This window comes from Vigna unguiculata, chromosome 4 (genome assembly GCF_004118075.2).
Source record: "Vigna unguiculata cultivar IT97K-499-35 chromosome 4, ASM411807v1, whole genome shotgun sequence".
NCBI classification, from domain to species: Eukaryota; Viridiplantae; Streptophyta; class Magnoliopsida; order Fabales; family Fabaceae; genus Vigna; species Vigna unguiculata.
The window spans coordinates 4,983,826-5,055,914 of NC_040282.1; the positions used below are offsets into that span (position 1 = coordinate 4,983,826).

Here is a 72,089-nt window from a genome sequence, read left to right on the forward strand (position 1 = left end):
TGGTTAAGTGACTACCCGATTTTTCTTAAGGTTGGACGATCCATACTATACACAATCCTCTTTATATATATATATATATATATATATATATATATATATATATATATATATATATATATATATATATATATATATATAAAAGATTATATATAGATATAGATACAAAACTATGATTGAAAAAAATACAATAAATTTATATTTTAGAAGATAAAAAATATCTGTATAGATTAGAACTTTTAGTTTTGATAAAAAAAAGTTCATAGATTACTTTATAATATACTAACGCCATTTAAACTAATTTACTTATTTTAAGAAAATTGTTTGACAAAGTTCCTTCAAGGTAGAATATAAGACTCTGAAGAGTCAAATTGTTGCATGCTAGGGAAAAAATTGAGTTATAAAGAAAAATAGTAATTTGCAAAAGACTGACGTGCAAGTGAGGAAAAGTTTAACGGAATAGTAGAACATATGAGTATAATAGTAAATAAGATAATTGAGCAAATATTGCATGTGATTATTTGTTGTATTTATAGGTTTTACATACCTTTAGATGAATAAATTAAGTTTGTAATTTGTTTTCGGAGTATGAGGTCGCTCGATCACGTCCTAAGGATCATTCGAGGGTATCTGTCAAAGGTTCTCCAATGCCAAAGTTAGGTCGATCCATATGTGAGAGTATTAGATACGCAATTATTGAGAGTGAGTAACTTATCATCTTACCTAGACCCCTATTTATAGATTTTGTAATGGACTTTTGATTAGGGTCGGTCTATATTAGAGTTCAATTCCTTTAACCATGATTAGTAACCTTAGTCATTAGTTTTCTTCTTTTAGTCATCCGATCATCATCGGTCGGCCAATTTGGAATTGAATATAACAGCTCTGTAACGCGGATGGTTAAGTGACTATCCGATTTCCCTTAAGGTTGGACGATCCATACTATACACAATCTATAAATATATTTTACTTATTATCACATATAAACATTCTCCAATATTTAGGTAACACTATTATCTTTAAGAGTATCACTAACTCCGAATATTTTAAGATTTCTGCTAAATATATCGAGATCCAAATATGTCTAGTCGAATACTCGAATATTTCGATCCAAATAGGTACAACAACAATAAATTAGTTAATAATACTCTTATTCTTACGTTATAGTTATTTTATTATGGAATTTTTTTTTTGTTTTTTTACCTTATTTCTTAAATTTATGAGATAATATAACTTCTTTTTTCCGTGATAATTATGCATTGAAAATTGTTTGGAAAGCGAAAATTAAAAGAGTTATAATAGAATAATTAAATATTTTTTATTTGATGAAAAAACCTTAAACTACTATTATTTAGGAGGATATGGGAGTAATTTCTATTGTTGTTCTAAAATTATCCTTAGAGTTAAAAGTAAAGTAGTTAAATGTAACTTTGATTTTGGTGAGTACTTTGTTCTCAAATGAGTTTAGGAGAGAGAAGTTTTATGTCCTTCACTTAAAATATTTACCATATTAACTTTTTTTTTAAATGAAAACATGTTCAGTAATTGAGGATATTTTGAAAAATAATTAATACATTAACTACAAACGAGTCTTACAAAAATGGACGATAAGTTATTTAAAAAAAGTTTATAAATAGGAATGATGGGACTAGTATTTTTACTTTTGTACACACAGACCATGAAGTAATTTTAACGTGATGAATTATCTTTTCTTACATTTTTTTCATCTTAAAGAGTGTCTATATTTGCAACTCATGTACAAATTCATCATCTTAAATCAGCGCAAATCAGTAGAACCAAACACATCTGCAACTCACTTTCTATCTGCATGAACAGTACTCATGCGGATCCAAACACACTATTAGAGTGGTAGCGTTAAATATGTTAGATACCTTACTGAATTTGAATACTCTATAAGTGATATTCGATTTTTATGTGTTATGCTTTTTAGAATGAAATATAAAATTATTATATTTCTTAACTTTCGATTAAAATCATAAAATTATAATTTTATAATTATGCAATTTTTATTAAAAAATTGTATAATTATAAAATTATACATTAGAAATTATAAAATTTTAAAATTTTAAAATTTTAAAATCATAAAATAATAAAATAACATGTGACGACAACTTAGATGACATGACAATATAACATCCACTTCATCGACTTAACACATACATCAACAAGACTCAATTGAAAAAAAAAATTGAGTACTTAATAAACTATAAAAGTTTATTAGAAAAACAATTAAAAACTCCTTATTTAGGAAAGACTTAAGACATAATTAAGTTTATATTTTTTTAACTATAAGCAAATGTGAATTATTTTAATTTGATTTAATTATATTTTTTTCTAAAATACTCTAACTTTAATTAGTGCCTATTCCTTTCAATTCTTAACATAAGACTTAATATATAGAGGGATAATTATGGAATGGAAGCTTGGTGAGTGTTTCACACATGAACAACGTACGAAAGTGAGAAAAGCCATAAATACAAAGAAAACAATTGCGTGTTCATTCATCAAATCATTGTTACTCCTTAATCGCATTATTAGTCAACAAATCCACATGCTTTCCACTTTCTTTCGTGCCTTTCTTGGAAGAAATCTTGGACAAATGTTAGGTTTAAGGTCACTATGACACCACCAAGATTCAAAGAATTAGATTAATTATTTTTTATGTGATATTTTTAGTGAGATTAATTATTTTTAATTATATATATATATATATATATATATATATTACCATTTACTAGTATTATTTTGTGTGTTTTCCTTCTAAATTTTGTTTGACGTATTTTACGATTTTTTTTACATATTTTACCATCACGTTCAATACAAAAAAACATTGTTTTTCAAAATAATTATAGTAAAATATATCGTTTTCAAGTTAGCATTTTATGACATATTTAATGTGTCAGTAAAGTACGCTAAATTTAAAAATATTTAATAACAAATATACAATTAAGTTTTTTTTTATAATTTTTTGATAAATAAGTCAATTTCGAATTCTTACCATAAATCGTAATCCAATATTGGCACTTTTGTTTTAGTAGGTTGTTTCATTCTTATCATATTTTCATCCTTTTATGTAACCACCAGTGAAAACATATGCGCTTTTTTTTTTTTTTCACAAGTCTGTCCGCTTTTACTAATTAAAAGAATAAAAAATTAATTATCCTAATTATCAAAATGAAAAAGTTATTAACTTTGAAAAATATATATTCTTAAAAAATATTTTTAAAAAATAGATGAAAAATTTAGAGGATAAAATTGTAAGACCCCCTTTTTATTTAAATTTTATTTTAAGAGAGGGTTGAGTCTGGCCTCTTAAAAGGTCCAGAGTCAGCCCATTATGGGGACCCCAAGATCCCTTCCGGTCCTGCCAAGCTCTCATTTGTCTCTTTTCCTAAAATCAGATCTCTCCCCTTCCTCAATTATTGACCAGCAGCTCTGCTAAGACACAAGTTCTTGCCTCCTCAAGTTAGCGAATCTTCTTTGCTCGGAGCTGCTTGAACTTGTATCTCCATGTAAGTAGACCCCAACCTTCCTTTTTCCAGCTGTCTTGTTGTGGCTCTGCCTAGGGTTCGTCCTAGTAACCCTATTGTTTTTCGTGTGCCAATATTTTCAAATCCTTAATCTATTTCTGGAACTGTGTTGCTCTCCTTGGGGTCCTGTTTTCGTTTGGCTAAGTTTGAGTAAGGTAAGGGAAGCTAGGGTTTATGTTTTTAAGTTAGTTTGCTTATCCCTGGTATGTTTTCATGTTTCTGGTGCTTGAATAATGTTGATAGTTGTATGAATCTGTATGGCGTGTGTGTGCATGGTTGAACAGGGAGTTACAGGTGTGAACATGTGAGAAACCTGCTAATCTCGCCTAAGCGGGTGACCCTCGCCTAAGCGAGAGTAGCAGGAACTCACCCCTGGTTCCAGCGTGAGTTGTCACCTAGGCGACAAATTGTGTTTTGAGCGAGAAGTGGTCTCGCTTAGGCGAGGCGCTTTCGCCTGAGCGAGAACTCGCTGGAACCCTACAACAACCCCTGTCGAGCTCTCGCTTAGGCAAGAATGGCTCGCCTGAGCGAAAGGTACCCTTTCGCCTGGGCGAGGACCTTTAGCTTGGGTGAAAATTCCTGACAAAAAGTTGTTGTGTTGGCTGATGTGGCTCCATGCTTGTGTTAATTACTTTTCCTTGCTCATACTATGTGGCCATGCTTGATATGTATGCTTGAATGTGACTGAAATGAATGTGTTATGATGAAATTAGTCATGACTTGGTTGGATTGAATATTGGTGTGCCTTTGAAAAGTATGCAATGGAGAACATGATATGTTTGGTTGGTGGTGGATTGACATGAGAATTGAGTGATTGAGATGACATGTGGAATGTGTTGGTAAAAGAGCTTCATGGGAAACTCTTGGTGATGTGTGTGGTTAGTGTATACCTTGATATAAGAGATGTCTAGATAAAGGAAGGTACCCTGAACTCTAACAATTGTTCACACTCACATAGAGTAGAACAATTGATGTGGTGAGAGTGGCAGGAGGTCCTAGTCTTGGGACATATTGGGCCCAAGACATTAGAGGATTAACCTTGTGTGTGGTTGGGTGATAACCCCTTGCGTCTAGACTCTGTAGAGTTTAGAAACCAGCACATGTGCATACTTCCTTTAGAATTCTATATGAAGAGTATGATCCGGATATTGAGTCGAAATGTCCTGCATTTGTTTGTTTCACATGATTTGGGTGCCTACTACTTTATTTGTTGATAACTTGCTTTATATTTTGCTTGGTTTTTCCTTTTTACAATGATCATCAATTTATTGGTGTGAGCAGATGTGGAAACCCTTAGAGGTACTCAGGGTGGTGGAGATGTTGCTGTGTAGAGTGGCCCCTTGGTCTGGGTTGTGGCTCACTGTTGAGCACCTCTTGAAGAACTCTTAGTTTATTGTAAACTCCTTGCTCTATGAGCAATCTTTTGGAAAACAATAGTACCAGTGGCGGAACTTGGACAAAAAATATAGGGGTGCCAAATTAAATTTGTTATATATAATTTTTTTTAGTTAGTAAAAAAGCTTTTCATCTTTTATCTTTATTTCCTCTGTTTAAAACAAGCATACATAATAGTAGAATTCAAAACATTATTACGATCATTCGCTATTATATCATGTTATTATATTATGATACCAAACCATGAATGCCATTTTAGATAAGCTCTTCGTACCTCATCAGTTTAATTTGGTGGTATTGTCAAATTTGAAGTCGTTTTTCTCAAATCGCATTCTAATAAATTTTTAAATTCATTATATTATATTTAATTCTAAGAACTTTAGATATTTGTTTTTGATTATCTTGAATTCTTGGTTCTCGTGAAATTTCTAAGTTTAGTTAAAGTAAATGCAATTTTTTTTCATCTTTATCACAAACCTTCCTCTTTAAAAGAAAGGAACCATTTTTTTTTTACTTTTTATCATAATCTTTCTAATATAAATTTATCACCTCTCGTCTATTTAGAAAAAATAAAATTTATATTCACAAATCACAATTATCACAATGCAAAACATAACAAAACTCATACCACTTTAATTAAATAAGCAACCTGTATAAATTCAAAACTTTAAAAAAAATTTACCACAGGCAGCGAAAAACACAAAATCCCTAAATTTCATAGTTAAGAGTTAGAATAATTTGGGGAAAATTATAATTAGGGTTCATACCAATTTCATAAAAGAATCTCCAAAATCATAATTAAGGTTTATATTAATTTGGGAGAAATATCCTAAAGAGAATCATAAATCTAACATACATAAATCATAATAAGATACTAACCTTGATATGTGAGAGATCATGCAAGAATGTATACTTCAATCTCAATCTATATGTTTCTCAACCTCTATTTCTCAATCTATCTCTTTGTATTTATTTCTCTTCACACACTTTCATGATAATTTACATGGTGGAAAGATCTTATAGCCAGAAAAAAAATCCCAATCTCTTTTATAAATCAATGTCTCCATTAATTTTTTTTATTTTATCTTTTATTATTAATTTTCATAATATAAACTTAATATAAATAATATATAAATATAATTTTAAAAAATATATAAATATATATAAAAAATTAAAAAAAAAAAATGGGGGAGCCGTGGCTCCCCTTGTCACCACATAGTTCCGTCGTTGAACAGTACTCTTGTGTCATGTTTTATGGCATCGTGGTGTGCCTAAACTTTTAATCCAAGTATATTATGGATAACTGTAATAGTTAGTACATGTATGCTTCATGTCATGTGCTCTTTTACATTATAATTATGTGATGCTTAATTTTAGTAAATTACTCTATTAAAAATGGGATGTCATAAAATAATTTATATTAATAAGATAAAATGAATAGTGTAACATGTACACAAAAAAGTAATTATCAAATATTAAAAAAATTATATATAATTGTAGATTATAAACAATTTCAATACAAATTACAACAATATTTTAGAGTTTATGATATAATAATTTCAATAGTGAGTACTCACAATGAAAACATTATCTAAGTAAACAAAAATTATAATAAAGAATATTAACAAAGATTTTCTTAAATGAATATATATATATATATATATATATATATATATAACAAATTTCTTTTACAAGCTTCATTTTTCTACAGTTCATAATTATATTTAAATAATTGTTTAATTTTTATTTTATTTAAAATTTTGTATTTTTGTCGAAAAGACAAGTATTTTTGTTCTGTAATTACGTATTATTAGTAGTCGAGAGTCAAGATTGATCAGGTCAAGGTCAAGATTCAATAGGTCATTCACAACACTCAAAATATGCTGCAACATTTTTATTTTTTTTCCATCTTTGACGTATAAAAGGCTTCATAGCACTATTATTTTAGGGAGATATTTTTACCAGAAGATTCAATATGAACCATTTAATATATAAGTTTTGACTTGTTTGGTATTTCTCCTTTTAATTATTATAAGTTCTTAGAACATTATATTACCCTCACTTTCACAAATTGTAGAATCAAGAATCACCTAAAAGTGTTATTGGACCCACTTTTTAAGTTATGTTTAATGTGTCAAAGTAGGGTTTAGGAAGGAAAAAAAAAATGATGTCATGATCATAGTATTATTTATTATTTATTATTGTGTTAAGTAGAGATAAGTTGAGGAAAGTGACTATGTTTCCCACTTTCAGCCATATACTTCTCATTCCTCAACTACAAAAGTTGGTGAATGATTTATATCCACACTTTTATTTTTCAGATTTATATGTATATTTTACTATAGATAATTCAGTTTAAGTATTAATTAAGATTATCATATATGACAAAATTATCTCTTAAAAACCGTGATTTCGTATTAAAATTTGAACTCAGTTTTACTTATTAAACTATAACATTTAAATTATTTAATGCACTATTTAAATGACTTATCAATATGAGGATATAAAATTGGAGAGTTGAAGGTGGAAGGAAGGGAATGAGGGATTATTAATTATGTATTGAATTTTTGTTAACAAAAATATATATTAACAGATAATTAATATGTGTCGATAAAAAATATTTATTAATATAAATATTTTCAGTTTTTGTAACATATGTTGATAAAAGGTATTTATTAATATAAATATTTATTGTATATATTTGTTTTGATTTTATATTTTCAGTTTATTTGACATTTATTTATTGTTTTGACCGTAACTTTTTTTTATAGATATTATTTTTAGATGATTCTAGTTATATTGATTCTATTCTACATATTTAAGACCTCAAAATGAAATATGTTTTGCTAGATTCAAAGTTCTCTTCTATTGTTTACAATTTTTAGAAATTAAGATAGATTTATTAAAAAAAATTAAAGGAAATCCACGAACTATCTTTTGTGTGTAATATTAGGTTAAATATTTGTAATTGGGCTTATGGATCTAGTTAGAGTCCACATTTAATCTCATCTTTGCTTCAGATTTTAGAACCTCTGTAAGGTCTAAATGTGTTCAAAACAGGAGACAAAAATCAATTGTCAAATCTTTAAATTTTAGTTCTTTTAGTTTTCTCTCTTTTCTCTCATTTTTGTTTGTCTCTTCCATTTCTCTATCACTTATCTTTGTTCTTCATGAATGGAGAACCAAATCTTTAAATAATTCACGTCATCAAGAACAAACAAGCCAAATTATGTTTCATCAATCTTTTTTCATTCCAAGCTTATTCCTCTATTCTTTATTTTTCAGTTTTTTTTTCTTTGTGATATTGAATTACATTTCTTATTTTAGATTCAAATTAGAAACTCCTTAAATTTTGATTTAATAACTAAATACAAATTAAATTGTATGACATTTTGACTTAATTAATATAATCAATTTAGTTGTTTAATTGAATCGGTTAATTATTCAAACTTAGATTGAAATCTTTAGAGAACTTTGATAAGAGCATTGTTTGGTTCTTGAATATGTGAATTGATTTGTTTTGATCTTTTTAATTTTTTCTTTTATTTCTTATTTTGTTTTGCAATTTATGTTTTATATTTTTCAATCCCTAAACCCTAGTATTTATTTGTTCTTTGAGAATCGACCTATGTTGTACTTTATATTGCAAAATTTAGATAATCTTAGTATCTTTGATTTTACAAAAGACGGTGAAAATCAAGATGTCATACATATGATCATGCGAAAAAGACTATTTGGCAAGAAAAAATTCTAGTGGAGTGTAGCAAACACAACAGGGTAACAATCACAAGCCCAAAGCAACTAGTAGAGTGTTTGCCATGAATGGAGTTGAAGCTTTACAATTTTTTAGTCTTGCTAAAGGTAATTGTTTTATCTTTGGAGTAAAATTATTTGTATTATTTGATTATGTTGCAACCTATACCTTTTGTGTCCCTTGTTTGTGTTAAGAAACTTAAACTTCCAATTAGAGAGTTAGATGTTGAGCTAGTGGTATCAACACCAATTAAGTTTGTTATACTAACTTGCTCTATATATGTTGAGTGTTAGTTGGTTATAGCTAGTGGAGCAAAGATACAAGATGAATCTGATTTGTATATCTCTAATCTCGGTAGCACGATCATAATTGTTCTGCATGTCTAGTAAACTATCACGCCTCATCCAAATATCGTGGTAAGAGGCAGTTGTCAAGCAGGTACAACATGACCAACCTAGTTCCAGGTTAAAACAACACTATATATACAAGCGTATTTCACTTGATTGAATATTCATACACATTATCTTTTACTTACTTAAGCATCAAATAGTCTTTTGCTGGTGAAGCTTCCCCTCACTTGGACAACGAGAACTAGAATTTGGACGTTCGGGTGATTGCTTGGACCTCACCACTTGCACTCGACCTTTTCTGATAAGAACATTTGGCGTCCACCATGGGGTCGAAAACTCCCCTTGTCCTCGACTAGGGCTTGTTCCGGTACACCCAATTGAGGTCGAACACAGTTTAAATATTTCATCCACCTCCAAGGCACTTTTTAATGACAAAACCTTAACAAAACCGTGACAAAACTTCACACTCCAAAGCGAACAATACCTCGGAAACGTGGTGATTGTTCCTAATAATGTTGTCAGAGTTACGGTCGAAACATCTACAATTATATCATTTCAAGGACTAAAAAGATAATTGTGCTTTTTTTTAGGACTAATTTCTCCACATTTTTTTAAGAGCAAGAAAAATAATTATATCTAATTGAGAGACTAAAACATATTATATCCTTAAATATATAATTTTTTTTTCATTTGGTAACATATACCTTTACTATGTAATTGTTTTATTCATAATATATACTATGAGTATTATATCCATTATATATATGCGTGTGTGTATATATATACCAAAAATATAAACCAGAATGATTATTTATTATTTCAATTTAGATTATATTTTTCTACATAAATTTTAAAAGAAAAAACTTTCACGTACCCAGGTATTTTTCCTATGTCCCAAGGAATTATTTTGTTGTAGTTGTTAATTTCACGTAGAAAAAGTTGAAAAATATTATGCTTATTCTTATCCTAAGAGTGTAAATAGTTTAAATTGTGTTGAAGAACTCAACTATAAGATTGTTGAGCAAAATTAATTATTGATAAGACAAACTCAAATTGATAGGTAAAATTAGTGGATAACACTTGACTTACCTATGGATAAAAATTTAGCTCATAGCAAACCATCAAAAGAGAAGAACTATTTTTTTTTTTTCATGTTGTAAGTAGGGATGGCAACGGGGTGGGGCGGGGACGGGTTTCGCTATCCCATACCCATCCCCGCATAAAAAATTCATCCCCATCCCCATACCCAAACCCAACGGGTATCAAACTTTTTTCCCATCCCCATCCCCACCGGGTAACGGGTATAATCTCGTACCCATACCCATACCCGTGTTCTAACTACTTCAATATTAATTTTTATAAAAGAAAAAAAATTACGGTAAAGAAAACATAATATTATGAAATATTCAATATTAGGAGGATTTTCTTCGATGCCAAATACCTTAAAATAAATTATAATTGTTTACATTTTATATTAGAATATCATATAAAATTTCATGTGAACCAAAACATTTATTAAATTTGCAAACTACAACATTGATGAACTTAGTTGATAAAATTAAAAAATATTTCAAAAAAATATAAAAGGAAAACAAATATTCAAATTAAAATATATTTTAAATGTTTGTTTACTTCAATTTTTTTAAATTCTAATGAATCTCTTTTTTATACACTAATAAAAGTTATAATATATTACTTGATCAAAATGACACAAAGAACAAATAATAAACATAATAATAAAAGAAAAACAAATATTCAAATTAAAATATATTTTAAATGTTTGTTTACTTCAATTTTTTTAAATTATAATAAATCTCTTTTTTATACATTAATAAAAGTTATAATACATCACTTGATCAAAATGACACAAAGAACAAATAATAAACATAATAATAAAATTTTGACATAGATTTTGTATCTTTTGAACTTCAATATATGTTGGATAGTGACGAAAAAATATTCATAGCAATTACATTAAATTTTTATATTGTAGTAAATAAAAGTTATTTATACAATTAAAGTGAAAAAAATTACAGTATGATTAATAGTGAGTTATAAAATAACAAATAATTAGATAGAATATATCGAAATATTATTCTACATGATGAAAATAAACAATAAATAAAAATATTAAAAAACTAACAAATGTGTGTTTTAGAAATAATTTGAGAGACTATCGAAAGAAATCGCACAAAGGAAATCAAATGTATAATTAAGGTATGATAAAATGAAAAATACCTTAGAGAACTAATTATTAAATTACGTTTGAAGTGGTTAAAATTAAATAGAAATATCATTAGTGACCAAAAAATTTGTCATTAAATTACAAATAAATTAGTAATTAAATTGGTCACTAAATCAAGTATCGATTCGATCATTGAATCAGTCACTAATTTAGTCATTGATTCAGACAATAAATCAACTACTACCACCAATGACGAAAAATAATGACTGATATGGGTTACTAACTAAATCAGTCACCATTTCATGTTTTTTTTGTAGTGAATTATCATATATTATTCCTAAATATCATTATATATATATATATATATATATATATATATATATATATATATATATATATATAATTTTAACCACTTCAAACAGAATTTAAAGTGAAAAAATTACATTATGATTAATAATGAGTTATAAAATAAAAAATAATTAGATAGAATATATCAAAATATTATTCTACATGATAAAAATAAAAACAATAAATAAAAATATTAAAAAATTAATAAATGTGTGTTTTAGAAATAATTTGAGAGACTATCGAAAAAAATCACACAAAGAAAATCAAATGTATAACTAAGGTATGATAAGACGAAAAATATCTTAGAGAACTAAGAAAACTTTTCAAATATCAACATGTATACTTAATGGTTGAAAAATAACAAAAATTATTTTAATGAAATAAAAGAGTTCTTCAAATTAAATAAACATTAATAATAATAATAATAAGTAAAGAATTTTTTTTATATTACCTTAAATTGAGAGTATAAACATTCTCATGTGAAAGAAAAATTTATAATAAATAAAAATATTAAAAAATAATATAAATATTCAAATGTGAGGCATAATATTTTTTTTTATTAACATACATCATTTTAACATAATTACATAAAGGTTATGATAAGATAAAAAATATATTGGAGATGAGAATGACTTTCATGACAAATGAAATAATTAAAAGAAAAAACAATAGAAAAAAAAAAATATATATATATATAGGAGTTACTTGATTAATTGTGAATATTTTAATAATTTAAACGAGAATGGAGATATGGCGGGGACGGGTATTATGGCGGGTATATGTACATCCCCATACCCAACTGAAAAAGTCGGGGATTCCCCATACCCATACCCAGTCAATGCGGGGATTCCCCGTCAAAACGGAGACGGGTTCGGACAATACCCACGGGGACGAGTTTATTTGCCATCTCTAGTTGTAAGGTAAGAAATGCTTATGCCAGAAAACAAGAATAATAAAAGAAAACAAATACAGAAATTTATCATTAGTTATTTTTCTCAATCTATACATTTTATAAAAAAAATACATAAATAATAAATCAAAATAAAAATAGATTGAGTAAATGAATGAGTTCAGTACTGAAATCCTTATATCTTTAAAATATATTTAAAAAAATCCTTAAATATCTAAAAGAGATATTAAAAATAAATTAATATCTTTGAATTGAAACATGTTAAAAATTGGAAAATAGAATCAGTTACGCACTATTATTATATTTTAGGTGCATAATAATTGTGTTTTAGGCTGTAAGAAAACCCTAAAAAAGAAGAATGGTTGATATGTGGAAAAAAATCGATGGGTTCAGGGAAGGCAAAAGGCGCAAAGGAATTGGAAGTGAAGGACGAGTTGCAGGTTGAGTTCGTACTCAGTGCGGGAATCGTGAAGGATTGCGAGTTGAGTTTGCCGTACGTGATTCAATTGAGCAATGACAAATGGAACCTGTTCTTGGCATGGCAAGGGTTTGAAGAAACCCTAATCGGGTTCTTGAAGGAAGGAGAAGACGTGAGAGAGGGAATTGAAGTTAACGCGTACGACAAAGGTGGCCATGAATTCCAAATGATGCTAAAGAAATGGGTGAAAGACTCAAACCAGTTCTATGTTCTTAACAGAGGATGGTTCGGTTTCTATAACCAACACTCTTTGCAGCAACACGATCTCATAGCTCTGCCTGTCTTTCGCCATGCCATTACAGACATCTTATCTTTGCTTGTTACTTTCACAAGAATCAGGTAACAGAAACAGTAACAGTAACACAGACATGTTAGCTTTCGTTGTGTTGTGTTGCGTTGTTACTTTCAGAAGAATGAGGTAACAAACAAACAAACATGTTATCTTTTGTTCCCTTTTCAGACTTTTTTTTTGTCATCACATCTTCTACTTTAGTGTATATGCTTTTCTTTCTTTGTAATAACATGCCAAACATTCGTGCAAATGGAATGAGTCAAATCACCATGTTTTCGTGTTAATTATTTTTTTTCCTTCTTGTCATAATAATAATATGATTTTAGTATTTTTTTTTTTTGTTAACTGCTAAATGATTTTAAGAAATGTTTTTGTACTACATTTTGTTTCAACTTTATATTTATCGTGTTTAATGTTTTAAAAATTGAAATATAGGTCGATGAATTTTTATTTTAAAGATAAATGTAAATACCGTTAGCGTTGAATTTTAACTCAGATGTAATATTAACATACAGAAGATTATTTTTTTATTGAATATATTAGGATAATCACAAGTAATTTATCATAAATAAATAAATGAATTAAAATCTTTGTTAGATTTGTTGAGATTGGTTAAACTATTGTAGGGAAATCGCTATTTACGCCCCCCTCCAATTACTGTTTTCATTCCTCTTTGGTGAGAGAACAATTTTTGAAGATGAAAAAAGTATTAAAATGATAAAAAAAAGTGAAAAGGGGTGTATAAGTAGCAATTAAAAGTGGTATAAATAAGAAAAGCCCTATAGTAGCGATTAAGGTTATAAAGTACCTCTCATAGGCCCAATTACTATTTGAAGGTAGTACGTTGAAGTCCAAGTGTAAACATAATTGGTACGTCATAAATTTTCAAATATAAAAGAAAAAATCAGAAACATGAAATTTGATTTTATCCAACAAAAAACATATCTATTTAAAATTTTCATAATTCCATCTTTTAAAAAAATGTTTTTTTTTACTTTCTATAAAATCGAGTATCATTATTTTTTACCTTAAGTATATTATATGATATTAATTAAGTTTTTATTTTAGAAAAAATACAAAGAAAAAATAAAATCTATAAATCATAGTCGCCAATGGAACACTAATAGGTTGTCTTAAGATATTGTTTTTCAATTTCTTTTAAACCTTTATTGTTGATTTGCATGCGCTCTCATTAATGATTTTGACACAATATATGACATCTATTAAATACATAGATTAATTTTAATTTTATTTAATTATATTTTACATTTTAGACTCATGATAAATGTAAAAACTTTTATCAAAACTCTATAAAAAATTTTAAATTTATTAAATATTTAATAGACCATAAAAATTTATTAAATTATTTTAAATTTATCATGAACTTAAAATATAATTAAACTATGACAAAAAAGGTTACACTTATAAATGTTACGGTCCTGTTGTTGGTTATTAAATTATTGAACATTTTGTCATAAAATTCATTTTATTTTTAAATTTACTTTTTTATCATGAAAATGTATTTGAATAAATTTATCCAAACCTTAAAATATTTAATCATTTCTCATTTATCACACATTTTTTACACACCAACAACTACTTCACACTCAAAAGAATTGGTGGTTGGTTGTTCTTCTCTTCATGCATTACACACCCGTCATTGCCTTTATTATATTCTGCACGGTAAGTTTTTCTTGTAGCGACTTAATTTATTATGACTTTCTATGCAAAGTAATGACAGTATTAATTTATTTTTCATATTTTAGTTAAACAAAATTATATTTTTTTCATTACAATTATTTTGTAACTAGATTGAGACACGTACTGACGTACGGGTCGTTGTTTTTTTTTATATTAAGATGATTATATGATTTTTAAATGAAGGTTTTAAATAGTAAATAATTATTAATTTATTTGTTTTATTTTTTATAATATATTATATTTTTTATTTATAATGTCTAGTTCAATGATATAAATATACATGATCAACGAAATAAATGCAAATGTTGTTAACATAGAAGTAAATTAAATAATTAATGATTTTTGGTAAGATATATTAAAATATTTAATTATAAATAGATTTGTGAACCGTCGATTATATAATAATTAGGTTAAAATATTTTATTGGTCATCGTTTTTGTCGCAAAATCTCAATTTTGTCATCATATTTTTATTAGTCTCAATTAGATCTTCATTTTTGTAAATTAGTATCAATTAGGTCTTTTCCATCAGTAAAGAACTAACACCGTTAAGTAGGTGTCACGTGTCAGCTCCTCTTTTTTTGAATTTTTTTAAATTTTTAATTTTTTTAAATATTTATGCCACGTGTCAGGTTTGTAGTGTGCCACGTGTCAATCTAATATGGTGACACGTGTCAAATCATTGTATAAATCTCAACTTGGTCCTCATTTTTGTTGATTTGATTTGATTTCAGTCCCAAATTTTTTTAAAAAATTTTAATTTCATGTGCTCCAAATTTAGAACAAATTTAATATTTTTATCTATAACAATAATAAAGGGGATTCGTCCACTTTCTTTAATTCCTATTTTACCCTTTTTAATATAAAAAGTTATTTATTACTTTTAAAATTATTTCACAAGTAACCGTTATTTTACAGTTTGTTTTTCCCTGCAACCACATCATTTCATCAATGTTCCTTTCGTGAAGTTGTTTTGCCTTGCTTATTGTCTTTGTTTTCACACTCACTTTGTCGATGTTATTTATCTTCATTGGACTTCATTAACGGTATTTTCCATTGTTCCTATTCATTTATGATTATTTGCTTTGGGTAATTGTCCAATTGTCCAATTTCCTTTTTGCATTGGTATCAACTATATTTTCTTCACATTTCTTGGCGTAATTCTCTTCTTTGACCGTGGTTTGCTTGCTCTGGAAAATCTGAGGCTTACTTTTACAATCTAAATTTCTTTTCGAATAGAGGTTCGTATTTCCCTAATTTTTGTTTTGGAATCTATTTTTATGGAATCAGATATTTTTCTTGGCAGGGGTAGCCATTTTGCTTGGTTGGCGTTCTACTTGGACACTTTTCACTAATAGAGCGAACTATAAGGCACTCTTCTATCCTTTTCTCTTCATAGTCATTGGTGGACATTTGTACAGTACTAGAATGTCACTCACATGTTACACAATTGTTTTTAGTGTTATGCATAAGGGACATAGCTGCTTCTTAGCTTTTCAACTGTTTGCTTTAGATCAAAGAACATATTTATTTGTCATTCCTAAACTTGAAATTTAATTGTGAATCTGCTAAACGAGATATATTTCCTCGCCTATCATATAAGTGTGAAAGTTTAGCAGTGATAGTCTGATATTAATAGTAACGAATAGTTGCATATATTCATTGTACAAGAAGCGTCTTCATGTTGTTACTCTTATTTGTCTTTCACAAATACATTTATCTGCTTGATAGTTGATACCCAAGTAAAATTTTTGTACAAGGTCTGCATAAATGTCTACATAAAGTCATTGGTATGCATTTTTTTTTTAATTTATGAAATAACTACATATCAAACTTTATTTACTACAGGTGCATAAAAGTTAAATTAATGAATAATGCGAAAAGTCAGGATTCATATTGGATCAGCCCTCCACGTCAGTCCCACGTCACTCTAGGTTCCTGCCATCATCGATTCATCCTTACCACTACACTACCTAATAAGTGAAAAGAGAAAACTAATAAGCAAATATTTTTATTAAAATAGAATGATATAAGTAAATAATAAATATTAATTAAAATTAAAATATTATTAAAAACATCACTGAATAAAATAAAAATGATTAGAATTTGCTTATTATCTTAAAATTTATTGTGAGTTTTCTCTTTAAGATTTTTGATATGATAGATGTAGAAAGGTAAATATAAAATTTAATCTGTTTGTAGATACACACACTCAAATTTCTCATATATTATTTGTGATATTTGAATGAAGAAACATTGGTGTGTTGTGGAAACATGGTTGCAAGCCGCATTTATTTTTTCTAAAAGGTAATGATTCTAGGCCACAATTGACCAACACTAACAAACAAAATATTGAAATTAGCATAAAATATGAACCCTGACTTTTCACATAAAATATTCTTATACATAAGAGGGGTGTATTTGTTTATATCATATATAAACTTGACATAAAAAGCTACCATATTTATCACAATATGTTTTAAAATTCATTTTTGTGACAGAGAATACTGAAGAATATAGTTTTCATCAGTTTTTAGGTTTGACTTTTTATAGAAATCAATAAAACTTAATATTTTTAAAAATAGATGCTTGCACAATTTTAATACGGTTGGAAAGAAAAACTTAAAGGAATTAATGTCAGATTTATTTATGTTTAGCCAGTATACATCTTAACGTTCTAATTAAAACATATTTTATAAACTTTTGAATTCATCCTAAATTTTATACCCATTAGTCTCTCTGTAATATGGTTATCAATTTATTTCGTTATTTATCAGAGGTAAACATTTATGACACTTGATATTGGTTTTTAAAATTATAATAATAAAAATTAATAAATGTATTTTCTTTTGTGATAGAATAGTTACATTTACACTACACTACCCCTTCATGTATTATTTATTTTATCATTTTACCAAATAAAAAATGTAAATGGTCATTTGATAATAAGATTAGTGTTAAAGTAATAAATTGTAACAGTATAATCATGTATTAATATGAAATTTAAAATGTAATTTACTTCTTATTATTATGCAAATCTCTATGTCCCTAGCCTTATGTCCAAACAAAACATAGAATATACTAATACTAAGCAATTTTTTTTAGAAATTAGCAACTTTTTTACATCCTGTATTATTTTAAAACTGACAAATTACTTTTTTTAATTACAAATCTTTTTTTTTTCTTCAGTAACTTGCTAACTAGCCTGTCATCATTTGCATTACTGCTCTTCGTTGTTACATCAAATCAAATTTTATAGTCTTTCTACTCACACATTTAGGTCTTTCTTCCTATATCATTATCTTCTTTTAGTTTTGTTTGTTGTACACATTATGCATTACTTTCATTGTCCTTCTTTTCATTCATTACTTTCTTCCAAGTAATACATTTTTAAATTTATATTAATTTTGGATTTATTATTTATTGTTTTTTGTTTAACTAGACAACATACCTAAATGGAAGATATTCCTTCTAACAAATCAACATCAGAACAACAAAGACAAAGATGGAGAATAAATGCTGCAAATAGAAGACGTAGAATGACCTCCCAACAAAGACTTATTGAACAATCTAAAAGAAGGAAAAATAATCCTGAAAACACAACCAACATTGTCCAAATGCCAAACAGAGCTCCCCGATTGAGAATGACATCTATTCGACAAATGGCTCGGTCAGCAACTAATGCAGGTAACATCACATTTTTCCTCATCACTGTTGTATGTAAATTATATATTCGATTTAAATAAAATTTAAATTATCTTTTAAATATTAGGTTATGGTTTGGTCCCACAAAGGTTTGCAGGACATAATGATAATGAAGCAAAAGTAATACACACCTTACTGACACTCTCCATGGTCAGCAAATTTTATTCATCAATATTTAATCCATGTTATTTACTCACCATTTTATGAAATATTTACATATTTATATTTATTATGCTTCATGCTTTCACATAACAGGTTCTTCTCATGCACCGCAAAGGTTTGAAAAATATAATGTATATGAAGCATTGTCAAGTACTTCACCTGTCAGTAACATAGATTATGGTCAGTACACTATATTTGTATTATGTGTAACAGTAAAGAACATATATAAACAATAATGTATTCTAACAATCTTAAAAATGCTTCATAAATAATTACATTTAATTACGCTTAAATGAAAAATTATATCTAACTCTATACAAAAAAGTATAATACAACTTCTTTGTTTAGGTTTAAACCCACCTCATCACTATTGTATGTCATTAGCCGATAAAATCTTTTCGAGTATGCTTACATTCTTTTTAATTCTTTCCTGTAAAGTATATATTTGATTCAAATACAATTTATCTTATTTTTTAAATATTAGGTTATGGTTTTGCCCCACAAAGGTTTCCAAGACGTAATGATAGTGAAGCAGGACCAAGTAATACGCACATTACAAACAGGTTTCCAGGACGTAATGATAATGAAGCAGGACCAAGTAATACGCACATTACTGACAGGTTTCCAGGTCATAATGATAATGAAGCAGGGCCAAGTAATACGCACATTACTTGCACTGAACATGGTTAGACAACTTTATTCGTCAATAGTTAATTTATGTTGTTTACATTCCATTTCAAAAAATATTTTCATTCTATTTATTTACTATTACAGGATTTGTAATTATGATTTTGATATAATTTATTACGGTGATGAATAATAAAACACCTTTAAGTATCGTTAATTTTTGCAATTACTTCCTTTTTTTCTATGTGTATCAAGATATGATTATACTTTATTACCATGTATCATGGTTTTTAATTTTCTCTTTATTTATTACAGTGATATTGGATTTTTATTCTGCACTTTTTTTCATTGATTTAATACCACACAGTTTATGGTTTTCCTACACAAAGATTGGAAGGATGTATTTATAATGAAGCAGGACAAAGTAATACACACGTCAGTGTCATTCAACATGGTTAGTAAATTATTTTCATCAATAGTTAATACTCATTTTGGTACCATTGAACCTTATTTGTATCTTTTTCCTACCATAATTAATACATGTTGTGCTTTAAGAATGCACTTTTAATACTTTTGCAATTTATAAAACTACATTATTTACTATTCCTCCAATTTATCACTATAATGTAGATATGCTACATGGATTCCCCCGAAGACATAATAGTGCTAGAAATTTTTCAAATACGGTTCCGATGCTCAAATTTCAATTGCCTACACCAACTACATGTCCACATTGTCATGCACGATTATTTTATCATGAATCATGCGATATGTGTTGCTTTGGTGGGAAAGTCTTACTTCCACGTGTTCCTCCTCCACATGAGCTTTTTCAAATATTTTCAGATCAAACATCTGAAAGTAGACATTTTAGACAACATATAAGAAGTTACAATCATGTCTTCTCATTCACTTCTCTTGGTGTTCATATGGATGAAACTATAGTAGCAAATGGTCGTGGTATATATAGTTTTCGTGCTCAAGGTGCAATCTATCATAGGATAGGAGGATTTTATCCAAATGATGGGTCCAGACAACGATTTTTGCAGTTGTACATTTATGACACTGAACATGAATTACAAAATAGGATGTTGGAAAACTCTCAACTTCATCAAACTATTGTTCATAAATTGCAACAAATATTACATCGGTGCAATCCTTTTGTGCATGTATTTCGACAACTTGCTCAAGAACTAAATATTCAGATATGTTCTTTACTCATTAAAGAGCGTCCTATGAATCAACCACAGTATAATATTCCAACTGCATCTCAAGTAGCAGCTATTATTGTTACTGCAGACGCAGAATCAATGGCACGTGGCCGAGATATTAAAGTTGTAGGTCATGATGAAAATTTAATAAACATACAAGAGACCGTAGGATATTATGACCCTTTACAATATCCTTTATTATTTCCATTTGGAACATATGGCTGGGACACCAACACAAAAAATCATAATGGCCAAAATATCTCTTGCCGAGAATATTATAGTTTCATGCTTCAGGTAACTTCTATCATAATTATCCCAATTTCATTAAATTATGTAATATTAAGAAGGCTAACATATTTTAGAAACACGTGATTATTTAATGTAGATTCGTCCAAATGATCAGTCTGTAATATTACAAGCGGGACGACTTTTACAACAATATGTTGTAGATAACTACGTTAAGATTGAGACTGGAAGGTTATGATGGATTAGTAATCATCAAAACAACATTCGTGATGAAGTGTACCAAGGTTTGCAGGATGCTTTGCATGAAGGACAAACTCACGCAGGTAAATATATTTAAAACAACATTTATTACATCTAAATATATTATCATTCACTCTTTCATTTCTTTGAAGATATTGTTGGAAAGAGGACAATATTACCATCGTCATGTATTGGTAGTCGTCGAGACTTGACACAACGATATCAAGATGGTATGGCAATTGTTGCTCATAATGGAAAACCTGATATTTTCCTTACAATGACATGCAATCCATCTTGGAGTGAAATTTCTTCTAAACTACAAAATCAACAAACTCCACAAGATCGCCCTGACTTGCTCACAAGAATCTTTCGAGCAAAATTTGAACAATTGAAGGAAGATGTTGTTAATAAAGGAGTCCTCGGAAAAGTTATTAGTTATATGTATGTTACTGAATTTCAAAAACGTGGGTTGTCGCATGTACATATGCTATTGATCTTCGATAATAATGATAAGTTACGTGATCCACAAAATTATGATAGCATTGTGAGGGCAGAAATACCAAATAAGGCAGAAGAACCACAATTGCATGAAGTTGTGTTAAAACAACGCACGATACATGGTACTTGCGGAACTCTCAATCCTAGATCACCATGTATGAAGCGCAATCAATGCCAAAAGAGATTTCCCAAGGATTTCTTGGAAGAAACACGATAAGGTAATGATTCATATCCACAATATAAAAGACGTTTTGATGAACCAATTTCGATAAATAGAAATGTGACTGTTGACAATAGATGGGTGGTTCCTTATAATCCTTGGTTACTCTTAAAATACGACTGTCATATAAATGTTGAGGTCTGCAGCAGCATCAAAAGTATTAAATATTTGTATAAGTATGTTTACAAAGGACCAGATCGAGTAGTAATGGAGATTCATGGAGGACCAATTATAGATGAAGTCCAGCAATATCTCAATGCTAGATGGATTTGTGCTCTTGAGGCTTTATGGAAAATCTTCAGATTTACAATCTATCGAATGAATCCAGCTGTTGAAAGATTGCAAATTCATTTACCAAATCGACAACAAGTGCGATTTTATAAGCACCAAAACATCAATGACGTGTTGAATGATGATAACAACTCTAAAACCATGCTCACACAATTTTTTACCCTCAATCAAAGAGATCCCTAATCTAGAACATTTTTGTATCGGGAAATTCCAGAGCATTATTGTTGAAATAATAGACATAAGGAATGGTATCCAAGAAGGTCAAACAAGAAAGTTATCGGCCGAATTTATACTGTATCTCCTTTTGAAGGAGATAAGTTCTTCTTGCGGGTTTTGCTTTCTCACATAAGAGGACCAACCAATTGGGAACATCTATTATCACCAAATGAAACATATTGTCACACATTCAAAAAGGCGGCTGAGAAATGGGGATTTTTAGAAAGTTACAATAATATTCATGAATGCTTAGTTGAAGCATCAACTTTACAAATGCCATATGCTTTACGAAGACTATTTGTGACCATATTACTTTTTTTGTGAACCAACTGATGTTAGAAGCCTTTGGAATCAGTTCCACACCTATATGCTAGAAGATTATACTTCAACCAACACTTCTGTCAATGAGAACTTGATTCCTATGTTATTGAGGGATTTAAATGACCTTTTAATTCAACATGGTAAAACAATCAAGGATTTTGATTTGCCACCTTTATCTTATGATGCATTGGCAACTACTTCAGTACCAAGAATTATACAAGAAGAATTATCAATACAGATACCTAATGAAGATGTTGACAATGTACACAGATTGAATCATGACCAACTCATTGCCTTCAATACCATTTTAGATGTAATCAACCGTAATCAAAGTCAAGTCTTTTTTGTGGATGGACTAGGCTGAACCGGTAAAACATTTCTTTATCGTACTTTAATTGCACATTGTAGGAGCAACGGTCAAATTATTTTAGCTACAGCTTCCTCTGGTATAGCAGCAACATTATTACCAGGTGGTAGAACTACACATTCTCGATTTAAAATACCTATCAATGTCGAGGCCGGTTCGTTTTGTTCTATAAGTAAACAATCAGATCCTGCAAAACTAATAAAAACAGCAAAGGCAATTATTTGGGATGAAGCACCCATGATTAACAGATATGTTTTGGAGGCACTAGATCGGACATTAAAGGACATTCTAGATTCTGATGCTCCATTTAGGGGGAAAGTGGTCATATTAGGAGGTGATTTTCGTCAGGTACTACCAGTTGTTCAAAAAGGTACAAAAGCACAAATGATTTTTGCCTGTATTATTAACTCTCATTTATGGAGTAACACAAAGATATTACATTTACAACAAAACATGAGATCATTACAAGATCACAATTTTGCTAAATATCTCATGCGCATTGGAAATGGTATTGAACCAACACAAGTTGATGACATGGTAAAAATACCCCAACAACTAGCAATATCATGGGAAGGAGAAACCTCAATACAACACCTCATACACCAAACTTTTCCTCAGTTACAATTTCATACATGAGATGCATCTTATATGGCTGAACGAGCCATGCTAACTCCAAAAAATGAAGATGTAGAAAAACTTAATGACATAATTATCGATATATTTCCAGGAGAAGAACGTAATTTGTTGTCATTTGATGAGGTTGAAGGAGACACAAATCATTTATAACAACATGAGTACTTGCACACTATTTCTCCAGGAGGTTTGCCACCACATAACTTAAAGGTTAAAAAAGGATCACCCTTAATGTTGTTGCGAAACATAGACCCTAAATTTGGGTTATGAAATGGGACAAGATTATTATGTCATGGGTTCTACATGAACATGTTGGATGTTGAAATACTGACAGGTCACCATGCAGGAAATAGAGCTTTCTTACCAAGAATTAAACATAAAACAACAGATAGTGCAGGTCTTCCTTTTATGCTTATTAGGAAACAATTCCCTGTGAGATTGAGTTTTACAATTACTATAAGTAAATCACAAGGACAAACTATACCTACCGTTGGAATTTACCTTCCACGACATGTTTTTAGCCATGGTCAGCTATATGTTGCTTTATCAAGAGGTGTTTCTCAAACTTCTACAAAAATCCTTATTAAAGAAGGACACCTTGAAGGACAAGAAGACATTTTTACCAAGAATGTTGTTTATAAGGAAATTTTGTTATCTCAAAACTAGGTACTGTTCGTTTTTTACTTCATTTGTGCCATTAAAATGACTATATTTTCATATTCTACCTAATTATACTTATATTTACAACTACGATAATAAAATTCATCATATTTATTTTATACCTTGCAGGTACGATAATAATTAAGGACAACATACACCTCAATGAAGAAATACATGTAAGTCATTTCCACAATTTTATACCACAAGAGGTGATATGCAATAAGTGTAGTTTTAAAAGTTTAGTTCCCAATCTTGAAATAGTTGACATTTTCTTCGTAGAATGAAAAATTTTTAAACCTGTGGAACACTTGGAAGGATGATTATTCACTCTTATTGGTTAGGCCAGTAGACAACAAGGTAATCAAATTAATTCATTTCAACCATAATATTTCATGTTTACATATATCAGTACAACTATATTGTGCATCATGTTTACATATATTGTTCTTCAATTGTAGATTCATCATTTGGAAATTTATTCTATTGGTTGGGGATCCACTTTGATAACTGATAAAACACAACTTTCAAATCTAATCAAACAAGAATTACTTTTTCAAAAGACATGCAGGTATTATGCACATTTAAAATTATTTACTTTCTTCCATTATTCTTCTATCATACCACGTAAAATCCTTATTCTTTTTTATTTAACTTCTTTCCATTACCAAGAAACAACAAAAATCATTACCAATCCATACTCGCTACAACAACAATCTTTGTGTTTATCAAAATATATGCATCAATGAGGTTATTACTATTTCTTCAATATTTGTATACCATTACATATACATTTAATGACTCATAAGTAAATAACATTATTCAATGATATTTTTTAGTTCTTTAAAACTCAACAACTTATGGACCATGTCTTCTACAAAGAATTAAGAAGATTGCTTCAAAGATAAATAAAGTTTTTTCAACCAATCTATGTATAACTATCATAAATTGTCATCGATTATTCTTAATATTATACGTATAGATACATAAAAAAGCGAACACACAGGTGCGGCAACGCTTGTGTTTTCGCTAGTAAATGTAATGATGATACTTTTATTACAAGTGATATTTCTATTACATATTTTTAATAATATTTAATTTATTTAAATTTATATTTTACATTAAACTTTATTTAAATTTTATTTTAAAATTATAAGTATATAGATTAATAAATTTATATTCGAAATATTTGTATAATATTCAATATCAACAATATTTTAGAATTGGCTTAAAAATAACAATTTTATAAATTTAAATGTAAAATTTTAAAATAATTTTATAACAAATTAAAATAAATATATTTAAAATTTTAATATTAAATACAATTAATATTATTAAAATATTTAATAAAAATATCAATTTTAATAAAAATAATCATAACATTATATAAAAGTAAAATTTGGTCTAAATTTGGAGTGTCTGAAATTGAAAATTTTTAAAAAACTTTAGGACTCAAATTAAATCAAATTAACAAATATGAGGACCAAATTGAGATTCATACAATAATTTGACACGTGCCACCATATTAGATTGACACGTGACACACTACAGACGTGACACATGGCATACATTTTTTTTTTTTTAAATTTAAAAAATTTTTTAAAAAAAATAAAAATTTTTAAAAAAATATAAAAAAAAATTCAAAAAAATGAGGAGCTGACACGTGGCACCTACTTAACGGTGTTAGTTCTCTACTAACGGAAAGGACCTAATTGATACTAATTTACAAAAATGAGGACCTAATTGAGACTAATAAAAATACGAGGACCAAATTGAGATTTTGCGACAAAAACGAGGACCAACGAAGTATTTTAACCTAATAATTAAATTGATGGAATAAAAATGAAAGGAAATGACTATTATATCTTAAGTATAATATTCCAAATAATGGTTATATTTAGTGATGTATGGGATTGGTTAAAGTTTTTCATTGTACTGGATTATTGTATATATTCATCATATCATTATAATATCGTTTTGTATTTTTTTTTTTTACTTTGTAACCAACAAAACAATGGAATAACTTTATTATAAGTAATCAACTATCAATAATTGTGTTAGTACATGAACTTATAGGTATAATTTGAAATAGTGATTTTGCGAGATTTATTATTACTGCATGCAAGGATTAAAATATCGAATTGGTTGCTATTGATCTTCGAAACAAAGTATTTGTTTAACTTGCTTATTGAATGAGAAAAAATTATTAGTGTATGGTTCGGTATAAACAGAAGCAAGTGTTTGAGTCTTTATGAAATTAGTTTTTAGAATTAGGAATTAATCAGGTTCAACTTTTGTCTGAAATATTTCTGAATTTTTTAAGTGATGGATTGAAAACTACATAGATATTGTCAATATTCATTATGTAAGTAGCAGATCTAAAAAAGAATTATTGTCTGGGTAGAGAGTTTAACATGCCAAATCGAAACAAATTCCAATTCATTCTTCAAATAATTTAAGACATCACCACCATGGGTCCTTGAATGCATCTCCTTATTTTTTTTCTTTAAGTCAACTTTTATGTAAAACTCTTTATATAATTTTAGATACACTGGACTCGGCTTCCATCCATCAAGACTCTAAGTTGATTTTCTTAATCACTTCTCTCTTTTAGTATCAAATTTAAAGAACATTTTTTCTCATTTGTTTAGCTCCTAATATAATGTCCCAATCAATGGTCGGTGATCAAATGCTATTTAACTCTAAAATGTAAAATATTGATTGATAATTAATTTTTTCTTATTTCATTAAGTCAAATCAAATTAAAATTATATTTATTTGATACATTTGATTTAGATAGTAAAAAAAATAGAAGAAAAAGAAAACTATTTAATTGTAAATAGTTAATAAACTCTAAAAAGTGAAAGAGTGGGGAATTAATAAAATTTTTGTTGCACATCACTAATCAACTAAGCAATTATTGTGTCATATTTTTAATTTAAAACAAATAAATTCATAGGCAACTATTACTTTTTATTATTATTATTATTATTATTATTATTATTATACGTAATGTAATCTATTATATAAAAAAGGAATCTATGAATATTTTTTTTATATTATAAAAAAAACTCAATAATGAATTAAAAGTAAGTTTTAATAATGATTCTTTGATTTTTATGATAGAAATTACACACTCAATCCAAATTTTACCTTTGCAAGGATTGGATTGTTGCACAGGTTCACAGTTCAAATAGTCAATGAACAATTATTGTTCCCATACTGCATTAGAATGTGGTGGTTATACTTTCTTACTAGATATCAAGCAAAAACAAATTACACCATCATAGCTTGTGGAGGAGATAAGAAAGCAAGCAGATGATGTACACACACCTCTTTCTTGAATTTTTTGGTTTTTTTATTCTATTATTTTTTTTTACATCTCATTGGATGTGAAACATATACTTATGATATTGTTCAGTATGATCCATAACTCAAGTGTAATGCTTTTAGGTTAGATCCTATACCATGTCATTGCCATATCGAGTTCAAAGAATACAAGAGTTTACAAAACATTGAAGCATGAAATAAAACTTGGAGTCCGAGTTTCAGAGTTAACAAAAAGACTATAAATGTTCAAACAATGTTACAAAGTATCATATGTCAAATGTATAAACAATATGTTATAAAATATTACTAACTCTAATATGTAAAAAAAAAATAACTATATGTCAAAATTTTAATTTCGAAAAATTGATACATTACGGTAATGATTAACTTTGTAACATATTATAATATTTAAAATTTTAAAAGATAAAATTAGATTAATTTTTATTTCTTATAAAATGAAATAATTATATATATATATATATATATATATATATATATATTTTATAAAAAGTGAAATCTACTACAATCTGCGAATATATAAATTCCTTACCATCCTACTCATAGTCTTAATTTTAACTATCTTAATAACAACACTTAATATAATCAAATTTTATCATTAAAAAATATAATTGTATCTTTATTATTTAAGGATCAATTATAAATTAGTTATTAGCATTAGTTATTATTTATGGATATAATTATATCTCCATTGTTCAAAATAATGATTTAACTAGATCCCTATGATTTAGAAATATTTTCAATTTGTTTTTCATATTTTTAAAATCTTTATGTAAATACTATATATATAATTATACATAATTATAATACTTGAAAATATTTATATAAATTAATTGTTTATTTAAATATTATAAAATAATAATTATTTGTATTATTAATAGTATTGTTATTATTATCTTCTATGCTCAACGCCTTTTACTATCTTTCTTTGTCAGATGAATCACTCAAAAAATCATTGTCGTTAGGGTGAGAAGAAAAACAATACAAGTGCGCAGGAGAGACCACTCAAAAAATTGTTCAAATTTTCTTTAAAAGCCATGTCTGCATCTAAATGCTTTTATAAAATTTATTTTAATTTAAAAGATAAAAGCCACCTACGCATGCTACCTCATGAAGGAAAAAAAGGGTCAAATTATGAAGTTACTTTATCATTTTTCTTAAAAAAATTGAGTACGTGTGAACTAGAGATAGGATGAAATGGGGTTTCCAAGTGAAAGTTCTTCAACCAAATTGCAAGTTTGAAGGAAAGTGAGGACAGTATTTTTTATGTTTCCTTCATCAAAGAGGAATATGCCAAAGGGGAAAGTTCTAGTAATACATTCTTTTAATACATTTTTACTAATACATTATCTATTATTGATTAAAATTTACAAAAAATTATGAAATTATTAATGAGACTCCTTAAATAAAAGGTTAACATTACTTGACCAAGTTACAAAGAAGATTTAATTTTGTTAAATACTTCTTTTAGGCCAGTTAAATGAATACTTTTAAAAAATTTACTTTTGTTAAAAAATAGCCATTCAAGAAACTTGATATGAATTGAGGACTAATTATTATAAACCCAGCGAAAAAAACAAATATATCTTACATTAAAAGTAAGAAGCATAACATTAGAAAATAATGAAACTCCTATAAAATTTTCAACAAGGTTTTCCCAAAAAGATCACCACATTTTAGAATCAAAATCCTCCGACTATGTACACAAAAGCTTCCCACCTTTCTCTATCAGAAGACAGAAAAATGAAAACTGCCACTAGTTGGCATGAACAGAGACAAAGTTTGTAAGATTCTAAACAGCATAACCAACAACAATGGAATAGTTTATTTCACACAATGAACAGGAAAAGGGTTGGAAGACCTTGGAAATCAAGACTCTTTATCCTTTGGTATATTTCTTGGAAGTCTGTTGAAAACATTCTCATCTACTATTCTATAATGTCTTGAAAGTTGGCGGTTTATAACTCCACAACATTTATCAACATAACCTCCATATTTCTGGTACAATGCAGGAATGGTAATCATAAGAAGGGTTCCTGTCATCATTAAAGAGAAAGAAATGTGAATATATACAAACTTGTATTTTTTTAGCAAACTATATTCGGTTGTAGTTATAATTTGTGAATGTACTGCTACAATGTAAGTATACATTAGCAAATCCTATAAGCATAATATATGCGAGGGTCTCTGAGGAACATCACAAATTGAAAGCATACCAATATATGAGAGGGTAAAGAAGGAGAAGACACTGCCAATGACAGAGAAGAGCCACAGACAAATGACCACCTATCAAGAACACAATAGACACTGAATTATGTCAGTTAATTTTCCATCATCTCATTTCAAATTCTAGGAGCAAAAAGCACATTGCTGCAGAAATGCCAAAGATAGTATTGAAAAACAGATGATAGACTTAAACAGAGCAAGTTCAATGAAGGGAGTGACTATTGACAGCATTTGATAAGCCATTGCCAAATTAAGTGTGATCTTTCAAGACAATAGCATACAAAACCTATAATTCTTTGCAACGAAAAGAAATACAAACTATTTAGGTCACACTTCCCCAAGCCACAATACTAAAAGGCTGCAACATGAAACACACTAACCTTGAAAAAAATTCTAAAATCCTTGCCAATAGTGATGTCATGGGCTATAAGAAGAACATTGTTGATTTTGACCCGAAATGAAGCTGCCACATTATTAACCATCTCCTCTGACACAACTAGTTCAGGTAATGTTGGTGGTTGTCTGCGTGAGAAGAAAAGGATACATACGACATTGTTCTAATGTTGAAAACGATAAAAAAACATATCAAAGGGATGGCAGTCATACTTATTTCTAAGGGCAGCATAGTTAGCATGCAGAAACAACAGTACGATCAAAATCAGTAAGACATCTGAACATATTGTTAAAAATGGTAAATTGGTCCACTCAAACACGATCCAGGCAACTGTAGCAACAACAATGACACCCAAGGAAATGTGCCACCTCTTCCACAGTAGAACATCAGCGACTACAAAACAGACAAAGGAAAGCAAACATCAGACTAGTAGAACCATATTGAACCCGTAACAAAAAACTGCAGCAGTCAAAATTATGCCCTTCAGCATTTTACATTTGTAAAGACAGAGTTCAATTTATTAAAAGGTATTAACTAGTTTGAGCATACGGGAAAGAAATCAAAATGTCAACTCAGAACAATTCTCAATTCCTCTGAACGACTAATATTTCACCAAGTTGACCAACACAAAAAGAAGAATAGAATATGCTCAAGAAAAAAAAAAGAAAAATCAAATATGAATCAAAGAACCCATGGTGGCTATTTTGACTACAATATCAAGCTTTTTGGAGTCTTTACAATCACAATTGTGGACACATCAGTCACACTAAACCACAATATCAAGGATGATGACAATACCACGACCACAACTTAAGCCTTGGATTCAGTAGACATCAATAAAGGGGAAGCTCCTATGTGTACGTTGTGTCCAATTATCAAAATCTCCACTTGAATGAAAACATCATAAAAACAGACAATCTGTATACATGAATCAGAAACCAGAAAATTACAACATACCAAAGGCAGTAGGAAGCTGAGCTTCTGATTCAGACATTAAACTGAACTCTGAAACTGAAGTCCTACAAAGCAGATACCCCAGATCTGGAAATAATCGAACATATTAGACAGATATATGATATGAAAGCATCAAAATCAATCTTCAGAATTCAGTCATCTCCACTAAATCATAATCCAACAAGTCAACTGAATCACAAGAATACCCATGCACTCGAGGAAAAAACTGGCACAAGTTTGACTCAGCGGATGGTGCAACCACAAAAGATTACGTACAGAAAAAAAAAAAAGACTAAAATTACCAAGATCATATTGACAGCCCAGAAAGCAATACAGTAACTAACCATGAGAATTATCCAAGCTAGAAACTATATGACAATTGAAAACCTAAATCACAAATCCATTTCCAATTAGCAAAAATCACAATAAAATAGCAACAACAAATCTTAAATATTAGAAAAACCAAAGTTTCAAACCGGTTACACTGTTTCTACCACAAAGATCAAAGGAAAACCAGTTGAAATTATATGTCATGCCAATAACGCAATGCAGAGAATTGAAAGATAGAAGCTTGAATCAAATTTAGACTCGATTGCGATGAGAATGGGAATAGAAGTGAAACCCTAAGACTGATGAGGAAAAGATCAAGGTATCCAATTCATTGGACTGAGAAAATGCTTAGAAACGTGGAGTTCCATATGCTTAGGATTTGCTTTGCAAATAATTTTTTTGTTATGTTTTTTTTGGTACAAAGAACATTGTGGTTCAACTACTATACTAATCGTATGTTTTTAAAACTAAATTATTGTTCATCTTTGAAAAATTATTTTGGATGAATTATTAGGAAACCCTTCTAATTAATTAAGTTTCATTTTTTTATAAGCATTTAATTATCATTAATAATTGGTTAAATTAATATGCCAAAGTTGTGACTTTATGGAAAATTCTCAAATCTATGCCAAAGTAGTGCAAGTGGTTAGCTTAGGTTTCTCCCTTTATGAAGGCCATTTTGTTCTTCTGAAATGGATCAAACCCACAGCTTTGCCTGCCATAATGTAATGTGAGTGAAGGAGTTCTTATGCAATGCACAAAGGCAAACCTACCATGACCCGAACCACATCAAAGATGCTTTCATCATAAAAAATTTGCTTCCTTGAAATATCATATGTCAAAACTCCATCCCATGACTTCTTTAGATAGTTAATAAAAAGGCTCTAAATAAGCATCAATAGTGGCCTTTGAATTAGATGGGCTTGGTATAAGGCAACACAAAAATAACTACCTTTTGACATCCACATTCATGTTGATGATTGTATATGGTAACAATAACAGGCCAACAAAAATAAAGTGAAAACGATGCCTTGATATATAAATTAAACCCATCAAATCATAAACCAAGTCTTACATTCGTGGATCAATAGGAAAATCTAGATGTACTAGATCAAAGTGCTTCCAAGCTATGCCATCATATGGATGGCATAACACTCATGAAATTCTTCTTAGACATTCTTTGCCACCTTAGGATTATAGGCAAATAGAAAATTGCCCAAACTGGAACTCGTCTTTTGTTACTTGTTCCAGTGCGGCAGTCACGATACCTTGGCCTGTGACAAATTTGATTTAACTAACTTTCCATCTTGTTTTCCAAAGTCATTGACATAAAAAAACATATAACCATCTACACAACAATCAACTCTATTAGCTTCCAATCCTAGCTTTGATACTAATCTTTTGGCCTCAATAACTTCTTGACAAACTCTCTTTTATGGGGTCACATCCAAAAGCACTTGGGTAATTAATAATTAACTCCATGCAAGACAAAAAGCCTGACACATATAAGTCCTTTTGAATCAAATATAAAGCAAAGTTTGTGCACTGACTGGAATGTTCCAGATTAAAAAATTTCAAGTAAATGGGTCCTTGAAAAATTCATTTGCTTGCAGTAAATCCTTTTGTATCAAATACAAAGAAAAGTTTGTGTCTGCATATCAAATATCAAATACAGATAAAGGACTTACATCTAAGCAGATAAATTTCTCAATGATTCACTTATGTGAAAATTTTAATAAGTAGATGTCAGAGCACTCATCTTGGAAACAATTGAGTATTTCCTCTATTTTTTGTTTCAGCCGGAGAAAAAAACTCATATTTTGACAATAAAATTTGGAGGAAAATAATAATAGTAGATGATCACATTTATACATCTTGACTTCATCATATGCCAGTTTGTTTAAATTTAAAATAAGTGTTTTTGAAATAAGATTTGTTTTTAAAATCACATATTTAAGAAGTACATACCATTCGCTCATTAAAATAAGTTGAAAACTACTTATTTTTAAAATAAACCGATTAGGAAAAACATGTTAAAAAAACCATCAATTTGTTTATTTAGAAAAAAAAGACTAAAAGAAATAAGCACAAGCAAACTGACCTGGAATCTGAATTTAAGAAGTATTTTCTCTTTTAGGCAGAAATAAAAACTTTGTATCTTATGAAGTTAATCAAATCAAGAAATTCATGTGAGAAATACTTGGTATTGGTCAAGTTCTTTTAGATATGCCAATATGCCATCAAATTTGTACTGGGACACCTTAGAATAGAGTTGATTTGAGTTGATTTCAAGATATACAGATACCTTCAAAACACCAAAGTGACTATTTTGTTGGAAATACATGTCCATGTTTGATTGACATGCTCAGACTAAAATAATAATGCATTCATATGTGATCCAAAGTTATTTTTGTGTCCACAAAACACCATGTTGATTTCAAACAAAAATTAATTAAAATTTCCTCACATTGCTACCAGTGATCATTGCATGTGCATAATCCATCTCTAAAATGATGAAAACGGTTAGCATCTCTTACAACTATCAACCTATTTGTGACCTTAGAGATCAATTTTACAGCAATGTGACAATCATCACACATCCTAAGGTTTTTTATTATTCGGATTGGCCCTGGTGGAGGTATTTTCATGAGGCCATATGCTAATGCTAGCTTCTCACTGTGATAGCTAAGATAACCTTCCTTTTGTTCCTCTTCCACATCATGCAGCACAGCACCAACATCAGGCACATACCCCAATGGCTTAATCATTGCCAACAACTCTTGAATTTTCTCATAGATCTGAGTAGATTCTGGATGATTGCTTCCTTCTGAAACAAAGACATGAGTATCATTTCTTATACCTAGCCAACTCGCACCGGGTTCCTTCTTAATATTCCTTTCCCTCATCAATTTTCTAATATTCACTACTCCATCCCATTTCCTTGCCTTGGCATACATGTTTGATAGTAATGTATATGTTCCTACATCATGAGGGTCCATCAGTATCACAGTTTCTGCAATTAACTTCCCTAAACTATAGTTTCGATGAACATGGCATGCGTTAAGCAAAGTACGCCAAGCAACAACATCCCACTTGACTTGTGTTTTTGTCTTCATAAAATTTTCAGCCTCATAAAGTTGGCCATCCCTACACAAAAGAGAAACCATACACGTGTAATGTTCCAATCCAGGCTCAATATTAAGTTCCTTCATTAGTTGATCAAAATAGTAGAACCCTTCTTGCACAAGAGCCAAATGAGCACAAGCAGAAAGTATCCCAATGAAAGTTACATAGTTCGGACACTCTCCAGCAGACATCATGTCTTGAAACACTAGTAAAGCTTGTTTACCAAGTCCATGATGGGAATAACCACATATCATAGCGTTCCATGTAATCACATCTTTATATATCATATTTGAGAACACACTATATGAAGAATCAACATTGCCACTCTTGGAATACATATTTACTAAAGCATTTCCAACAATGAGATGATTCTTAAACCCTAATTTCATTATACGACCATGTAATGTATCACCATATGTTAGTGCAACCAAATTTGCACAAGCATTTAGAAGAACCGCAAAAGTGAACTCATTTGGATGCGTATCCTCTAGCTCCATCCTTGGAAATAGATTCAAAGTTTCCTCAAAATATCCATTTTGCAAATATGCAGTCAACATGGCAGTCCATGCAACCACATTCCGATCTTGCAAGTCATCAAAATGCTTTTTCGCATTTAGAACTTTACAACATTTCCCATACATGTCTATCAGTGCACTAATAACAAAGACATCAAATACCAAACCAGTCTTCATCAACTGTGCATGAATCTGCATACCCAATTGCAAATCTCCAATATGAGAACAAAGGCACAACATATTTACATGTGTAACACCATCCCAAGACACACATTCATCCACCATCATGTTCAGAACCTTTTCAACTTCTTCTCTACACCCTGATTCCACAAGTGCACTCAAGATAGAATTATAAGAAAACACATCATTCCCGGGCACTGTTTCCAAAATCTGCAAGGCTGAGTCCACATGAAAGCACCTAGAGTACACGTGAACAAGTGCATTCTTCACATATTGATGCAACAATAAACCGGACTTAAACAAATACCCATGACATTGCTTCCCCTCTTGGACTCTCCCACTGTTTGCACAACAAGAAAGAACAATGGTAAAAATATACTCATTGGGGCATGCACTGTCCAATGAAACCAAGTTCCTGAATAGCCCAAGTACTTCCAAAACATCTCCTTTGTGCAAATACCCCGCCATTAAAACACTCCAAGAAATCAGGTTTCTCTGGGGCATTCTGTCAAACAGCTTTTTGGCATACTCCAATTGACCACATTTAGAGTATAGATTGATCAGTGAATTTATTTGAATGATGTCACTGTCTTTTGAAGTTTGGTTGCAAACAAGCAATTGGGCATGGATTGTTTTGCCCAACCTCAGACTCTTTGAAGTGGCAGAGAGTTTCAAAATGTTAACAAGTTCTTTGAACTTGTGACTCAAATTCATCTTTGCCCTTTTCATGTAGCACCCCATTCCCCATCTGTTTCACCATATATCACCACATATCACCATATATCTCCGAAACTGAAGTCCTACCAAGCAGATGCCCCCAGACAAGGAGACAATTAACATATTAGCCAGATATGAGATGAGAGCATCAAAATCATTCTTTAGAACTTAGGAACCTCAGCCGAATCATAATCCAACAAGTTAGCTGAATCACAACAATACCCATGCACTTAAAAAAGACACTAGCACAAGTTTGACAAAGTGGATAGAGCACACACAAAAAAATTACATTAGAAAAAGACAAAAATTACCGAGGTCACAGCCACAACCATCCCAGTAATTAACACAGTAACTAACCAAAAGAATTATCCAAACTAGAAACTATATGATCAAAGGAAAACCTAAATCTAAAATTCCATTTCCAATTAGAAAAAATCACTCCAAAAATAGTGACAAATTTAAAACATCAAAAAATGAAAATTTCAAACCAGGCTACACAGTTTATACCACAGATATCCAAGGAAAACCAATTCAAATCCTATGCCACTCCAAGAACACAAAGCAGAGAATTGAAAGAGAGAAGCTTGAATCAAATTGATAAGAAAAGGAACAGAAGAGTGAAACCCTAAAACTGATGAGGAAAAATATTGAAATTGGGAATTCAATTCAGTTCAATTCTTAGGACCGAGAAAATGGTTAGACACTTGGAGTCTCACTCGTACTATGCTTATCAAATAACCTTTTTCTTATGTTTTTCTGATACAATGAACAACGTGGGTTCAAATACGATAGTAATAGTATTTTTTTACAATTATTTAAATTAGTGTTCATCCTTTAAAAGTATTTTAATGATTTATTATGTGACTTTTGGAAAATTCTCAACCCTATGCCAAAGTTGTGCAGGTATAGCTTATGTGGGAGCCCATCCTATTAAATTTCTCTCTTTGGGAAGGCTTTTTTGTTCTTCCTTATTAGAAAACTCAACCTTGCAAAATCGGTTTATAAAATAAGGTTTGCATCCATTTATATATTATAACTTGGTCATATCTCTAGTCAATGAGGAATCTCCAATATATCCCCTCCCGTCAAAGACTCGACATCTCAAACATGGAACTAGAAATCTGTGGGTGCTCAAATAGTGCATGGCACAATAGGCCCAACAAACCTCATTAGGATAGTCTTTGATGATACAATTTAAAGAGGAAAGCTTTAAGAGATCTTAACTTGGATCTCCTTGCCTATTCAGATTTATATAATTGTAAGGAACAATTGCTTACAACAGAAACTTAACCTAGGATACTTTATTACAAACTATGACGCACAAACACATACGGCTAAATTAAAAAATACAGGATAGGAAGACAGGGCAGTATACAAATTTGTACAATTATAAGACTATTACAATATACTGATCATGGTAGCCAAAATCGCAATCTAGAACGTAAGATCGTACGAATCTACAATCTTCTTCTCCAACTCCGATCTCGTTTCACTTAAAACTCGCAATCTGCGCAGATCGTGTTGGATCCCCGTTCTAAGTCACAACTCGTGTGGGAATGGGAATTCTCGCGATGCAGTTCTTCCAAGCGGCGAGGGAGAAGCCGACAGAGCTCATGGTTGTGCTTCTCTCGCTGCCTTGCGATGCAATCCCTCCCAGCGGTGAGGGATAATAAGCGGACAGACCTTGTGGTGGTGACGCCTCTCTCAGTAGCTCCTCTATCAGCAGCAATTTGCAGCGGTGACTCTTGCAGTATCAGCGTACCAGGCAGTTGCAGCCTTAATGCTGGCCTCTCTACGAGTCTCTTCATGGGGGTGGGGATGACAACTCTAGGGTGTTTTTTATGGGTTGGAATTGATTTTTAACCTAGAAGGTTTAACCCATTGCCCAATTATTAAAATTTTTATTAGTGTTACCAAATCAGTACCATACCATTAGAGGGTTCCTGCATATTACTGGAATTTAGGACTGAATCAGTATTAATTATAGTGAATGAGACTAGAACTGACTCAGAGTTGGGATGCTTAGAGGCTAAATTTAAGGATTTTAAAATGTTGATTTAGTAATCAAAGAGAGGATATAACTTGTTATTCAGTAATTTTTAAATTGGAATATTACGGAATGAAAAATACATTTATGAAGATTTGGTGCATATGATCATAACTAGAGTATTGGATAAATAATTCACACGTCTTTCAATGCATTCTCATTTCAAGTAAGAGTTTTAATCATGCAGAGAACAAACATCAACAATCAAGTCATTCAACAAGTACTCTTATATGATAAACCCAACAAAAAATGAGATTCAGAAATGTAACTAGTTTATGGTTGGCATGTTTCATTACCTGGTAATGGTCAATTAGTGGAGATTTCCTTGCCTTGCCCGTTTGAGTCAACTTGCCAACAAAGCTAAATGGCCTGTTCAAGTACACTGAAACCTTAAACATATTTGTCGGTGGATATAATTAAATTTAGCTAATAAATATCTGCATTATCAAGAAAGTTGACCACCTACAGCATTGAACCAGACAATCTCTAATAACTTGTGAAACACAATTTACTATTATTGTACACCAATCCAATTCCTTACATGGGCTCAACTTGTCATATAATTTGCTCAACTTAAAGAGGGTAAGATAATACAACTTTGGGACATTCAAGTTCACACAAAATCTTTTTTTATTCTTTTTTACTGGTATTCATCTCAGACAGTTAACAAAATGAAAAAAATAAAAAATAAAAAACAATTTCCGTTTAGTAATATGGCACCACCAGTATCGTTAATCCAGTAATTCCAATGAAAAAATTAATTCATGTGGAAAGCTTTAAACTTTGATGCCTGGAACCCTACACGATAAAAGATATTCGACTGTGTGTTACGATAAAGGGAAAGATAAGCACCTCGCAGCAGCGAAAAACGTTGAATAGTGTTCAAGTCCCCAACTTTCTGGAGTCGCACTTCGGAAACGCGATTTGGGGATTTGGAATCTTAGGTATTTGAAGAACAAACAAATTTGGAAGTGGGATATGGGATGGCGATTCGGTAAGGACTCTGGCGCGTTAGGGCACGAATCTGGAATTTGGGAAATTTCGAATTGTTGGTTCTAAAATTTGATAAAGATTGAGACTGGGTAATTCAATTCCGAAAGAGAAAATGCAAATAGGTTTGGAAAAACTTTGTGAAAGTATCAAAATCCTATTGTTTTATGTTTTTTCTGGTACAAAAAACCTATTCAAATACCATGGTAATGGTTATTTTTTAATTATTGGAATTATTGTTCGTATTTGAAAAAATTATTAGAATGATTTATTAGGAGACCCTTCTAAGTAATTATCTTTGGGAATTGGTTAAATTAATATGCAGATTCAAAAATCAATTGAGAATTTTAATTATTTCTCCATATCAAAATTCTTTTATATTAGGTCTTTTTAAGTTTTTGGAGTCTCTTAAAAAATGATTTTGAAATTGGATTTCCTTGAAATAGTAAAAATAAAATATATGGAAATTTTAAAAATCATCTCAACTCAATTAAAATAATCATAAGATTAAAGACTCAACTATACTTTTCTTAATTTAGAGTCCTAATTAAAACTATCAAATAATTTGGAGGCTTAAAAATTAATTTAACACTTAAAATTGGAATCTTCAATCTCTTTTTAAAAATTAATATTAAAATGTTGGTTAGAAAATTAATAGAAAAACAAAATATATCATGCTAGGGTTATATTTTTATATATTTAATGACTTAGGACAAATATTTATATTGTACATGATAGTTTTTCAAAAAAAAAAAATTGGTATACCAAGTTGTTCTAACATCAAATATATATATACTTTATTTATATTTTTCATAACAATATAAGATATAAGATAGATATAAATACTCTTTTGATTCTTATTTTTGTTAATTTTTTTTAATTTAGTTTTCATATTCGTTTTGTATTTAATTAGGTTATTATTTTTGTCAATTTGATCATTTTTACTAACAATGGTGTTTAAATGGTTAAAGTATCTTAATAGTGCATGTCACGTACCCGTTCTGGATTTTTTTCACTTTTATTACTATTATTTTTTACTTTTTTTTATTTTTTAAAGAAAATTTAAATTTAAAAAAAATTACACATGTCAAGTCAACATCAATTCATGTGTTAATGTCAATTCCATGTGTTGTTGTGGTTGTATTAATTTTTTTTTTGTTTGTTTAATTTAATCTCTAAATTCATTATTTTTATTCAATTCACCTCAAGTAAAAAACAAGAACTAACATGTAGCATGCACAGCTAAACACCGTTAACAAAAAAGACTAACCAAAATTATGACCTAATTGAATACAAAATGAAAATAAGAATAAAATTGAACAAACAAATGAAAATATGTACCAAAGAGCATTTAATTTTCAAGAAATTTAAGTTAAGATCAATAATAAATATATAATTAATTTTTAAAATAATTGTTAAATATAAAATTAAAATAATAAGATATATAAAAAAAATTAAAATAATAGTCTAAGAAAAAAGAGATTTTTAGAATAATGGTTATAAATAATTTTTATTTAAAAATAATTAAAGGTAAAACTGATATTATAAAATGTGGACACAAAAGAGAGAATCCTCTAAATGTTTTGTTTAGTAAAGAAAAAAAAACAGAGAATTCATAATTTATAGCAAGTCTGAACTTACTGTTTGGGCTTGAGAAACAAGTTTGGGCTTTTACTTCTTGCACCTCCATAATTTGTTGTCACACCTTGTCAAATTGTCAAAATGACTAATGCGATTTCCCCATATGCATATTTTGGAAACTTTTTGTGTAACACCCCATTTAATTTAATACACGAAATTAAAGGAAGCGTCACAAGAAAGATAACATAATAGCGTAGTTCGGGAGTTTTAAACTCAACTCCTTACAACCCAAGGCACACCACAATGCCCAAAAGAAAACTGGATAAAGAGTTCAACAAAAAGTATATAAATCTAAGGACGAACAAATACATGGGTCATAGCCCTAAAGAAACTCATAAAGGAATTATAAACCAGTCCACGCGGACTATGCAGCGGAATCACCACCTCCCTGTTGCCCACGGGTGTTCCTCTCATCTGCTCACACCAACAAGTTGATGATCATCGCAAAGGAGAGTACCACACAGCAGAACACACAACAAAGAAAGTAGGGTAAGCTAAAGCACAAAGGATTTCATCCATACAATTAAAATATATTCACCATACCATATACATATATCAACCAAGCATGTTATGACTTCTCAGGCAATACACTAAAACGCGACTCGACTCATCCGGATACGTATAACCTGGTCGGATTCAGCGGATGCTTGCACTTGTGGTGGATACATTTGCTCACCCCCAAGCTGCTCACCCCCGAGCTATGTGTTACAAGTGTTACGATGAAACAATTTCCTTCACCACAAGGTTAGCCCTTAGTGAATTTCAGGCCTCTTACTACTCTCACCACAGGAGTCAGTCCGCTCTAGGTGAGACTAACTGACTCCTTAGAGTGTCAGGATGATGCAACCTTACCTTGAATTCTTACTTAGTTATACAGATGGGGCACCACCATGGACACCCACTAACAGGGGTCATGGAATTACGTCCCGACCACTGAAGCACGATCCTGAAAGTCTCACCTAGAGACCCCAAAGAATTATGCACTGACACAGACCAAACAAGATCACACAGCCAAAAATTTCACCATGCATGTATACGTTCGTCATACCAACCTTGAAAGCTAACGCCTTTCATGTTCCAGGTCCAACTCATTCCAACTCATCATAAGCCATCCATGCATAAAGGATTTCCAACTCATCTCATTATCATGCCTCTTTAATACAAACCATTTCATTTAAAATCTCATGCCAAACTCATATCAACCCATTATTCACATCTCATGACTTACACCACTCATACATACTCATTTATCTCATACTTTCAACACAATACTTAAAACCAAGCAAGCATTATCCATACAAGGTCAAGAAAGCACTCACACATCGCACTGTCTCACCCAGCACCTCGCTCAGGCTGAAGGGTCTCGTTCAGGCGAGAGGCTCTCGCTCAGGCGAGCCCCCTTCGCCTAGGCGAGGGCTCGAAAAAGGGGAACAGTAGCTCACCCGGGATCTCGCTTAGGCGAGATTCCTCTCGCTTGGACGAGATGCTCGCTCGCTCAGGAGCAACATGGGTCGCCTGAGCGACCGCTCGCGTGAAACATCTTGGGCGAGCCTCGGTTGATCTCGCCTAGGCGAGACAGGCTCGTTTGGGCGAGAAAACCAGAGCTCACCCTTGTTCTCTCGTGCATTTACACTCAACAGATCACCAATGGCACAAAATCATCATTCTCTAGTTCATATAACATACCAAACATATCTAAACGGCAAAATAGAGGCACAAACAGTATCACTCAAAAGAAAAGGGTGAACCCTAGCTTCTCGTACCTGGAAAACAAGCTAGCGGAACGCTCCAACACGCACACAGTGAACACAACGGTCCTAATGATGGTCAAAGAGCTGAAATGAACGGTAAAACAGAAGCAGGGACGAATTATTACCAAACCCTAACAGTAAACAGTGGTCATAGGCCCAGAAAAGGGGAAACATGAGCTGAGAAAAGACATACGTGGAGTAGGAGCTGTGTTTGAGTTAGCTCGAAGAAGGCTTAGAGCAAACCCTAGCAGAGCGTTCTGTGCGAGAGACGTAAAGGTGACGACTGATTCTTCTACAAGAGTGAAAGTGCGAATTAAGGTAATTAGGAATCAACTTTATCCTTTGGACCAGCTCCTTGGCCCATCAAATTTGGGACAACCCTTTTTGTTAAAGGGTACAAAAAGAATAGGGCCTTACATTTTGGAAAAAAAAATCGGAAGTTTTCAGAATAAATTTTTCGAAATTTTTAGAATAAGATTTTAGAACAAAATTTTTAAAATAAAAATTGTGAAACAATATTTTTGGAAAGAAATTTTGGGAACGGGTGAAATATATTTCAGAATAAATTTTTTCGAATACATACAATTTCTTCTGGAATGTATTTTTAAAATATCTTCACATATAGTTTTGAAAAGAGCTTTTTAGAAATATGAAAATTATTTTGAAAAACGTTTTCTGGAATAATTTTTTCGCATTTTTTTCCTCAAATGTTTTGTCACTCTTTTCTTCGTGTGTAACAGTGGTAACTAAAAAAAGTTAAATATATTTTTAACTTTTAAATTTAGACGCGATATTAGAATATACTTTTGTTTTAAATTTTGATTTTCGATCTTTAAAAAATAAATAAATATAATTTTTTTAATCCTTATTTGACGTGTTAAACGATTTTTTATATTAGTGTGAACTATTTACACAATTTTAACACATTTCAATTTAAGTGTTATTGTAAAACATTATATAACAAGTAAAAAGAAGTTGACGTTAATATATTAAAATGATTATATTTATTATTTTTTAAATTTGAGGATAAAAATATATTAAAATTTGAAAAAGAAAATCTAATTTTGCGTCAAAGAATAAAATAACCCAAAAATAAACTACACCAAATTTAGTTGACATATTTGAGCAACTAAAAATCCTTTTCACTGCCATGAAGTTTAGGTGCAGCCTGCAAGACCAATTAGAAGGCTTTGTTTTGCACATCATTTTGCCGTCCACAAATTGTTATTTATTCGTGTATATAAGTCAACCTTCTCTCCATCACACACTCACCTAGCTCATGGAAGAAGAAACGGAGAAGAAGAAGAAGAAGATGGGTAGAAGATGTCACTGTTTGGTCTTAGCATATCCACTTCAAGGCCACATCAATCCCATGCTTCAGTTCTCCAAACTGTTGCAACATCAAGGTTTCAGAATAACACTCGTCACAACCCGTTTCTACTACAACAACTTGAAAACACTGCCTCCTTCTATCGCAGTCGAAACCATATCCGATGGGTTTGACCTAGGACCACCACCACCACACCATGCTGCTACCCACAAGGCCTTCATCGATCGTTCTCGTGAAGTGGGGTCACAATCTTTCGCTCAGCTTCTTCAGAAACTTGGTACATCAAAAGATGATGATGATGATGAGCGTGTCGATTGTGTTGTGTATGATTCATTCTTCCCTTGGGCACTTGATGTTGCCAAGAGATTTGAGATAGTTGCAGCAGTTTTTCTGACTCAGAACATGGCTGTGAATAGCATATACTATCATGTTCACATGGGAAACCTACGACTTCCTCTCACACAGCATCAGTTTTCTCTTCCTGCTTTGCCCAAACTTGAGCTTCAGGACATGCCCTCTTTCCTTCTCACGTATGTGCAACATCCTTATTATCTTGATTTCTTTGTGGATCAATTCTCCAACATCGACAAAGCTGATTGGGTTCTGTGCAACACTTTTTATGAGCTGGATAAAGAGGTAAGAACAATCTCATCACTGGTATACCTTATTTGCATTGCACATATTTTAATGCATTTCTGGTGATAATATTGGAAAGTTATAATGTGTTGTGACATGTTATGAAAAGAATGGCTTGAGGTAAAAACAATAACCTAAATTTTTTAATGTTTAAATGATTAAGAAGTGCAGCATGGTTTTGTATGATCAAATTAAATTAGGATTCTTTGTTGATTTTTATGTATTATTCTTCTGTATTGTCTTCAAAATACACGAATAATTATTAATTTTAAAATTTTAAAATATATTAAATAAAAATTGAAGTACCGATATAATACATTTTTAATGGTCAAGTAAAAAATAACATAAAATAAAAATTTAATAGAGAAACTATAGACTCATCAAATTTTAAAAAAGATTAATGATGCATACTCATTTTTATCAAATACTTAACAAACCTATGTGACTTTATTTTTTTATTTTTGCCTGTTTTCTTAAATTTTCCTCTCTCTCTATACAATAATTATAATGTTCCTCCAAAAATAATTTAAAAGAATTATTCCTAACTTTTTAATCTGATGGTTAGATATAAATTATTCTACAACTATTAAAATTATAGTAGGAAATGAAGTGCTACAGTAACTTGATCTTTCTCTCCTCTCTCCATATGTGAGGAGATATTAACTTGCACTTTTTTATTGAATAGTTTAATTTCATCATTTTGAATTGAAGATTTTCTTTTTTTTCCTTTTCGTTTACATCATTTATGAAAAACTATTATATCGATATAAAATTATTTAATATCTCATTTCTATACATATCTATTTAAATTTTATTACATGTACAAAAATTCTGGTTCATGGTAATGTTTTGATGAATATGGAAACTGAGTTTATTAGGTAGCAGATTGGACAACTAAGATTTTGCCAAAATTCAGGAGTATTGGACCAAACATTCCATCTATGTTCTTGGACAAGAAACACAAAGATGACCAAGATTATGGTGCTGCAGAATTTGACAGTGAAGAATGCTTAGAATGGCTTGATGGTAAGCCAAAAGGGTCTGTGGTTTATGTGTCATTTGGAAGTTTAGCCATGGTTGGTGGAGGCCAAATGGAAGAACTAGCTTATGGCTTGAAGGAGTGTTCCAGTTACTTCTTGTGGGTGGTGAGAGCCTCAGAAGAGACCAAGCTCCCAAAGGATTTTGAAAAGAAATCAGAGAAGGGTTTGGTAGTGACATGGTGCTCCCAGCTAAGAGTTTTAGGTCATGAAGCTGTAGCATGCTTTGTGACACATTGTGGTTGGAACTCCATATTGGAAGCTTTGTGTTTAGGAGTGCCAACAATTGCAATACCTCATTGGTCAGATCAAGCCACAAATGCAAAGCTTGTGGCAGATGTTTGGAAAATTGGAATCAGAGCTTGTGTTGATGAGAAAAAGATTGTGCAAAGAGAAACACTGAAGCATTGTATAAGGAAAGTGATGGAGAGTGAGGAAGGGAGAGTCATGAAGAGTAATGTCATTCAATGGAAGAGTTTGGCTTTGAGGGCAATAAGTGAAGGAGGAAGTTCTTATCAAAGTGTTTTGGAATTTGCAAACACCTTTTTTCATTAAGAAACGTTGTGTCTCTGTTGAATCGAGAACTCATGACATTGGTTATGATACCAATTTTTGGATCGAGCACTTATCATTTGGCCAAAAACTATAGTTATCAGTCAGAGCGTAACTCTTTTTACTTAAGGGGTGTACCTACTCTTGAAAGTACAATTAAAATCAAACATTTTATGACTTGAATCCGAAAAGTCTTATTAGCGTTCAAAGATGAAAATATGGTGAAGGATATATTTATTTATTTTTTATCCACACACACACACACACACACACACACACACACACACACACACACACACACACACACACACACCACACACACACACACACACACACACACACACACACCACACACACACACACCACACACACACACACACACCACACACACACACACACACACACACCACACACACACACACACACACCACACACACACACACACACACACACACACACACACACACACACACACACACACACACACACACACACACACACACACACACACACACACACACACACACACACACACACACACACACACACACACACACACACACACACACACACACACACACACACACACACACACACACACACACACACACACACACACACACACACACACACACACACACACCACACACACACACACACACACACACACACACACACACACACACACACACACACACACACACACACACACACACACACACACACACACACACACACACACACACACACACACACACACACACACACACACACACACACACACACACACACACACACACACACACACACACACACACACACACACACACACACACACACACACACACACACACACACACACACACACACACACACACACACACACACACACACACACACACACACACACACACACACACACACACACACACACACACACACACACACACACACACACACACACACACACACACACACACACACACACACACACACACACACACACACACACACACACACACACACACACACACACACACACACACACACACACACTTTTTTTCAATCTATGTCTTTATTTCTTTTTTTCATTTTCTTTCGTGATGGCTTCTTGATTAGAAAGAGAACTTTAGTCCTTTTTATAAATCAACGTTCATATCAAATTGGGTCCAAATTTATTTTATTTTATTATAACTTTTCATAATAATCAATTTATATCTTATTAAACCACATTTAAGTTTTCATTATAACCAATAGGTCTTTATATTCTATTAAATCACGTTTGAGTTTTTATAATAATCAATAGATCCTTATATTTTATTAAATTGCATTTGGATCCATCATAATATTGCAAATAAGTTCCATAATATAATTAATTTGTCAATTAATTCTAACATCTTATAATTTAATACATAATTAGAAGACTTTCGTCATTATTTATAATCAAAGGTACAAAATTATTCGTATTATATTTTAATTAAATACAAAATTATTCCAAAGATTGAAAAATAAGTCTCGTATTATATTTTAATTAGATACAAAATTAACCCATTTCTATTATTAATTCAACAAACCACACTAAAAACAACTAACTAATGACTAAAAATTGTTTCTAAAAGTAATTAACAAAACAACATTCTTTAATTAAATAAACATAATTTTTAATACCATTGATGACTTAAAGTTCAGTCTTTGGTAATATTCCATTATTTTACAAATGATATAAAAATGCTTTCAGTTTCTAATGGAAATGTTGATCAAGAGGGATCCATAAGTTTCGAAATGCAAGAGTATTGAGAAGAAGGTTAAAAGAGAGGGTCCAAGTGCTGCCACCGCCATTGCGACCGCCACCGCACCAGCCACCGAACTGAACCTTTGCAACGGTGGCACGTACCCTTCTCGACTTTACTATTTTTTCGTGCAAAATCATAGACATTTAACTTAGAATACCACTATAAATCTTCAAATTTTGATCTTTAACTTTGATATTGTTTTTGTGTATAAAAGGAAATAGCATCTCTTCAAGGAGATTTAAGTGAAGTCACGTTTTGTCTTTTTATTTCAAATATATATTTAATTATTCTTTTTTGTACGTCTGAGAATTTCTGGTGTCCATCTGTTTCCTTCACGAATCGCCATGCCAAAAGAAAGAATCATAGATGACAAATTATAAAAATGAATCATACAAGAAATTGACTATATTATTGAAGCGGTATCAGTGAAATTTACTTTATTACAATGTTAACACTTATCGTCATAATTCAAAACTTCAACAGCAAGAGTTAAGAGGAGTATGAAAGTGAAAGCAAAGCAAAGAAAAGACAATGCTGAGATATTATTTTCTGAGTTAAAACATGTTTTATTGTATATACGAACAGAAAGATCTCATTTCATTTAGTTTCAACTAACAAGACTGAAAACGCATTTCAAAAGATACAGGAAGCAAGCATAAAAGAAAACTTATCCTAAACAGAATTGGTTCCCTCTTTGCCAATGCTTGTTTCATTCGGTAATGTCGCCGGAGAATTTGGTGCCGAGTTTTCAGCTGTTACAGCACCGGTGCCATCACCATCTTGGTTGCTAAAGAGGGAAGAAAAGGAAAATGGATTGGAAGTGGAGCTTGCTTTCTGAAGACCCTTTATGGCTCTCATGGCAGCAAGAGTGCTACGATATATGTACATGGTTTCCTCCCCAAGAGTTGAGGATGCCTCACGTAAGGCGTTGGTTGCGCCGCCATCTACCGGCGGTCTAGCCGGATTTTCCGGAGGGGGAGAAGATTGGATTACTTCGGCTTGTAGGGGAAAGAGCAGCTCTAGATTTTCCTCACATTCATGAACTAATCTTGTGAGGGGTTCAGTGGTGAAAAATGGTTGACGAAGAACAAATTGCGTAAAAGGAAGACGCAACAACCCACCAGTTCTTTTATCATACTTCTTCAAAATTTTAATTAGTCCTGTGGAAGTGATCATATGTTAATGCCTTAAGAATGAACAAGTACATCAAACACACAACATGAATCAAGTAATATGTATGTGTCATAACAAGAAACCTCACAGAAATGGCGTTTCCACATTAAAGTGGAAACTTACCAACTATACTTAGATAAAGAAAAAGAGAAAAGATAGATACTAGATTAATTCTATTATGTACCTGCAAAGTTTAAAGAACTGTAGTTCTTGAGTAACACCATTTCTCCATGGATGGTAACTAAGTCCTTCCTGATGTCCATCATTTCTTCACTGAATTCACAGTCAGATGTGTACATTTCACTGTGGCTGCTTTTATCTTTAAGACGCTCAATTCTCTCTTTCAGCTCCTGTTCAATGTTTCAGGCAAAAATCAGGGAAGAACAGAATTACATGTTTTCAATAAATGGTATTACAATGGAAATATACTCTTCGTTATATTGATCTGTTTTCATTGCACAAGTTGGACTCAGTACACAATTCATGACTGAAATATCAATAATTAAACCCCTAAAGCATAGGGGTCAAAACCAACCCGTGGTTGACTACTTAGCGAGCTCAATCCAATCCAGTTCACTTATCAGTGTTAGCGAGCTCAACGAGCTCAAAAAATTTGATTAGTCAAACAACCTTGAACATCGTCAATATAGTTATGTGGTCACTGAGATGTGCCAAGGAAAGTTCCATGTCATTTCAGGAATAGCATAGAGGGATCTAGTGTTAAGTGTTAATAATGCTACAACTGAATGAATCAAATACGTTTATATCTGCTACATATTCGAACAATATAATCTATTTGTCGCATATTAATTCCTAATAGTTACTTGTGTCATTTTATTTTGCATCATAATCATCCAATCCTTAGAATCAAATTGTTTGAAGAAAATCAGTACAATTTGTATGGCTTCACAGGAGCTACATAATACACATTGGGGAGAAAACAAAGAGAATAAATCTCAATTATAAGCCATCCATGAAGAAACATACTTACCTACTATCTATAAGTTGGTAAAATCTATAGTGTAGGATTTTACAGAGACCAACAGATATAGTATTGATTCCATTCACCCTTTCAACTAAAAACTATTATACAAATTTGTATTATACCAAGGCTGTGTCATACTAAATTATTTTGTATATTCCTTTAAAAACTTGAAGAAGTCACATGGTATCAGATATCCCAAGGCATGCTTCTCACCAGAACCCAACTACTTTCAAGGTTACATAACAGTTTAGTAAAACTTTCTTCGTATCAACATAAAATTGAACAACCCAAGACCTTCCTAACTACCCAATTGTGCAAACACAATTTCCTGACTACAAAATTTCCCATTAATGGTGGATTAGGGTATGTTTTTTCTACATGAAGTCTAAGAATGTAACTAAGTTACATACATGTCCCAATTACATTAAAGAGCTTAAAATGAAACCTTTCTCACTTCTAAACAAAAGGGCACTTGGTATACCAACATCCCATAAAAAAGCAGGCCTATCATATACCAGATAAAAATTAGGGTTTGATCAAACCCAGACCTTTCTCAAATATCAACTGTGCAAACACAATTTCAAGGTTTTAGAGAACAGTCCACGATTTCACCCACAAAAAAAAAAGTTTTAGACTTCTCAACAACAACAATTCCGACCACACGAGCTACGTTTACACGCAATTTTCTTATATATTAAAGATCGGAAACCGAAATTCAAAGCCTTGGCAATTTACAAATCATCAATTTTAACAGAAATTGATAAGAATAAGAAAATAGAAGTAGAGAGCAAAAAATGAAACGAAAAACGAAAGTGGGGAAGAACCTGGAAGCGGATAACAAACTCTTCCTCTTTGTCCACATAGAAATCATTGAACTTTTCAAGCTCTTCATTGAGAATCCTGACAAACCAAGCCTGCAGGAGTTGCGGGGAAGAGGGTTGTTGGAGAAGGTGAAGAGGGAGGTTGATGGGGGTGGTGGCGACGGTGGTGGTGGTTGAAGGAAGGTGGTGTTTGAGGAGTTTCTTCAATGGTTTGTAGCAGAGGAACTTGTCTCTCCACTCAGGGATGGTTTCTTCCAAATGGGTCTTGAACTCTTTCCCAAATTTCATTGCTGCTGATTATGAGTGATCACACTTCAAGATTCCACAATTTTTTGGATTCGGGTTTGAGTTTTTTCCTTAGTTATGATGTCTTCTTTGCAAAGATGAAAATAAGATGAAAAAAAAAAAAAAAACATAGTTTTGTCGTGTGGTGGTGAAATATCGTGAAATTCATTACATTATTTATTTATTTATATCTAATTATTTATATTCTTTTATTTTTTTTCTTCACCTCATTGGTTTATTTTTGTCAAACCGATTTTTTTGTTTTATTTTATAGGTTAATAAGAGAGAGGGTAAAAAACAAATTGTCCCGTATGAATTAACCACTATTTTTTTTTTATTTCTTACTTTTTTTTAAATATGTTTAAGTTTTTTTTTTCTTTTAGATACAAAATTAGTATTTTAAGTTTTATAATTGTAAAATACTTATTTTTTTTGATAAAATTAAAAAAAAAAACTTATTTTAATCCCTCTTTCTCTCAATGTTAATTCTTAATTTTGTTTTGTAAGATCATAGAGGGAGAGAGAGTTGGGAGCATGTGGAAAATTGGAAAGTAAGTGTTTGTGAGTGGGAAGGAATCTAAGAATGTTATTTAATGTGAAAGTTGAATGAATTGTTTATGTGAAAATGTTTGATGGAATGTGACGGTCATGCCCATCATCATCATATAATAATGAGACTTACCAACAACATCAAATACTACCATTTCTTATACTAATTTGTTTCATTCATGGCCGGTTATGCCGTTTGATTGTAGTAATTGGTAAATCAAAACTTTCTGAAAGAAAACAAATATTAAGTTATAATTTAGGTTTAATTAATCGTAAGGTACCCAGTTTGGTACTAGCGTGTCAAATTGGTACCCGCTTTTAAAAAAATATCAATTGTATTTCAACTTTTGAAAATTACTTCAATTAGGTACCTTTCAGACAGAGTTGATTAACGCCGTTAGTCAACGTGCCACGTGTCAATTTGTGGTTTTTTTGATTTTTTTTAAAAAAAAATTTAATTTTTTTTTTTAATTTTTAAATTTTTTTTTAAATTTTAAAAAAAAAAATTAAAAATGCCATGTGTCAAGTCCCTGTGTGTGACACGTGGCATTGTCAGTGCCACGTGGCATTGTAATGCCACGTGTCAGTGTCATTATCAGATGTTATTGTGATGATTTCGATTTAGTCCCCATTTATGTTTTTTCGTTTCAATTTAGTACCTACTTATGTGTATTTGATTCAATTTTGACCTAATAATTTTTAATAATTAAAAAAAATTAAGTATTTGATATTTATATTAAAATTTAGTGGTAAAAGTCATTTTATTAAGTCATTTTTAATAAAAAAAATAGCATAACATTCATACAAATAATAAATTTGGTCTGAAATTGAGAGAAACATTATAAATATTAGTACTTAATTTTGTAAAAATATTTATATTTAATTATTTTTAATCTTATAAAAAATGGATTACAAAAATATTTTAATTATTAAAAAAAAATTGGGACAAAATTAAATCAAATACACATACTTAGGTACTAAATTGAAACAAAAAGACATATGTGGGGACTAAATCGAAATCAACACAATGACATCTAATAGTGACACTGACACGTGGCATTACAATGTCACGTGGCACTGACAATGCCACGTGTCACACACAGGGACTTGACACGTGGCATTTTTATTTTATTTTTAAAAAATTAAAAAAAAAATTAAAAATTCAAAAAAAAAATTAAAATTTTAAAAAAATAAATAAAAAAAACCACAGATTGACACGTGGCACGTTGACTAACGACGTTAGTCAACTCTGTCTGAAAGGTACCTAATTGAAACAATTTTCAAAAGTTGGAATGCAATTGACATTTTTTTAAAAGCGGGTACCAATTTGACACGCTAGTACCAAACTGGGTACCTTACGATTAATTAAACCTATAATTTAATATCTTGTCGCTATTAGAATTTCTTTTATTGGAATGCTAGGATAATATTAAGATTTTGAATTCTAAATGGGATAATGATGATAAAAACTAAAAGTAATTTGTGTCTTTAAACCATTTTTTTATTAACAAATTGAGAATAATGTTAAAATTAATTTAAAAAATTGTTATGTATTATATTATTTGGATAATAATCACTATTTGGATATAAATATATAATGATATTGTATTTTGAATTATTAATATTTATAAATTAATAGTTTCACCATGGTTCTATTTTGAACAAATTTCATAGTAAGGGTTTTTAGTCCATCAAAATTAGATTGAACTCTTTGTATGATATTGTGTGGAAACCACTAATTGAAACGCTTACAAATCAACGATAAAGGTTTTATCCTGAATGGTTAAAGAAATTGAAAGATAAAATATTAAGACAGCCTATTAGTGTTTCATTGTCTAGCATTACAATAGGGTCCATGTTTGTTGACAATAGAGGCTTAAGAACTTAGTAACATATATAATCGTGAATGAAATCATATACGCTCTCAATGTCTACTAATACAGAGACATGATGTTGTGTTATATGCCCATGAGAAGAAGGGTTTCATGGGTAAGGTTGTATATAAAGCATTATAATCAAGGTTGAGAAACCAAGTTGTGGAATTTGTAGAAACTTTTGGACGAATTTTCATTATCTTCTTCAACAATGAGATGGAAAAAGAAGGGGTGAGAAAAAAATTTGAATGATCGAATCTAAATAATCTAAACCAAAAAATAGTTTTAAGGACGATTTGACTAAAATTGAGTATTATTTGGATAACAATCACTATTGGTTAAAACAATCTAAGTATTATTTGACCACACAACCATTTTTGATTAAAAATCCTAACTATTGTTTAGATTGTAGCCATTACTGGCTAAACACTTTGAGTATTGTGTGGAATGCATTTACTCATGGCTAAACATCGGGAGTATTGTTCCTGACTAACCCACTAAGTATTGTTTGGAATATAAACACTTCGGGCTAGACTAAGTATTATCTGGATAATAGTCACTTTTGGCTAATATTGAGTATTATTTATATAGTAACCGTTCATGGCTAAAACTACTAAGCTTTACAAATAAAGTGATATAAACAATCATTAGATTGCTCTCTGAAAGAGAGGTTACATCTCATGATGAATACAAGATAGTTTCACTCTTTTAAGTTGTTCTTGAACACATACAATGTTCTTTCCCACAACTACAAAGGTTAGGGATTATTTAAGCTGGTTCTTGTTGCAAGACTTTTGCCAACCTTTATTCTTTTTAAAGGTCTTATTTGCATAGAACTTAATAAGAAAACAGTCATTGTAAATTCTTTATAGTTGTTGAGATCTAGAAAATTCTTCTTTTGGTATTGCTTCTTCTTGAGTCTAAGTTTGCTTTGAAGTTACGAGATGCATTAAATGCTCTTACTTAGCATTGAGTGTGCATAACTTCTTTAACAATAACTCTGAAACATGGTAGAACTTTACAGACCTAGGCAGGTGGCTTCTCTCCATCTTTTGAGCAAAACACAAGGCATGACACAACTAACTAACTTTACAACACTAATATATTGCCTTTCCCAAAAGGTTATTTGCATGAAGCAACTTCCAACACTTTCTTCAAGAGATCTTGATGATGAAAGAGCATTGTGAGATCTTCTCGAGAGAATGAAGAAGCATATAAACCCTACAAGCATATAAGAAGCATTTATTAAAGTTTGACATATAATATGAAATGCTTAAGGTTTGCATCTCTCTATGAAGTATACTTATAGTCTATTCAAGCAAAATATTATTTGACTAGGTATACTCACTTGTGCATGTTCGAGAAAAATCTTATTAAACGATGTGTGTACACAACATTAATATTATGTTTGTCAAATGAAACACATTTTAAATAGTGCTTGCATTTATCCAACCACACAACTTGCAAGTGTTGTGCTAGATTAGATTCACTACGTCTCACATTATTTGATACACATAATATATTATATTTTATACGTGATTATTTAAGCACTTGATTAAAACCAAACTAAGAGTATGTTAAATTTGGATCTAACACTTTGTTTTGAATTAAGACTTACGGAAGTCTCTATATAATGTATAAGCATATTATATTGTTTTATTCATGATTTATATTTCATTTAATCTTATAAGTTTTGTTCTTAATCACTATCATGCTTTGATACATATTTTGTGTTAGCTTTGTTAATCATGTTAATCATACGAGTATGATTTGTTATATTATACTTTGAATAGCTTTTAAGCTCTTAAACTATCTTTCTTTATCTAAGATTTAATCAAATATATTTGCTCAAATAATGCTAAGATGTCATGATCATGTATATATTTTCTATGATGATATGTTGAGGATAAGAGTGCATGACTTTAAAGTATATAATGTTCTGAAGCCAAGTTATTCTTAATTCTCCAATGTTTTGATATTTTGAACTCATATCTCATATTGCATGATCGTATTATTTTTTATTTATGCTCTAAAAAAATTTGATCTTATATCTTGTGTTAACTTCTTTTTACAATTAGATTAGATTATACACTTGATAAACAAATTATTTTCTTAGAAAAATAAAATGAATTTCACGTTCTATCCATCAAAGTTATATTCTTCTTTCAAAAGATTCTTCTTTCAAAAGAACTAAGTAAATGAAACAACTAGATAGAAATACTTTTTTCTACCACAAAATTGACATTAAAAGAAAAATGGGAGTGTTAAGGTATAGATGAGTCTAATAGTGATAAAATGCAATTTTCGTCTAAATCACTTGATGATAACATTTTAATAAAGTTTTGACATGATATATTTTAAAACATTAAGTTATAAAATTTATTTATGAACATCTCTAAATGGAAGCTTACCCATGTAGAAAAAAACTAAAGATCAAAGTTTTATGAAAGAGTATGAGAAAAAGTTAAAAAAATTTCAAGTGCTTAATATACCGTTAATCTTTTACACAACATATAGAGCAAACTCATATTTGTATATTTATGTGAAGTTATATTTGAGCGTGAAGTGTATATTTTTATATCCTCTTTGTTAAAATTGAATCTTATAATTAATCTTGACATCTTTTGTTAATTTGGAAAAACTTTGCATGTACTTGGCGTGGAAACATGTTATATACTTAGTATTTAATCTTAGAGACATATTATATATAACCTGAAAATACTGTGTTACTTACTTGAAAATGCTTTGTGTATTAAAATAATAAAGAACAACTTTATCTATTGATTTAAAGTCAAGAGTGATAATAATAATAATACTTATAACTATTTATATTGATTAGTGAATATTTTTTTAATTAGTAAAAAAAATTAAATGTAATATAATTTTGGAGTAAACTAATATAAAAACTGAGTAATCATTGTGATTATTATGTATTATACATTAAATTTATTTTTTTAATTCTTTTTAATAATTTACAAATATTTTATGAATATTATTTATACAATATCAAACTACGTTCTTTTGGTTGTGATAAAAATTTCAAAATATATTCATAACCACTCTCTAAAGTTAATGGTTAGTTTAAAATATATCAATAAAATATTCCCAATCTTAAATAAAACGTCTTTTAACTGCATAAGGATAAATATTATTTAAATAAATAAAACAAAAATAATTTAAATATGTTTTTAACCTCAATAAAATTAGAAAAATGTGATTTTGATTTTTATATATTTTTTGTTACTTCGTTGTTGATTTCTACAAAATTGAAATAACTACTTTTACTTTTTATATGTATGTGAATTTTGGTTTCAGTTTTTATAAAATATTTTTCTTTTATTTTCATTCTTCTAAAATATTAAGTCACTATTTTCATTTTTAATATGCATTTTAAAATGAAAAAAAATTATACGATTTTATGGATTTTAAGATTTTTATGTCACTTTATATTTTTTCTATGAATAAAAACTTAATTAATATCATATAATATACTGAAGGTGAAAAATAATGATAATCGATTTAATAGAAATTAAGAAACAAATTTTTTTTTCAAAGACAAAAATAAAAATATATGATTAAAAACTTATTTAAAATTAAATAAATATTTGGCTAATATATATAAGCTTTATACTCAAATTTTGTTTTTTCAATTTTGGTGCCACTTATTTTCAAATTAGAGATATTTAGTCCCTTATTTTTTTTTTTAAGTAATTTCGCTAAGACAGTTAATACATCATTTATACTAACTTATTTATTTTAAGAATATTAGAATGATTTCAAAATTTACTTCCATATTGTGGTTTACAATTTCTCAATTTTCTTACAACAAAATCAAATAATATTATTAGAGAATATTTATTACAGTGTGTGACATCAGTTTACACATTAAGATATTAGATGTAGAAGTTAATAAAGACCACTGGACTAAAATGACTTTTTTATTATTTTTTTAAAAAAAGTGAAAAACTGGATTATTTCTATTTTAAAATTTAAAAAAAAAAATTGGGTGTTTATAAACTTTGAAATATATAAATGTTTATCTTCTGATAAAAAGAAATGTGTTTGTCCATATATTGTGTTTATCATGCACGGTGTCGTTTTGTGGTCAACAATTTTTGTTTGGAAGTATCTATATTTTTGTTTTGTTGGAATAACTTAAGAATTTTCTATTTTAGGAATCTTCTATATATAATCAATCAATGTTGTTTTTCCTTTTGTCAACTTCTAACCATATGACTCAGTTTTTTTATTCATGGTATATTCTTGCATGCAAAACTTTTAATATTATTATAAATTTTGACTACAAAAAAAGTTATTCTCCGAGTATATTATATTCTTCGTTAATCTATATTATCTGTTCAATTTGTTTCATAAGAAGAAAACAAAACTGTTTGTTTCATTGGTTTTACTTAGAGATCTTCAAAACTTAATTGGAGATTATTAACCTAATTTTAATCTTTATTTATCATGATACTATGATGGAGACACTAACCAACCATAATTATGAGTAAAAAAATATCTCTTATTCATTACATAACATTTTGTTAAATTATGAGTACTTCTTTTGTTGTATAATGTTTTTTTTTGTTGCTATAATATGTATGAAGATTATAACTGCTTAATTATATGTTCCTATTATACCATGTGCTAATATCATTCATAAATAATGAAGGTAGATCAAAGTTATAATTTAACTAAATTATTGGTAAAAAAAACATTTTATATAAAATTGGTACAAACTATCATACAAATTAATGGTGATGATAATCCAAAATGTTTTTCAGGTTGTCCTCTGAATTGGTACTGTATCAACATCTCAATATTTTTAAACTTTCTAAAATTAAATAATTTTATTCACATAAATTTCTTAAAAGGCAAAATTAAGACAGGTAAATAAGTGAAGAATAATCAATTACATCGAAAAGGAAAAATATGCATATCTTGGGCTTTTAATCACCTATTTTGATGTTCGTTTGGGCTGTTTTAAATTTGAAATCTGGGCATTTCTTATTACACCTCTCTTTTTCTCTTGCTGCACCCTCACAAAACTCTTAACCCGATTACTCTTCCTTAAAATTAGGTGTTCTATACTTGGATGAGCTTTTGTGCAGGGTTTTTAGGTTAAATATGTTTTTGTTCTTCAAGTTTCAATGAAATTTGGAATTAGTTTCTCTTCAAAACTGTTGATCAATTTAGTCATTTATCTTTAAAAATGCGTGAATTTAGTCATTTTAACCAAATTTTGTTAAGTTTATCTAATGTTTCAAGTGCAGTTCATGATAATATTTAAATTGTTTACACCGTTTGATACATTTTTGTTTCAATGTTAACCAAATATAATCATAAAATGCGTTTAAAATGTCAAATAAACTTAACAAAATTTGGTAAGAAGGACTAAATCCACGTATTTCTAAAAATGAATGATTAAATTGGTATAAAATTTCGAAGAGAGACTAATTCCAAAATTTATCGAAACTTGAGGAACCAAAAACATATTTAACTCGGATTTTTATTGCATCTAGGATTACACAATGTATTTTCGAATCCAAAAAATAAATTTTTTAATTGTAGAAAGATGTATAATTTATATTGTATTCAGAATTGCATAATCTGCAATGTATTTTTGGACTTGAAAATATACTATGAATAGTATAATCTGGTATTATTATTAATACTATAATATTTTTTTATTATTATATTATTATATGATTATTATCATTAGTATTTTATTTTTATTATTATTATTATTATTATTACCATCGAGGCTTAATTATTCGAATATTTAGTAGAGGTGTCTCAATTTAGTTCTCGAATTTAAAAATGTTTAAATTGCGTTTCAACTTTCGAAGAAGTGTCTCAATAAGATTTATTTTAGAAAAAAATATTAACATCATTAATGACATGTTAATATGTAGTTTTTTTACTTTTTTAAATTTCTTAATTTTTTTTAATCTTCTTTTAATTTTTTAATTTCTTTTGCAAAAAAAATTGTTCTCATATATCAGGTTCTTGGTGTGACATGTAACATTGTCAGTACCATGGGACAGGACAATGCCACATGTCAATGTCACTGGCAAGTGTCATTATCTTGATTTCAATTTAATTTTTATGTATGTCTCTTTGTTTCAATTTAGTCCCTACTTATGTCTTTTTTATTCAATTTTGTCCCAACTTTTTTCCTCAAAATAGAGCAATATTGTCTTCCTCAAATTTGAGACCGAATTTATTATTTTCACAAATGTTATAGTAATATTTTTTATTAAAAATGAATTTTTAACATATTACATTATTGGATATTATTACTCATGTTTTGTTAATCATTAATTTCTTTTTTAAAATAGAACAATATTGTCTCTCTCCAATCTGAGACCAAATTTATTATTTGTATGAATGTTATAGTAATTTTTTTATTATTAAAAATGAACTTTTAATATATTATAGGGTTAATTATGTTTTTCATCCCTCAAGTATTGGGCATTTTTGGTTTTCGTCCCTCATTCAAAAGATGTGCTATTTAAGTCCCTCACGTTCTGAAATGCATGGAATTGGTCCTCATTTTTAAACACCGTTAGGTTTATTACAAAGCTGGCAGACGGAGTTCCACGTGAGGATCCCGTTTTTAACAATGTTTAAGTTTTGATTGACACGTGGTAAATTAAGAAGCTGCATTTTTATTATTAAGCACGTGGTAAAATAGTTTAATATCAGATATTAGGGTTTAGGTTAAAATTAGAAAGAAGGGGCTTTTGGTGACGAGAAAAGGGATTGGGCAGAGATTCAGATGCGTTCGTGAAGGAGAATCATCGAAAGGGACAACGAAATTGCAATTTTAACAAAGAAGTTGAGAGATTTCAATGAAGAAGACAGTGTTGTCATCTACGACATTGCAATTTGTGGAAAGCAGGTTCGTTGTTCTTCCATATTCGACTGTATAGGGTTTGCTTTGGTTGTTTGTTGATTTCGTTCATGATTCGATTAATGTGGTCTGTGTGTTTATTTGAAATGTAGGGTTGGGAATGGGGTTCGATGTAGCTTTTCATCATATGGATAGGTTCGAAAGAAATAGGGGACTGAAATACGTTGGGGTGAGATTCATGTTGTTAAGGGGATTGATCCATACTTTTGGTCGTTCTTTGAAGCATTGGGTATAGTGAAAGAGTTCAAATACAGTGGTGATGTGAAGCTTTGGTGGAAGGGTTCAAAACAAAGTTTGTTAAACAACCTTAGACTGCTGAGTGATGATAAGGAAGCCATAGAGTTAACTAAGTTTGTAGAGGAGAGTAAAGAGAAAGTTGATATCTATGTCCAATATGTTCCTAGTCAGCCTGAAATAGTTCACTTCATTGGTGGAATGGATGAAGTTGTCGCTGAAGAGGAAGTGGTAGTTGAGGAGGTTGTGATTGGTGAACAGGATGTGGTTAGGGAGGCAGAGGTGAATGGTGAAGAGGCTGTGATTGGTGAAGAGGATATGGTTAGGGAGGCAGAGGTGAATGGTGAATAGGTTGTGATTGGTGAAGAGGATGTGGTTAGGGAGGCAGAGGTGAATGGTGAAGAGGCTGTGATTGGTGAAGAGGATGTGGTTAGGGAGGCAGAAGTGAATGGTGAAGAGGCTATGATTGGTGAAGATCGTGTGGTTAGGGAGACAGAAGTTAATTGTGAAGAGGTTGTGATTGGTCAAGAGGATGTGGTTGATGAACATGTACAAGCTGAAGAGGAAGAAGATCCACCTAGAGATAGACTAGATGATAGTGAAGAAGAAATGATGGCTGATGATGATGATGGATTTGGGATGGACAACAATTCAAGTCGTATAAAGATTGGCCCTGTTTTGGATAGGTGGAAAGAGTTTAAACGAAATTCAAGCAAAGAGAGGAATAAAAGAAATGTTAGTGAAGGGTCTTTTGTGACTAATGAAGAAATTGGAGATCATGAAATAAATGAGGAATACATTTGTGATGAGTTAGATTCTGATGTGGACAGTGATGATGGTCTTCTTAATGTTGGACCAAAGTTTACAAAGTATAGACCGGAAGATATGAAGAAAGACTTCAAATTTAAATTGGGAATGGAGTTTGGTTCTTTGAAAGATTTTAAACATGCACTAATGGAGCATAGTGTGTTAAATGGTAAAGAAGTTAAATTTGTCAAGAATGACCACAAGAGATTGGGGGCTGTTTGTAAGAGAAAATATGGGTTTTTAATTATGGTGAGCAAGGTTGGAGGTAAACAAACCTTTAGGGTGAAGACACTAGTTGGTGGTCATAAATGTGGACGGGTTTTTGGTAACAAAAATGCTAACACGGACTGGATTGCTCAGGTTTTAATAGACAGATTCATGAATGTTGGTATAATGACAGTGAATCAAATTATTGATGAAATCAAGAAGACATACAGTTTTGGCATAACTGCTTGGAGGGCTGGAAAAGCAAAACAAATAGCAATGGGCAGTTTGATGGGGGATGGACAACGTCAGTACAACCGTTTATTTGATTATGTTGGTGAATTGTTGAGACTTAAAGCTGGAACTTTCAAGGTTAAGATCAACCAACCACAACCCACTTTGCCACCAAGATTTGGAAGTTTCTATATGTGCTTAGATGGTTGTAGGGAAGGCTTTATGGCTGGGTGTAGACCCTTCATTGGTGTTGACGGTTGCCACTTGAAGACAACTTATGGTGGTCAATTATTGGTAGCAGTTGGTAGGGATCCCAATGACCAGTACTTCCCATTAGTCTTTGTTGTTGTTGAAAACGAATGCAAGGAGACATGGAGATGATTTTTGACACTACTATTACAGGATATTGGTGACATTGATAGTCATCGTTGGGTGTTCATTTCAGACCAACAAAAGGTAAAGCACAAACATAATATTGTTTTTAACTGATTTAAAATTAATTGTTTGATTATGTCTAATTTGGTATTACATTTATTTGCAAGGACTTATGACTCTATTTGATGAGATTTTGAATGGTGTTGAACATCGTTTTTGTCTAAGGCACCTATACAACAATTTTAAGAAGAAATTTGGTGATGGTGTAGTCATCAAAGACCTTATGATGGGGGCAACAAAGGCTAATTTTTATGCAGGATGGAAAAAAAATGGGTGAGTTGAAAAATTTAAATCCTGATGCTTATAATTGGTTAATTGCCATTCCTACCAAATCATGGTGTAAATATGCATTCAGCATTTACCCTAAATGTGATGTGTTAATGAATAACCTTTCTGAATCATTTAATAGCACCATTTTACTGGCTAGAGATAAACCAATCATTAGCATGATGGAATGGATTAGATCATACATAATGAGTAGATTTGCAACACTTAGAGAGAAGTTGAATGCATATCCAGGAAATGTAATGCCTAGACCCCAAAAAAGGCTTGATAGGGAAATGGAAAAAAGTGGGAATTGGCTTCCTGTGTGGGCAGGGGATGCTAAATTTGAAGTGACACAAGGATTCACAATGGAGAAGTTTGTGGTTGATCTAAGTAAGAATAGTTGCAGTTGTTATTTTTGGGATTTTGTGGGTATACCTTGTAGGCATGTTGTGGCAACAATTAACTATAAGATAGAAAATCCTGAGGCTTATGTCCACGCATATTATAAAAGAGATGCCTATCAAGCTTGCTATGGCCCTAAAATTACTCCAATCAATGGGGAATAACTTCCTCCAGTTTACAAAACCCCACCTGGTAGACTCAAAAAATTACGAAGAAGGGAAGCTGATGAACATGTCAATCCTTCCAAACTTTCAAAGAAAAATATCATGGGAAAGTGCAGCAGGTGCAACCAATATGGTCATAATATCAGAAGCTGTAGAAAGAGCATGAGAAGAAAGGTAAATATTCATCTATACTTTCTTTCAATTAATGATATTGTACAAACAAAAATCTTAATGTTGAATACATACCCAAAGGACAGGGAAACACCCAAAGGACTCAAATTGGAAGTGGAGCTACCAACGGTGCATGCCCATTTAACCAAAGCTCAACCAGTAGAAGAAGATGCAGACCCATGGTTCCAGCCAACAGGAACCAAGGAGAAAGAGCACCAACACAGACAAGAAGCATGACGGCACAAGTATTAGGTTCTCAAGCAAGTACTAATACAATGTATGCACAACCCACGTGAAATTGAATGGAGATCCAAACTTTTTTATTGCTTTATTAAAGAATTCTGTAATAGACAATTACTTTTGACACATTGGGCATAGGGATAGTGGACCACTATTTTGTTTTGGAGCACTACTATTTTGTTGTTTTATTAAACTTTGCAGTGTTGTAGTTAAAAATGTGGACCAATATGTCTGTTATGAAATACTTTATTCATTGCAATAGCAGGGATCACTTTGCATTATTGTATTTAATTGACAAAAATGAATGATTGCAGCAAGAAAAGATTGAATTATAGTACTTAATTTAGTCATAATTCAGTCCTAATTCAGTCCACTGATTGTAATTTGAATCCTTTAAAGAAACAGAAATCAGTTTTTCAATGATATCAATTTTCCTCTACATCAATTCTGGACCCATTACAAAGCACAATCAACCACTAAGAACACGTAAAATAAAAAGGCATTGGGCAACTGAATGGCATGCAATACTCATATCATTAGTAATACCATTTTCATCACTACAAAATAATTCCACAGAAAACCTACCAATTAAAGGAAAAACTAATTTCCCAGAAATACAAAAACTAATTACAGTTAAACTTGAACAAAAACATAACCACAAATACAATTGAAAATTACCACGATAGTACAAATAAAAGTTGCAGCAATTTGCCAAATCTTTTCTCTTTTTTCAATTTCCTCTTCAACTTCTCGTTTTTCTTAATCAAGTCCACTATCAATTTTTCCTTTTCCAAACAAACTTCCTTTTCTTCAAATCTTTTTCCTACGCCAGCTTCAAATTCAGATTCTTCTCCTTCACCTTTACATTCTTCTTCATTAACCCATTGAAAATAATTACAATTTGAATTGGACTGTAAAAAATTGAAACCATTATAACAGCCACAAAAAAAAGCTTGAGTAAAACAAATGCAAGTTGTCACTTACCGCCCAATTTCTACATCTCCAAAATAACATGTCCTTGTTCTTCACAGTACTTGCCTTTAGAAGCAACAATCGTTCCCCACACCCATACACTTTCGATACTATTTCTGAACACGACGTTGAGCTTTGAGAAATTTTTCCTTTGCCTACAATCAATTTCGGAACTATCACTCTTCATCACTACATTGTACACAAACGCTGTCACCTACGTTTCTCCTGCACCAAAATGACCTCCTCAAGCTCCTCACTAAGGATCCTATCTCACAATTCAAAATTTAGGGTTTCAAACATTACCCTCAGACCCCCTTTTAAAACACGTGTTTACTGTAGTCTGAGTGAAAGTTAAAAACGGGTTCCTAACGTGGCACTCTGTCTGCCAGCTTTGTAATAAAACTAACGGAGTTAAAAAAATGAGGACCAATTCCATGCATTTCAGAACGTGAGGAACTTAAATAGCGCATCTTTTGAATGAGGAACGAAAACCAAAAACGTCCAATACTTGAGGGATGAAAAACATAATTAACCCTATATTATATTATTGTATATTATTAACCCATATTTTATTAATAATTTATTTTCCCACTAAATTTTAATATACATATCAGTATTTAATTTTGTAAAAATATTTCTACTTAATTAGTTTTAATCTTATAAAAAAATGGATTAAAAAAATATTTCAATTATTAAAAAAAAATTGGGACAAAATTGAATAAAGAGACATAAGTAGGGATAAATCGAATCAAATATACATATATAGGAACTAAATTGAATAAATATATATATATATATATATATATATATAAACTAAATTGAAATCAAGACAATGACATTTTATATTAACACTGACACGTGACATTGTCTTGTCACGTGACACACTAGGGACATGGGACGTGGCAACCAAATTTAAAAATAAAAAAAATTAATTAATTTTTTTAAAATTAAAAAATTTAAAATAATCACATATTGATACACCTAATTGAGACATTTTTTAAAAAATTGGGACACAAAACTGTTTTAAAAACGAAGACCAAATTATTACAATCGTTTGGGACCATATAAGTAATTAAGCCTATTTAAAATAGAATTCAAAACCAATTCAAGAATATTAAAAAATATCCTATAAAACAAAATTGAATTTTTATCATGATATTCAATTATTTATCAACTCAAACTACAAATCACTTCATTCAATTCAACATTTAAGAACTACTCATGCTCACACCATATCTCTTTATCTCTTCAACCCTTAGATTCAATCTTTGTTTAAAATATTAAAAATAAATGAAAATCCTTAAACTACATACCAAATATAATCAAATTCTAGACAAAGGATAAACTAGTAAGAAAGGTCACTTTTTCCTAACTAATCAAACCAAGATGGATTTCAAACGTAAGTTGACAGAAAAATGAGAGTTTTTTTTTTTTCTTAAAAAAAAACAATTACTTTGATTTCACTTGTGTTCAGTTAGGAATTATTCTAAGCTCATTAATTATTGGAAGGTATAATCTAATCTTGAAAATGATGAGAAATGAGGATGGGCATAATTGATGTGGAGAAAGTCTTATGTATACATAGATGAACTATAAAAATATAAAAGTTAAATTCTTATATATGGGACATATTAGAGTATAAGATGAGTGAAGTGAGATTAGAAACTGATTACATCTTTACATGTTTGTATATCTTATATATTACATTTGTTAAATGTTTACGAATCTTATGAATCATAATTGGAAACAATTCACACACATAATTTACATCATGATTCAACTACAATTATTACAACAAATGAATGAGCTTGAAATCAACACAATTTTTTTTAGTCAAAACAGGTTTGATCCATTTTAATGTTGTATAGGATACATTAAAACAACTATTAACACTACATGGTGATTTAATCATTCTCAAACTCTCTTGTCCAAAGTATAGGTAAAAAAAAAATGAATTCAATTCAATTTGTCCCATGGTAGATAGAAATTCTTAAATTTATAGGTAGGAAATGTGTCAACAGATGGTAAATAAACCCGTCCTCGTGGGTATTATCCGAACCCGTTCCTGTTTTGACGGGAAATCTTCGCATTGACTGAGTATGGGTATGGGAAATCCCCGATTTTTTCAATTGGATATGGGGATGAGGATGGGGATGTACATATCCTTGCGATATTACCCGTCCTCGCCATATCTTCATCCTTGTTTAAATTATTAAAATATTTACAATTAATTAAGTAATCATATATATATATATATATATATATATATATATATATATATATATATACTTTCTATTTTGTATTTCTTTTATTTATTTGGTTTGTTATGAAACTCTTTCGCATCTCCAATATATTTTTTATCTTATCATAACCTTTATGTAATTATGTTAACATGATGTATGTCAATTAAAAGAAATTTATTTCTAACATTTGAATATTTCTATTATTTTTTTATATTTTTATTTATTGTATATTTTCCTTTCACATGAGAATGTTTAATATTCTCAATTTAAGTGTTTAATAGCATAAACCTTTCATTTACTAGGTAATATAAAAAAATTACTTATTATTATTAATTTTTGTTTCATTTGAAAAACTCTTTTGTTTCGCTAAAATAATTTTTGTTATTTCTCAACCATTGAGTATATATGTTGATATTTGAAAAGTTTTCTTAAATCTCTAAGATATTTTTCATCTTATCATACCTTTAATTATACATTTGTTTTCCTTTGTCTGATTCCTTTCAATAGTCTCCAAATTGTTTATAAGACATGCATTTGTTAATTTGTTAATATTTTTATTTTTTGTTTATTTTCATAATGTAGAATACTATTTCGATATATTTTATCTAATTATTTTTTTCTTTTCTAACTCATTACAATCATACTTTAATTTTTTCACTATAATTGTATAAATAATTTTTATTTACTACAATATAAAAATTTAATGTAATGCTATGAATATTTTTTTATCACCATCCAATATATATTGGAGTTCAAAAGATACAAGATCTATGTTAAAATTTTATTATTATGTTTATTATTTGTTCTTTGTGTCATTTTGATCAAGTGATGTATTATAACTTTTATTCGTGTATAAAAAAGAGATTCATTATAATTTAAAAAATTGAAGTAAACAAATATTTAAAATATAATATATTTTAATTTGAATATTTCTTTCCTTTTATATATTTTTTAAAATATTTTTAAATTTTATCAAATAGGTTTCATTAATGTTTGCAAATTTAATAAATGTTTTGGTTCTCATGAAATTTTATTTGGTATTCTAATATAAAATGTAAACAATTATAATTTATTTCAAAGTATCAAAGTATTTGATATCGAAGAAATAACTATCCTCCTAATATTGAATATTTGATAATATTATGTTTCCTTTACCGTAATTTTTTATTATTTTATACAAATTAATTAAAATTAATATTAAAGTAGTAAGAAAATTGATACAGGTATGGGTACGAGATTATACCCGATATTCGGTGGGATGGGAATGATACAAAAGTTTGATACCCGTTGGATTTGGGTATGAGGATGAAGATGAATATTTTTTACAGAAATACATACGAGATATCAAAACTCGTTCTCACCCCGTCTCGTTGTCATTCCTATTGTGAACAAGACTTCTTCTCATAATCATGATTCAATTTAATTGAACTCGTTATCCTCCAACACTTTTCTTTGTATGGCCATAAGATGCAATGACGAGTGGTTGAATTAAATATTTTGCCACTTGATGTACGTATCTTGAATTAGGGTTGTACTAAATTAATATTATTACATGTTGGTGAAAGAGTTTGAATTGAATAGTCCCTCCCATGTTATTCACTCTGATATTGCTACGAACACATTTTAAATTTCTTAAATAATTTAAAGATTTTGAAATATTCATATTATGCAATTACTAATACCAAAATTACTTTCTTAAATTATATTTCAATTGATTTAGTATAACAATAGTAGTATTATCATTGTTTTCATTTTAAGAAAACAAATATGTTTATGTGTCTTAATTTCGTATTAAATTTTTAAAATTTTAGAATACGGAAACATTTCAATAACTTTTATTTCTATTATATGTTGTTGTATCTATCATGTTTTTCAATTTCAATTATTACAAAAGCAAATTAATATATTATTATACGAATATATAATATTTTCACTATAATATAATAAAAAAGTAGTACTCATTACCTATGAAGTATTTATTTCATTATAAATATTTAAAATTAATAATAATTATACTTCTATCGGAAACTAAAAGTCGGTTTTTGATTCCATACAATTATTCCAAAAGATTGAAAAATAAGTCTCGTATTATATTTTAATTAGATACAAAATTAACCCATCTCTATTATTAATTCAACAAACTAGACTAAAAAAACTGTAATTACTACAAATTGTTTCTAATAGTAATTAGCAAAATAACAGTCTTTAATTAAATAAACATACTTTTTAATGCCATTAATGACTGAAAATTCAGCCTCTGGTAATATTCCATTATTTAACAAATGTTATAGAAATGCTTTCAATTTCTAAAATATCTCTACATTATTTTTTTTATTGTATTACCCGTGGGTATCCGCGGATAAAATTCACAACCGGTAGAAAATAATAGTGAAAATGGATACATGCGGGTAACAGGTACGAGCCTTTTTTTATACCCGCATCTTAACAGGATGGGTATGGTATCATAGTATTCACACACGTGGATACCCGTATCCGTTCTATTCAATTGGTTTTAAAAAATCTTAATTTATTTGTAAACTGTCATTCAACACTATTTAAATGAATTATTTTTATTTTTTTTGAAATTTATAAATGTTATATATTACATTTTTATTTGAAGTTATGGTTAAAATTTGTTATTAAATATATTTTTTTTGTAAATATTCGTGGGCACCCGTGGATATTAAAAAAATATGTAGATACTTGCACATATATAAGTATGATATACGAGACAAATATTTATCTAGCGGATAGAGTATTAGAAAGTTACTATCTGTACAAGACAAATATTTATCCAACAAATAAAGTACGAGAAAATTATTATCTGTATCTTACCTATCTGTTGACATCCTTAATTGTGACTAACATTTCAGTTTCTAAACCAGTGAGGAATAGATGAATTTTTCATGTAGGGTAGATATTAGTGTTATTATTATTGTTATTATCTACTATTTATTATTGTAAGATATTAGAGTTGTAATGAAAATGTTGATCAAGAAGGAACCTTAAGTTTCGAAATGTAAGAGTATTGAGAAGAAGGTTAAAAGAGAGGCTCAAAGTGCTGCCACCGCCACTGTGACCGCCACCGAACTGTGATACCCTTCTCGTGTTTACTATTTTTCCATGCAAAATCATAGATATCTAACTTAGAATATACCACTATTAAATCTTCACATTTTTATTTCAAATATATATATATATATATATATATATTATATTTATTTATTTATTCTTTTGTGTACATCTTGGATCTTTTTAAAAATAATTATTGAAGAGATATAATATTAATGAGACATGTGTCAAATTCACACATAAAAAATTGACATCGCTGTTAATCCAAAACTTTAAGACAATAGATTTGTGAGTCTTCAATTTTATATGATACTTAACTTTTTTATTTTTATTTTATGTAAAACTTAGACTCACACTTAAATTCAACACATCAGATAATTTATCTGAAGTCCACCCGTTCCCTTCGCGAATCGACATATGCCCAAAGAAGGAATCTGACAAGTTGTATAATATAGGAATCATTAATGGTAAGTGGTTCATGTATCAGATGTAGTTATATTAAATTTCTCTATTCATTGTTTTTTTCTCCAATAGTGTCACGTAACTGCGTGTAATGTTCAACTCCACACGTCTCATTTTCTGAAAAATTGGTGTTAATTCATGAACTGTCTATAACCTAGGGAAAGTTTCAGCATTATAAGAAACCTATGTTGTTGATATGTACCCATTTTAAGAAAGGTTTTTGATATATACCAAATTGTCTTGTTGAAAAACGAGAGAGAAAAAAAACATGGGAAGCATTCTTCTGAATCCATGTCAACCCTTCTTCTCACACACCATTTTGGCTCCATTGAAGAAGCACAAGCTTCATCACCATGCTCCAAAGAATCGTTTCCTATGCAACAATATCAATAGAACTTCCTCTTTTAATTACAGAAGCTCTGCTTCTGTTCCACTTCATGAGTTGCCTTCGGTATCTTTCTCCCACTTTTTTTCTTGCTACTTAAGTTATTTTTTAAGTTGGGTTTAGTTCCACATTATATGAAGAAACACAAATCATTATAGAAGTTCGCGGATACTTTGGATTAATACCATGATTAAAAAAAATGTGCATTAGAACTTGCGATAAAACTTATTTGTTTTTAATTTCTGTTTAAAAATATACTTAAAGTTAATCTTAATTTTAATTTATTTTTGTCAGGCTTCATTTGATGAATACATAGAAGATAAAGGAAGAGTGATCCGATCTATATTTTCAGAAAAAACAGCAAGCCAGCAGCTCAATGAGGTACTTTCATTTCCAAGATTGTAATTTTCAAAATCAACCTAGGATTTAGATGGTATATATATAAAGTTTATAAAAAAAATGTTTAAGTATGTTTTTAGTCCTTGAACTTTGACTTAAAATTGAAATTTGTCTTTGTCTGAAATTTCGATACATTTTTGTTCCTAAACTTTAAAAATGAATGAATATAATTCTTTTAACTAAATTACATTAACTTCTTTTGAAGTGTTGAGCACATTTTTCAATAGATATTGAACCGGGAATGTGTCAAACGGTGTAAACAACTCCAATACTAACATGAAACGTGTTCGACATGTCAAAAAAAGTTAATGTAATTTCGTTAAAAGAACTATATTCATTCATTTTTAAAATTTATGTAACCTATCATAAAATATCTAAATTTTGCACTAATCCAATTAATCATTCATCTAAAAAGACTTTGTGAATTATGCATATATATATAGGAAGAATGGAGAGTTAAGATGACTCCCATGGAAGCCTTGTTCTTAAAGTGTCACCCAGTAATACACATTACAGCTAAATGCAAATCTGAAGCACATGAATACCCACCTGAGATTCCTCACCATATCACCAAATTTTTGGAGGTTCAAATTGTAAGTATCACAAATCAATTTATATATGTATGCAATCAAATTTTGATTGGTGAAAGTTTAATTGGTTTGATGAAGTTCAAACCTAAAAGTTCTACACATGTAATCATTGCCATGCATTTTTTTTTTTCGTAGACAAAGGTTGAGTTTCCTGATCTGAATGTTGATTACATACCTCAAAATCTCAACATCAATGCAAAAGGATCCTTGTATTTGGAAAAGAAGGGAATGCATAATTGGATGAAGAATCATTTAGACATTAACTTAAACCTTGCTTTTCCTTCATT

The 72,089-nt window shown here is 30.1% G+C and overlaps 5 protein-coding genes across 6 annotated transcripts in view; 2 read left to right on the forward strand and 3 right to left on the reverse strand.

Moving 5' to 3' along the window:
- Positions 1–29,272: 29,272 nt before the first annotated feature.
- On the reverse strand, positions 29,273–38,559 carry LOC114182116 (reticulon-like protein B16). Its single transcript, XM_028068891.1, has 6 exons — positions 38,485–38,559; positions 31,277–31,360; positions 30,532–30,712; positions 30,306–30,447; positions 29,916–29,985; positions 29,273–29,735 (listed from the first exon to the last, which is right to left on the reverse strand). Exons 2-6 carry the CDS (start codon positions 31,311–31,313, stop codon positions 29,569–29,571), a joined length of 597 nt encoding a protein of 198 aa, XP_027924692.1. The 5' UTR covers positions 31,314–31,360; positions 38,485–38,559; the 3' UTR covers positions 29,273–29,568.
- On the reverse strand, positions 31,368–39,152 carry LOC114182115 (pentatricopeptide repeat-containing protein At5g39680). 2 transcript variants are annotated; one of them, XM_028068889.1, is made up of 3 exons: positions 39,041–39,152; positions 38,485–38,557; positions 31,368–36,224 (listed from the first exon to the last, which is right to left on the reverse strand). In XM_028068889.1, exon 3 carries the CDS (start codon positions 36,163–36,165, stop codon positions 34,075–34,077), a length of 2,091 nt encoding a protein of 696 aa, XP_027924690.1. In that variant the 5' UTR covers positions 36,166–36,224; positions 38,485–38,557; positions 39,041–39,152; the 3' UTR covers positions 31,368–34,074. The 2 variants fall into 2 exon arrangements, with proteins under 2 accessions (XP_027924690.1, XP_027924691.1); XM_028068890.1 differs by lacking the exon at positions 39,041–39,152 and having other exon boundaries at positions 31,368–36,216; positions 38,485–38,559.
- Positions 39,153–43,810: 4,658 nt separating this feature from the next.
- Positions 43,811–46,303, forward strand: LOC114182389 (UDP-glycosyltransferase 74G1-like). The gene is made up of 2 exons (XM_028069262.1): positions 43,811–44,536; positions 45,415–46,303. Exons 1-2 carry the CDS (start codon positions 43,850–43,852, stop codon positions 46,126–46,128), a joined length of 1,401 nt encoding a protein of 466 aa, XP_027925063.1. The 5' UTR covers positions 43,811–43,849; the 3' UTR covers positions 46,129–46,303.
- Positions 46,304–48,421: 2,118 nt separating this feature from the next.
- Positions 48,422–51,294, reverse strand: LOC114180406 (SPX domain-containing protein 4). Its single transcript, XM_028066725.1, has 3 exons — positions 50,901–51,294; positions 49,276–49,441; positions 48,422–49,078 (listed from the first exon to the last, which is right to left on the reverse strand). Exons 1-3 carry the CDS (start codon positions 51,183–51,185, stop codon positions 48,591–48,593), a joined length of 939 nt encoding a protein of 312 aa, XP_027922526.1. The 5' UTR covers positions 51,186–51,294; the 3' UTR covers positions 48,422–48,590.
- A 19,312-nt stretch (positions 51,295–70,606) lies between these two features.
- The window catches only part of LOC114181711, a 1,793-nt gene continuing 310 nt past the window's right edge, over positions 70,607–72,089 (forward strand). Inside the window, exons 1-4 of the mRNA XM_028068242.1 lie at positions 70,607–70,879; positions 71,108–71,194; positions 71,656–71,805; positions 71,938–72,089. The exon at positions 71,938–72,089 is cut by the window's right edge and continues 46 nt beyond it. Of these exons, the coding sequence (XP_027924043.1) occupies positions 70,697–70,879; positions 71,108–71,194; positions 71,656–71,805; positions 71,938–72,089 (572 nt within the window). The 5' untranslated portion in view covers positions 70,607–70,696. The remainder of the gene's footprint in view (positions 70,880–71,107; positions 71,195–71,655; positions 71,806–71,937) is intronic.

Coding starts and splice junctions, on each gene's coding strand:
- LOC114182116 (XM_028068891.1), bottom strand. CDS start 31,313: ATGTCTGAATCAGAAGCTCAGCTTCCTACTGCCTTTG. Junction 29,986..30,305: donor ATTTTAGAATTTTTTTCAAG/GTTAGTGTGTTT, acceptor TGTTCTTGATAG/GTGGTCATTTGTCTGTGGCT. Junction 29,736..29,915: donor CTTTACCCTCTCATATATTG/GTATGCTTTCAA, acceptor TAATGATGACAG/GAACCCTTCTTATGATTACC.
- LOC114182115 (XM_028068889.1), bottom strand. CDS start 36,165: ATGGGGTGCTACATGAAAAGGGCAAAGATGAATTTGAGTCACAAGTTC.
- LOC114182389 (XM_028069262.1), top strand. CDS start 43,850: ATGGAAGAAGAAACGGAGAAGAAGAAGAAGAAGATGGGTAGAAGATGT. Junction 44,537..45,414: donor TTTATGAGCTGGATAAAGAG/GTAAGAACAATC, acceptor TGAGTTTATTAG/GTAGCAGATTGGACAACTAA.
- LOC114180406 (XM_028066725.1), bottom strand. CDS start 51,185: ATGAAATTTGGGAAAGAGTTCAAGACCCATTTGGAAGAAACCATCCCT. Junction 49,442..50,900: donor AGTTTGTTATCCGCTTCCAG/GTTCTTCCCCAC, acceptor AACATTGAACAG/GAGCTGAAAGAGAGAATTGA. Junction 49,079..49,275: donor CAGTTCTTTAAACTTTGCAG/GTACATAATAGA, acceptor TCACTTCCACAG/GACTAATTAAAATTTTGAAG.